Source organism: Chiloscyllium plagiosum, unplaced genomic scaffold (assembly GCF_037043375.1).
Source record: "Chiloscyllium plagiosum isolate Xiang-an unplaced genomic scaffold, Cpla_swu_hap1 HiC_scaffold_23, whole genome shotgun sequence".
Lineage (NCBI taxonomy): Eukaryota > Metazoa > Chordata > Chondrichthyes > Orectolobiformes > Hemiscylliidae > Chiloscyllium > Chiloscyllium plagiosum.
The window spans coordinates 9,851,255-9,923,343 of NW_028270161.1; the positions used below are offsets into that span (position 1 = coordinate 9,851,255).

The window sequence follows — 72,089 nt, forward strand, 5'->3', positions numbered from 1 at the left end:
CTCTTCATCAAATTCGGAAGGTTAACTCTGCTGAGAAAGTGTTGAGTGTGCAACTTATATTCAGTCTTGCAAATTGCAAACTCCTAGAACAATTTCCCCGAAATACCACCTTTCCTCAATACAGTGCACCCCTGCTGAAGTTTGCCAACAATTTCTGTTTGTGTTGCACATTAACATGCACTTTCAGAATGTCCCAAATTACTTTACAACCCATGAAGACCCACAGGCTAACCATGGCCCACTTGCCCGAACATCCTGACGGTAGCCACCTCACATGGTTAACCAACTGTCCAACACCTAGATTAATATTAGATGTTGTTCTTGACCTTACTGAACTGTGAAGATCTATCTGAAGGGTGTCTCCATTGACTTGACTGAGGACTACTCCATGGCTTTGAGACATGACCATTTTCTTGAAGCACACGCAGTGAGTTGGTGCATCTGTGACTGGCACATGACTGACGTAGCACTGTGCCACATAGCAACACGTTCACCCTCTTGACAACTATGACAAGCTGCCTGCCAGTGTGTCAGTGCTAAAGGGCAAGGCAAGATGGACGTACTGAAAGCTCAGGCAGTGGAGGTAAAGTGCAATAAGGTAGCACTGGGCAAAGCAGGGAGCATAGCACAGATAATAGGCACTAAAGTGGGGGAGGGCTAAGATAGCCAGTAAGTGGCCCTGAGCTGTATTCAGCTGGTCCAATCCATGGGCACGTTTCCCTGTGTTGTGAATCTTTGGAATTCCCTGTTACTGAGGGCTGAGTAGGTCAGTTATCCAGGACACATTGAGATTTCTGTACTTTTTAGCTCTATTGAAATATTCTTAATGACGAATGCCTCTGTAATCTATTTGAACATATCATTTACTTGTTTTTCTGTGTCTGCATGTTAACATTCTATTTAAGGATACCCAGATGCCACCGAATACCACCATTTTCTAGATTCCCAGCATAGTAAAAACATTCTCCTTTCTCTGTGTCCTACCACAACTGACACGATCATATTTTATCACTTTCCGTTCCACCTGTCACACGGCTTCCCACGTATTTCGCCTGTTGAAATTATTTGCTGCCTCTTTGTGTCATTTTTCACAGATTTACAAATTAAACTATTAGCAAAAGATGAAAGGAGGGAAATAGAGATTATGTATTTTCTCTACACAATTCTTCAGGAAATGATAGTAGAAGACTGGAGGTTGGCAAACGTGGTGCCACTGTTTAAAAAGGACGGTAAAGACAAGCCAGGGAACTATAGACCGGTGAGCCTGACCTCAATGGTAGGCAAGTTGTTGGAGGGAATTCTGAGGAACAGGATGTACATGTATTTGGAAAGGCAAGGACTGGTTAGGGATAGTCAACATGGCTTTGTGCGTGGGAAATCATGTCTCACAAACTTGATTGAGTTTTTGAAGAAGTAACAAAGAAGATTGATGAGGACAGAGCAGTAGATGTGATCTATATGGACTTCAGTAAAGTGTTCGACAAGGTTCCCCATGGGAGACTGATTAACAAGGTTTGATGGAATATAGGGAGAACTAGCCATTTGGATACAGAACTAGCTCAAAGGTAGAAGACAGGAGGTGGTGGTGGAGGGTTGTTTTTCAGACTGGAGGCCTATGACCAGTGGAGTGCCACAAGGATCAGTGCTGGGCCCTCTACTTTTTGTCATTTACATAAATGATTTGGATGCGAGCATAAGAGGTACAGTTAGTAAGTTTGCAGATGACACCAAAATTGGAGGTGTAGTGGACAGCGAAGAGGGTTACCTCAGATTACAACAGAATCTGGACCAGATGAGCCAATGGGTTGAGAAGTGGCAGATGGAGTTTAATTCAGATAAATGCGAGGTGCTGCATTTTGGGAAAGCAAATCTTAGCAGGACTTATTCACTTAATGATAAGGGCCTAGGGAGTGTTGCTGAACAAATAGATTTTGGAGTGCAGGTTCATAGCTCCTTGAAAGTGGAGTCATAGGCAGATAGGATAGTGAAGAAGGCATTTGGTATGCTTTCCTTTATTGGTCAGAGTATTGAGTACAAGAGTTGGGAGGTCATGTTGCGGCTGTACAGGACATTGGTTAGGCCACTGTTGGAATATTGTGTGCAATTCTGGTCTCCTTCCTATCAGAAAGATGTTTTGAAACTTGAAAGGGTTCAGAAAAGATTTACAAGGATGTTGCCAGGGTTGGAGGACTTGAGCTATAGGGAGAGGCTGAACAAGCTGGGGCTGTTTTCCCTGGAGTGTCGGAGGCTGAGGGGTGACCTTATAGAGGTTCACAAAATTATGAGGGGTACGGATAGGATTAATAGACAAAGTCTTTTCCCTGGGGTCGGGAAGTCCAGAATTAGAGGGCATAGGTTTAGGGTGAGAGGGGAAAGATATAAAAGAGACCTCAGGGGCAACGTTTTCATGCAGAGGGTGGTACATGTATGGAATGAGCTGCCAGAGGATGTGGTGGAGGCTGGTACAATTGCAACATTTAGGAGGCATTTGAATGGGTATATGAACAGGAAGGGTTTGGAGGGAAAAGGGCCAGGTGCTGGCAGGTGGGACTAGATTGGGTTGGGATAGCTGGTCGGTATGGACGGGTTGGACCGAAGGGTCTGTTTCCATGCTGTACATCTCTATGACTCTATGACTCTAAATTGAATCCTTATGTGTTTTTAAAAGGTAGCAAATAAATAGCGGACGTACAAACAACATGGAGAGGTGTTTGAGGAAAGGTAAAAGGGTGGAAACAAATCAATAGTTCATTGAAAAGTGCATTGAGCATTTCGTTCATTTGGACTCATAGAGTTATACAACATGGAAACAGACCGTTCGGTCCAACGTGTCCATTTCTTTCCAGATATCCTAAATTAATTTAGTCCCATTTTGTAGCATTTGGCCCATATCTCTCTAAACCCTTCCTATGTGTATACCAATCCAGATGCCTGTTAAATGTTGTAATTGTACTAGCCTCCATCACCTCCTCTGGCAGCTTGTTTCCCACACCCACCACACTCTGTGTGAAAACCTTGCCCCTTAGGCCCCTTTTAAATCTTTCCCCACCCACATTAAACCTATGCCATCTAGTTTTGGTTTCCCCTACCTTGGTGAAAAGACCTTGGTGATTTACCTTATCCATGCCCCTCATGATTTTATAAACTTCTATAAGGTCACCCTTCAGCCTCCAACACACTGGGGAAAACAGCCCCAGCCTATTCAGCCTCTCCCTTTATCTTAAACCCTCCAACCCTGGCAACATCTTTGCAAATTGTGTCTTCACTCTTTCAAGTTTCACAACATCCTTCCGATTGGAAGGAGGCCAGAACTGAATGCAATATTCCAACAATAAATACCATACTGAAGTACCTGCAGAGGGAATCTAAAAGTCTCTAGAACAGCACATTATTATTAACAGAATGTTCACTATTACTGAATCTCATTGTCTCCATGTAAGAACTTCATTAAATGGATGCCTCATTGAAAGAACTGACACACCACCAAGGGCTGAATGGCCTTTTCCTGTGATATAAATTTTTAAGGGAGTCACTTTCAACTTAAGTGATGAGGCAATAACCTGCCTATTCGTTGTACAATTTGCCTGATTTTTATCCCATTGGGATGGTGATCCAACGTGTTGGGTTACGAAGTAGGATAAAAATTTGGAAACTCCTGACTTAGATTCTATGATATTATAAATATTTACTTGCCTAATTGAGGTTCCATTGAAGAAATCCCTCAGATTGCCGCATGTTAAGGTTTATAAACAAAAGGTGGAGTCGGACAATCAAGCTAAAGCAAATGTTAATGTGGAATGACTTTGCATGCTGATGTGAACAAAGTGCTTTCCAACTTTTGTGCATCCTTCAGTAATTAGTTTATTTTAACTTGCAAGCTCCATGTTAATGCTTTAATGCTTGGCTTGTTAAGTGTCAATGTTAAATGTGCACATTTCCAAGCTGTTTTCCTTCGAAAGCAGCTTGTATTAATGCTGCCCACATTTACCAAACAAAAAGCAGAAAAGAAAGAAACTGTGCATTTTGCTCAACCTCAGGGTGTCCCACAGACAACTCAAAGTGTTTGCAATACAGTTTCTGCTGGAAGAGTGGAAAATATTTGAAATTGGAGACATCGGGGAGTCTGGGAGCCAATATGGGTCATCAATAGAAGGACAAGATTTGGTTTGAGATATAGAGTTATAGTCATACAGCACGGAAACAAATCTTTTGGACCAACCAGTCCACACTGGACATATTCCAAACTAAACGAGTCCCACTTGCCTGTGCTTAGTCCATATCCCTCCAAACATTTTGTATTCATGTACTTATCTAAATGTATTTTAAACATTGTAACTGTACTTGCATTCCACTGCATCCTTTGGAACTTCATTCTATACACAAACCACACTCTGTGTAAAAGAAAAATGCCCTTCATGTCTTTTTAAAATCTTTCTTAAAATATCTCTTTAAAAATACGTCCCGTCATCTTAAAATCCTCCACTGTGATACTGGAAGCAGAATTTTGGAAAAGCTGAAATTTACAGATGAGGGGGATGGTCAGCTGATTAGAATTAGAATGAGAATGAGAATTAGAATTAGAATTAGGTTTTATTATCACGTGTACTCTAGTACAAAAGTACAGGAAAAAGTGAGGACTGCGGATGCTGGAGATCAGAGCTGAAAAATGTGTTGCTGGAAAAGCGCAGCAGGTCAGGCAGCATCATTCCTGAAGAAGGGCTTATGCCCGAAACGTCGATTCTCCTGCTCCTTTGATGCTGTCTGACCTGCTGCGCTTTTCCAGCAACACATTTTTCAGCTCCAAAAGTACAGGAGTCCAGTTAAAAGTGTACAATGTCACCATATATAGTGCCATCTTCGGTACAAAGTACTTGGTTACAAACCTTAGGTATTAAAATAGATTAGGTACAAAAATAGAGAAATAAAGAAAACAGATAAACACTCTACATTACAGTTCTTCAGAGTATCAGGGGATTATTGGGATAATTGAGTCAGGAGTTGACAATGTATTGATGAGGGTTCAAGCTGCAAATGTACTGAGGCTAGGCCAGAAGTTGGCAATGTTATGGTGGAGAATGGAGAGGAAGCCTTGAGAAATAACACTTTGCCTTTTTCTCACGCCTATCTCTCCTTTTACAAGTTCAACACATCTATTAACAACCTTTAAAAATAACTAAAACCCACATTGATACTTTTACGGTCATTTCTTTCACTGACATACAGCTTGGAATTTGGAAAACAATGTATTTTAGTTACCTACGTCAATCCATTTGTGCATTCAGAGCCAACCAAATACTTCATAATGATGCCTTCTGACATGCTTCGAGAAATCGTGTGAATAAACTCCAATTACAGATCGCTATTCAGGAGCTACTACAAAAATATGTTTTCCAGAGTTCGTGGGGGAATGAGCTTGTCTTAGCATATCTGAGGAATGCAAAAGTACACTTTACTATTTGCCTTTAATTGCTTCTTATTAAATGGCTTCTTGACTTTTCATTTCTCCGATTGTTTGTCAGTCCAGCTCAGCTGCAGGTGAACCATTTGGCGGCTTATTGGAAAAGAATTTTCCTCATTCTTAAGTGAGTGGGTGAATTCTGCTTCGCTTCGCCTCTTGCTGAGGCATAGTGGCACACAAAGCTTCAGATCCCTAGTATGTTTGGCCAGTCCTCATGTAGAAATAGACACAGTGAGCAACCACAGCGGCTGATGGGAGCTGTGCAATAAACAGGCTGAGAATTTAAACATTTCAGCAATGCTGCCATTCTGACAGATCTCTCCAGATTATATTGTAGAGAGATAGGGTGAAAAGAAATATCCAGTTTGACTAGAATCCCCACAGTGTGGAAGCCATTTAGCCTATCGAATCCACAGCAATCCTCCAAAGAACATCCCATCCAGACCCAACATTTCCCATGGGTCTGCACATCCTTGGACACTATGGGCAATTTAGCATGGCCAATCTGCCTATCTTTCGGCTGTGGGAGGAAACTGGAGCACCCGGATGGAATCCGCACAGAGAGAACGTGCAAGCTCCCCATAGGGAGTCACCCAAGGCTAGAATCAAACCCAGGACCCCAACACTGTGAGGCAGCAGTGCTAACCACTGAGCCACCGTGCCGGCTGGAAGCACTCCAAAAGCATGTTCTCACATCCTGAATATCCTTGTTGCCTCAGAGGTTGTGTACTGTCAAAGGTGGCATGGCAGATTCAGAAAGTTTAAAAAGGCACTCAAGGTTGATTTCAAAGAATTTTTTTTAGCCAAATCCAAGTAATATGGAGTTTTTAGGATGGATTTTCGATGAAAGGCCTCGTATATTCTCATGCCATACCTAAATTCACCAAATTAATCACCTAACCTGCCACAGGCCCCTTTTCAGCCCCATATTACCACGTATTCTTCCCAGAAAACTTGCCATTCAATGGATAGACCAGCATGCCTTGCACTGTGTCAACTCCAAAAAGTTGCTATGTACGCAGGTGAGCACTGACATTCCTGAAGCAGCCCTTGTTTGTGAATGGGCAGAATCTGAACCTGTCAGGGAAGGAGAAGGTGGCACCCTGATTCATTGGCAGGGGACGAGGTGGTCCTAGATAGGGGTTAGGGCCAAGTTAGGACATCATCTTCCTGGCAATTAGCCAGAGGGTGGCATGCAGTGGGACCCTGGCAGCCTGGTTTGAGGTTGTCACCCACATTCGAATCATCTCCACGTTGCAGAGATGTCCAGCAGAGCCACAAGGCAGTCAGTGAGCTTTGCTGTTCTGTCCCGTTCTTCTCTCTGCTTCATCACACTACCCTATCTCTGCTACTGTGCCTACTTCCCACTGTCTCTGTCACTCTCATTATTGATTTGGAGATGCCGCTGTTGGACTGGGGTGTACAAAGTTAAAAATCACACAACACCAGGTTATAGTCCGACAGGTTTAATTGGAAGCACTGGCTCTCCACCCCGGAGGCTCCCTGCCTTTATTCCTGATGAAGGGTTTTTCCTGAAACGACAATTTTCCTGCTCCTCGGATGCTGCCTGACCCTCTGTGCTTTTCCAGCACCACTCTGATCTAAACTCTACTTCCCACTGTCTCGGTCGCTCTTATTACTGGCTGCGACATCTTCCTTCACCTGCTCTCACCCACCCTCCAACATCCTATGTTAGTAACCATAACCGTCTGCTCTGCCTTCACAGTCCCTCAGGACACAACACCACCATTCTACCACCGGTACCAGCATTAACAGCTGTGCCACTCATTCCCACCTCATTCAGTCCCTCCCTTTCACTCATTACAGGTGAAGACAATGCACAGCAGGGCAGAGTGAAGCTGTGTGGGTAGAGAGCAGCCTGACATTATGCATCTCACCACCTACAAAATATCTTTTTTATTCCCTGGAGCTGAGGGGTAATCTTAGAATCATAGAGTCATAGAATTGTGCAGAACAGAAGCAGACCCTTTGGTCCAACTCGTCCATGCTGACCAGCTACCCTAACCTAATCTAGTCCCATTTGTCAGCACTTGCTGACTACCTCATCTGCAAACTTGCTGATCATACCAACAGTGCCCTCTTCCAGATCACTTATGTATATTACAAACAACAGTGGCCCCAACACTGACCCCTGCGGAACACCACTTGTCACCTTTCTCCAGAGTCACCTTATACACAGGGACTGCTGTTCTTTATATTATACATGAGAACTGCTATTCTCTATATTATACACAGGTACTGCTGTTCTCTATATTATACACAGGTACTGCTTTTCTCTATATTGGACATGGGAACTGCTATTCTCTATATTTTACACAGGGACTGCTGTTCTCTATGTTATACATAGAATCACATCCCTCTGAACCCTTCCCACTCATATACCCATCCAGATGCCTTTGAAATGTTGTAATTGTACCAGCCTCCACCACTCCCTGTTGCAGCTCATTCCATACACGCATCACCCTCTGTGTGAAGAAGTCGCCCCATAGGTCCCTTTTATACCTTTCCCCTCTCACCCTAAAGTAAAATCATGGGGATAAGAGATAAGGTGAATAGCCAAGGTCTTTTCACCACGGTAAGGGAGTCCAAAACTAGAGGGCATAGGTCTAAGGTGAGAGGGGAAAGATTTAAAAGGAACCTGATGGGCAACGTTTTCACACAGGGAGTGGTACATATATAGAATGAGCTACCAGAGGAGGTAGTAGAGGCGGGTACAATTACAACATTTAAAAGGCATCTGGATATGTACATTGAGGGGAAAGGTTTAGAAAGATATGGGCCAAACACAGGCAAATGGAATGAGTTCAGTTTAGGAACAGTGGTCAGCATGGACAAATTGGGCTGAAGGGCCTGTTTCCATGTTGTATGACTCTGTGACTCTATGATAGAATCCTGGCCCTCATTGGAAAATACTGGGACTGTTGAGGAGATGCTGGGATATCCATGCCCATTGTGTAAGAGCTAGCCTTCATTCCACTGTAACCTTCACAGTCACCCCACTGTCAATCTCATTCTACCCACTGGCCTTTTCTCCTTGTGTTGTGCAGGTAGAAACAGCAACTTATCATCTCAGCAGTGAAAGGCCCAGCACCTCGACTTCTGAGGATGAGATTTTGGCTGTGCGCTTTGAGAAATCTTCAAATTCAGATCAGAAAAAATGAGAATGGTTCCAGAAATGAAAGACTTTGGTTATAAGGATGGGTTGGAGAAGCTGGACTTGACTTCCTTAGAGAAGGTACAAATGATAGACATCGCATGAGAGGTTTAGTGAAAAACTGTTCTCTTCTGCACTGACTGTTAAGAATCAGGTAATGAAGATTTCAGGTTATTGTCAAAAGAACCAAAGCAGGCATGAGAATATATATTTTTATACAAGTATATCTATTTTATACAAATAAATATATAAATTTATAAATTTATATTTTATACAAGCCGTTCCGCTTTAATACGCGTTTTGTTATCCGAACTCACTACAACATGACTGATGAATTGGGACATTATTTCTACAGTGTGAGTTTATAATATGTGCGTTGGCTGTAACGTGATTACAGCGCCAACACTTTAAACGCTGTTTCTGAAGCACGATATTTCTATAACACAGGGTTGCACAAGAACACAACCATCGTGTTATAGAAGGAACTACCTGTACTGCAAGTTGTTGGGACTGCCTGAAAGAATAGTGGAGGTAAATCGAATTTCAAAAGGCCATTAAATAAGAGCCTGAAGATGCAAGATTTACAATGTTATGGAAGAAAGACAGTGTGCGGTACTATCTAATTGAGCTGGCAGAGTCCCTCGGTAATTTTTGATAGGCCGAATGGCCTCTTTTGGCCCTGGAACCATTCTCAGAGTTTATGATCAAATAAGAAATCCATATTTCCAACTTCTGTTCTTCCAGAAAAGGTGGGGAGCTCAGGATTATCTTGAGGTAGCCATTGTGGGTATTAACTAGAAATGGTATACATGGAATTGAGGTGATGACAGATGAGTTATGTGTCTATCAAACAGCATTGATTTCTGTGATAAAGCTCATTGAATGTCCTGGGGTTTGATTGTTTACATTGATTCAGTCAACAGTACAATGCATTATGGGATTGTCAAATCAAGCATAACAAATGCCTTCTTCACTATCATATCTACCTGTGACTCCACTTTCATGGAACTATGAACTGCACTCCAAGATCTCTTTGTTGAGCAACACTCCCCAGGACCTTACTATTAAGTGGATAAGTCCTGCCCTGATTTAACTTTCCAAAATGCAGCACCTCACATTTATCCAAATTAAATTCCATCTGCCACTCCTCAGCTTATTGGCCCATGTGATCAAGATCCTGTTGTAGTCTGAAATAATTTTCTTCACTGTCTACTACACCTCCAATTTTGTCATCTGCAAACTTACCTACCATACCTCCTCTGTTCACATCCAAATCATTTATATAAATGATGAAAAGTGATGGACTGAGCACCAAGCACCGATCCTTGTGTCACAGGCCTCAAGTCCAAAAAGTAACCCTCCACCACCATCCTTTGTCTTCTACCTTTGAGAAAATACTGTATTCAAATGGCTAGTTCTCCTTGTATTTCATGTGCTCTAACCTTGCTAACCAGTCTAACCATGAGGAACTTTGTTGAACACCTTACTGAAGCCCATATTGCTTAGTGGATTAATGTAGAGATGACACGTTAATTAGAAATTGTATCAAAAATTTGTTTCATGGTGTCATAGTCATAAAGCATAGAAACAGACCCTTGCATCCAACCAATCCATGCTGGCCACGTTCCCAAACTGAACTAGTCCCACCTGCCTGCATTTGGCCATATCCCTCCAAGCCTTTCCTATTCATGAACCTATTCAAATGTCCTTTAAAAGTTGTTACAATACCTGAATTCACGACTTTCTCTGGAAGTTCTTTCCACACATGAACCACTCTATGTGTTAAAAACTTCCCCATCATGCCTTTTTTAAATCTTTCACCCCTTACCTTAAAAATATGCCTGCTGGTTTTGAACTCCCCCACCTTCGGGAAAAGACCGTGCTATTTACCATATTTGTGCCCCTCATGATTTTATAGCTCTCGATAAGGTCACCCCTCAACCTTCTGCATTCTAGTGACAAAAATCCCAGCCTTTCCAGTCTATTTTTATAACTCGAACCCTCCTTTCCTGGCAACATCCTGCTAAATCTTTTCTGAACCCTCTCCTGTTTAATAATATCCTTTCTATAACAGGGCGACCGGACCCGGACATGGTACTACAGAAGAAGCCTCATTACTGTTCTCAACATGACGACATAACTCCTATATCAGAGATCTGAGCAATGAAGACATGCGTACTAAAGGCCTTCTTAGCCACCCTGCCCACCTGTGATGCAAATTTCAAAGAATTATGTACCTGAATGCCAAGGTCTCTCTATTTTACAGCACTATCCATGGCCCTACCATTAACTGTATCAGTCTTGCTGTTGCTTTATCGAAATGCAACACCTCACATTATCCAAATTCAATTCCATCTGCCACTCCTTGATCCAATTGATCAAGATCTCTTTGCAATCTCAGATACTCTTCTTAATGTCAGCTATATTATAATTTTGGTGTCATCTGCAAACTTACTAACCATGCCTCCTAAATTCTCATCTAAATCATTTATATAAATGGCAAACAACAATGGACTCGGCATCAATCCCTGTGGAATAGGTGGATGTTGTATACTTGCATTTCCAGAAGGTGTTCGATAACATGCCACATAAAAGACTCCTCATAAGATAGGAATGTATGGAGTTGCAGAGAATGTACTAGCATGGATAGAGGACTGCTGATGCTGGAGATCAGAGCTGAAAATGTGTTGCTGGAAAAGCGCAGCAGGTCAGGCAGCATCCAAGGAACAGGAGAATCGACGTTTTGGGCATAAGCCCTTCTTCAGGAATGAGGAAAGTGTGTCCAGCAGGTGAAGATAAAAGGTAGGGTGGAGGGACTTGGGGGAGGAGTGTTGGAATTGCGATAGGTGGAAGGAGGTCAAGGTGAGGATGATAGGCCGGAGTGGGGGTGGGGGCGGAGAGGTCAGGAAGATGATTGCAGGTTAGGAAGGCGGTGCTGAGTTAGAGGGATTTGACTGAGACAAGGTGGGGGGAGGGGAAATTTCCCCTCATTTCCCCTCCCCCCACCTTGTCTCAGTCAAATGCCTCGAACTCAGCACCGCCTTCCTAACCTGCAATCTTCTTCCTAACCTCTCCGCCCCCACCCCACTCCGGCCTATCACCCTCACCTTGACCTCCTTCCACCTATCGCAATTCCAACGCCCCTCCCCCAAGTCCCTCCACCCTACCTTTTATCTTAGCCTGCTGGACACACTTTCCTCATTCCTGAAGAAAGGCTTATGCCCGAAACGTCGATTCTTCTGTTCCTTGGATGCTGCCTGATCTGCTGCGCTTTTCCAGCAACACATTTTTAGCATGGATAGAGGACTGGTTAACCAATAGAAAGCAGAGAGCTGGGATAAATGGGTGTTTCTCTGGTTGGAGATCAGTGGTGAGCGGGTTAACGCAGGGGTCGGTGTTGGGCCCTCAACTGTTCCTGATATATATAAATGATTTGGAAGAGGAGACCGAGTGTAACATATCCAAGTTTGCTGATGACACTAAATTGATTGGAAAGGCAAACTGTACACAGGATGTGGAGGGTCTGCTGAGAGATTTAGATAGATTAGGTGAGTGGGCAAAGGTCTGGCAGATGGAGTACAATGTTGGTAAATGTGGGGTTATTCACTTTGGAAATAAAAATAGTCGGGCTGAGTATTAGTTAAATGGTGAAAGATTGCAGCATGCTCTGTTGTGCAGAGAGACTTAGGAGTGATCATATATTAATCGCAAAAAGTTGATTTGCAAGTGCAACAGGTAATTAGGAAGGATTCTGGATTAGTGGTGCTGGAAGAGCACAGCAGTTCAGGCAGCATCCAAGGAGCTTCGAAATTTCGAAGCTCCTTGGATGCTGCCTGAACTGCTGTGCTCTTCCAGCACCACTAATCCAGAATCTGGTTTCCAGCATCTGCAGTCATTGTTTTTAACCTAGGTAATTAGGAAGGCAAATGGAATATTAGAACAAAGCACATAGAACAATACAGCGCAGAACAGGCCCTTCGGCCCTCGATGTTGCACCGACCTGTGAACTATTCTCAGCTCTTCCCCCTACACTATCCCAAAATCACCCATGTGCTTATCTAAGGATTGTTTAAATCTCCCTAATGTGGCTGAGTTGGCATTCCATGCCCTTATGACTCTCTGGGTAAAATATCATATATTGGTTTTCATTGTTACAGGGATTAAATTTAAGAGCGGGGAGGTTCTGCTGCAATTGTACAAGGTATTGGTGAGGCCATACCTGGATTATTGTGCACAGTTCTGATCCCATTGAGGAAGAATATACTGGCTTTGGAGACGGTGCAGAGGTGGTTCACCAGGTTGATTCCGGAGATGAGGGGATTACCGTATGAGGAGAGGTTGAGCCGCCCAGGACTGTACTCAGTAGAATTTAGAAGAATGAGAGGAGATCTTAGAGAACCAGATAAAATTATGAAAGGGATAAGTTAGAGGCAGACAAGTTGTTTCCACTGGTGGGTGAGGCTAGGACTAGGGGACATGGCCTCAAGGTTATGGGGAGTAGTTTTAGGACAGAGATGAGGAGGAACTGCTTTTCCCAGAGATTAGTGAATCTATGGAATTCTCTACCCAAGGAAGCAGAAGCAGCTTCATTAAATAGATTCAAGACACAGTTGGCTGGGTTTTTGTATGGTAGGCGTATTAAGGGTTATGGGGATAATGCAGGTAGGAGGAGCTGAAACGATGGATAGATCAGCCATGATCTTAATGAATGGTGGAACAGGTTCGACGGGCCAAATGGCAAACCCCTGCTCCTATTGCTATGAAACAATATAACAATGAAGCACTGCTGGTCCAGCCCAAAAACAACCCTCCACCGTCCAATTGTCAATCCCATGTGACCTAACGTTACTAATTCGTCTACCACACGGAATCTTGTTAAAGGTTTTACTAAAATCCAGGTAAACAACATCGATCGCTCTGTGTATAGGTTCCAGACATGAAGAGGGCACTGAGATTCTGGCTTCAAATGTCACACATTTTGTACATTTTGCTGAAACAAAAGGAAAAGAATTATTCTAATTTACAGGAACTCGGACTAATTTTCCTGAATAATTTCATGCGAAGTTTTCAAAATGTAGATTTGGCTCATGACCAAGGTCAGGAACAGGCCTTTGTTCTTCCATTCCCCCATTTCGATAAAACAATTAAGGTTGCCCTACCTCTTAGTAATAAATAAACTTCAAACTTGGAGGTAAATGCATTATAATGCTCTTTATCATTTCGTGGGATATGGGAATCGCTGGCAATGTTAGCATTTGTTGTCGATGCTGAAATCAGTTTGAACTAGAGTCTGGCTAGGGTCATTTCGAAGGGTAGTGTGATAAAGGTGTAGAAGTGTACTGTACATTTATGAGAGCAAAGGACTTGGCAAGCACACCGAGTGCTGGAGACTTTACAATGTAACATTTGGTTCAGAAGAGATAGCATTGGCTGAGTTGCTATGAAATAAAAAAACAAATATGAATTTGACCAGTCAGTTTAAATTATACCCCGAAAAAACCAAATTCCAATCAAGTTTGAGTTGAGTATATTGACAATTATTAAAATCAATGACACAATCCGATACTTTGGGGATATAAGACCAGGGAAAATTGAACAATTGAGAGGAGAACTGCCAAGCGACCAGCATATAAGGACTACCTGAAAAATAGCTCTCTTAAAGATACCTTTATCGATCAGTAACCTGTGAAGCAGGATCTCCAAGAAGAAGTAAATATGACAGGGATACAGAGAATAACTGAAAGCTGCCCAGTTTTGAGATAAGAAGTTTTGGCTTGGAAATCTTAATCGAGAATTTTATTGGACTGGTATCGTAGAAGGGGAAGGTAAAAGCTGGGTTAGAAGAAGGAGTTGTTATTGTTGTTAGTTAATTATTCTCTGTTATACTTTAAGAAATAAAGTTGTTATTTTTACTTTAACTAGTTCTTGGCCTATTGAATTTTCACAGATTACTGCATGGGATAAATCTTTTCTGTGTTGCTGAGTTAAATTGAGCAGGAGAATTTACCATATGTCATAACAGTAGTTACAAGTCAACAATATTGCTTTGGATTTAGAGTCACATGTAAGCCAGACCTGCCTCTCCTCCACCCTAGTTTACTGCATCTGGTGCTCCAGATGTTGTCGTCACTACATTGAGGAGACCAAATGTAAACTCAGGGAACATTTCGCCGAGCATCTCAGCCAGGCCTGCAGGTGCCGACCTGACCTCCCTATCATCGGCCTTTTAACTCCCCTTCCCACTCCCTTTCTGACATAATCATCCTTGACCTCCTCCTTTGCCACAGTGAATCAGACCGCAAATTGGACGAAAAACACCTTATTTTCCATCTGGGCAGCCTACAGCCCAAAGGACTCAACATTGGGTTCTCCAATTTCAAATAAACTCGCTCCCCACCACCCGACTCAGTTCCAAGCTCTCCTCCTCCCTTCCATTCCTCTCATTGACTCTTCCTCCCAGCCACCAACTGGATTCATTCCTCCCATTGACCAAACAGGTCGTACCCTCTACCTGTCTCCACCTATCCCCACCTCACCACCCTGCCCCCGCCAACCCCTTTATCTGCAGCTCCCCTTACACCCACCCCAGTCCACCCACCACAATTTTGAAGAAGGGTTACACCCGAAACGTAGACATCTCCACCTCCTGATGCTGCCTGGCTTGTTGTGTCCTTCCAGCCTCCTGCTTGGCTACCATTGGATTCCAGCATCTGCAGTTTTTTTGTCACAAGACAGGTAAGGATCCCAGATTTTCTTCTGTAAAGGGCATTAGTGATCCACATGGTCTTTGCAACAATCAATGATAGTTTCAAGCTCACCACAAAGTTACCCTGCAGCATGGCACAATACCCCTGTTGAAGACGAACCAATGCCTTATAAAGTTTTATCATAACTTGCAGAGTTATAGAGTCATACAACACGGAAACAGATCCTTTGGTCCAACAGGTCCATAATCCCAAACTAAACTAGTCCCATTGGCCTGCTGTTGGCCCATATTCCTCCAAACTGTTCCTATTCATGTACTTGTCCAAATGTTTTTAAACGTTGTAATCGTATCTACATCCATCACTTTCCCAGGAAGTTCATTCCAAATGCGAACCACCGGCTGTGTAAAAAATGTGCCCCTCGTGTCTTTTTTGAATCTCTCTCCTCACAAGTTTAAAATGTGCCCCCTTGTTTTGAAAACCCCATCCTTGGGAAAAGACAACTACTATCAACTCTAGCTATACCCCTCATTATTGTATAAACTTCCGTAAGACGCCTCTCAATAGAAATGTTGAGAATTTCATGTTGGAAAATACGAACGAGAACACAAGTTTCTGAGTTCAAAAACACAAGTCCTTCACTTCCACTCATTCTCTACATATTTCCAACTCTGGAGGCACTGTTAGGTGAGTGTGGATTCATTAGGAGGACTGACTAGATGACAGAACTCAGTTCACTGGGACATTGACCCAGTTCTCCAACATACTTCTTCTGTCCTTAAAGGTCATACCTCACCCCATCACCCTATCCATTCCCCTTTAATAACCCCTTCATACTGATCATGCTTTCTCTGTGATGCCTATGCGTTCTCCACATCCATTCATTAGGATTCACCATGAACATATTTCAGAATATCTGAGAAACTGACATTAAAAACCAAAAACTCCTTACAATGCAACTGAGCCATCATTATTAAAGACACATCATGCTGAAAATGCTCTCATTTATAGGAACTACTCAAAAATGTAAATCAACTTCATCAATTTGCCATAAAAGCAGACAAACATATACCTACATACCACATCAAACATCAACAATTTCTTGTTATTCGCTTAAAAATAAGACTGTCATTTGGAATGGGAAGACATCCTGACTGAGATAAATGATTCTGTGTTTTGAAACTCAGCCAAGAATAGAAAAAGCCCCCTTTAGCAAAACAAATTTTGGCAAATATAAGCATTAGAGTCATTTCCAAACCGATTTCTTTTTGAAATGTAGATGGTGTTACATTTCCATTTTAAAACTGATTTATAATAAAGCAATACATCGAAACATACTTTCAGCAGTAGGACAATATTTTTTATTTCAGACTGGAATATGAAGGAAACTTAAATTCAAAATAAGATAGGAGAGTTTCACAGCATACTTTTCTTCTGTTTTCAATCCATTATGACACTTTCCCCATTGTGGAAAGTACTATAATGCATGCTGGCACTAACACAAACATGGTCAATATAATTGCCAAATTACCATTGCAGGATGGAACCCTGTGATCAATTATTGCATTCAGCACTGTACTTTGTTTCCTACCACTCAGTCAATGTTGTATCCATGCTGTTATTATTTATTGCTATGACATGCTTCATATAACTATTAAGGTACCAAGAGTACTTAAAGCATAGTTCACTTTCCTGAATCTTTTTTCCAATAGGCCCACATAATAAGTAGATATCTGTGGAGTTTACATTTCAAACTGTGACATTAACTCAAGAGAATGATATGGTGTAAACTATTGTTGTCGAATGATGACTGGAACTAATTTTAAACACACTTGCAATCATGCAGTCAGGTTTTTTTTAGTTTTCTTTGATTGACAGTGTTTCCTCATCTCCAGGAATTCGTAGCATACATCAGCTGTGTCTTTGCCTCCTTGCTCCAAGGGATTGGAATTCCCTGTTAAAGTAAACAGGGCAATGTTTATATACAATTCAGTGCAGCCAAGGCAGGATTGATTTCCATTACTTGGAAAGAAAAGAGAATAACTGACAATTGCAAAAAGAAATTGAAGGGCGTGGATAGTCTTGTCATTGCAAGGCACCACTCGATTCACCAGTGACTGCACTGAGTGTGAAGGGCAGATCTAGGTGATTGAGCACCAATCGTCAGAGAGCCATAAATTCCAATTATTCACCTGTGTGACCATTGTTGAGTTGTATTTAATGAGTACATAGCCCCAGCCTGAAATTCATTCGGGGTGTGTTGAGATGGATCACAGGGCAAAGTCAACTCAGATTTGGGCATGTTGAAATTTGAAAACAACTCATTGACAGCATTGGGCTTGGCTGGGATTTTCATCCACAATAGAGATCTTGTCAATTAATATGCTCTGTCACATCTTGAACATGAATAGTGAACGCTAGTTTCATGGAGGAGTGAAGGGCTTAAGAGGCAGGCATATTAAATTGAGGGAGAGAGAGGGGAGTGACAGAATGGTGATAGTTGAGGAGGATAGAGTGTGAATGGTGGATGGGGTCAAACGGGAAATTAGCCTCTCTGAACTCGTCAATTATCAGAAGTCACACAACACTAGGTTATAGTCCTGCAGGGTTATTTGAAGTCTTTCAAGATATGTTCCAAAAGCTTGCAATTTCAAATAAACCTGTTGGATTATAACCTGGCATTGTGTGACTTCTTACTTTGTCCACTTCAATCCAATACGGGCACTTCCACCATCATGTGTGTAAATTATGAGAGATTCGGAGTAGGTAACTTTTAATCTTTCACAGGAGTGCAGCACGAGAGTGTCTCTGACAAGGTAATAGGGTGAGAGTTATCACAAGAAGAGAGATGTTTTTCCATTTTTTATTCTGTCACTGGGAAAGCCAACATTTGTTTGCCATGCCTAATTGTCATTGAACCCCACGAATGCAATTGAATTGAATGAATTTTATTGTTGCGTGTACACACGTGAGTACAGAGAATGATTACAACTTTCCACTTGTGGCACCATCTTAGGTACAAAAGTACCCAAGTACATACTCTTAAGTACAAATTCTTAGGAAAAAATATAGAGAAATACAGAAATAAAAAATCCAGCATTATGGCTGTTGCTGGCATGATGGCTCAGTGGTTAGTACTACTACCTTACAGCGCCAGGGACCAGGGTTCGATTCCAGCCTCAGGTGACTGTGTGGAGTTTGCACACTCTCCCAGTGTCTACGTTGATTTCCTCTGGATGCTCCGGTTTCCTCCTGCAATCCAAAGGTATGCAGGTTAGGAGGAATGGCCGTGCTAAATTGTGCATAGTGTTCAGGGATGTGCAGACTAGGTGTGTTAGCCATGGGATATGTAGGGTAGGGGGATGGGACTGGTTAGGATGCTATTCGGAGGGTCGGTGTGGACTCGTTGGACCGAATGGCCTGCTTCCACACTGTTGAGGTTCTGTGAGATCATAGGAATAAAATAGAGAAATACAAATCCAGAATAACAGTCATTCTAACCCAATCCATGTCAGCACCAAGCCTCCTGTAACTGAAAGAGAATCCACTGCTACCTGTTCCAGACCCATCCATGTATGAGTCGTTACTCTTTGGTTGTCATGGCTTCCCAGGCCATGTCACATAGTAGTAACAACCGAAGTGGCTTTTAGGAAGTGATGATTTGATTGATGTTCTGAAATACCACTTGCCTCAACTATTTCCATTTGTTTCGTTGATAGATCTATCAACTGTGAAACATAACAGTGCTTAAAATTAACCCAAAAGTGCAATTTTTACTGTAAAACTTCAAAACCCTATGGGAGCGATAACAATATGTGAAGGCACATTTCCAGTTCGAAATTTGCAATCTGCAGCCTTGACTTGAATGATTCCCTGATCAACAAGACTGACTTTGGATAATTCATTTGCCATCAGGCATCTTTTTCAAGAAAAGTTAATTAAAACTTTCCTTTCCTCCAGAAATAGTTTAGCGGTTACTAGTGGAAGAAAGAGTTTTAAAGTCAATAGAAAATTAACTCATTTATGGGTGGAATAACGGAATTGCTTTCAGTGAGATTGAGGAACACACAGAGTTCATTGTGTTTATTTCTTGAAAATGATTCTAGAAAGTGAATTATGTCCATAGATTGAGTTAAATCCCTAAGGTGCACTCCACGTTCAGTGTAATTGATACCTTTCACGCATCATAACCTTAAATGTAGGGCTTTTGTTGGATTGTTGGCTCCGTTAGGAATGTATTCAATGTATTTTTTAAGCTGGTGGTCAGATTTTGATAGATTCCTTGCCTTGTCTCCACCAAATCATAGGGGAATGAAATTTCAATAGGACTAACTAGTGAATACAGAAAATGAATGCGATTAAAAATCAAGTTGTCAGAATATTTTATCACCAACTATTCAGGTTTCAAGCTGTGTGGTAGTTTGAGCACCCCAGATGGATAGTATCATTTTTTAATGAGCAAGATTGATTGGTCTTTGAACACTTCTCACACAATTCTTTTATTCTCAGAATATTAGTCAAAAAAGACATTACTGTACTTGGAAACAGGCTAAATGAAGAAAAAACACAACAGTAAGGGTAAATTATTAATCACTTTTTCAAATAGTTAAACGGCCTTATTCTGTTAATGATATGAAAAGCCACCCAATCATGATAGGCAGAGAGTCATCGAGTTAATGATTTAATATTTTTTCATTAAGATGAAACATCATGACCTCAGGCTCCTATAGCAATAAGCTGACAGAGAAATGGAGAGAGATCAAAGGACGAAAAGAAATAGCCATTTCACACTGAGAGCATTTTTAGGAAGAACTCAGCCACATTCAAAGGTGTGTTTACAAAGACCCAGTTGGTTGGACAATTTTGTAACATCATTAATATGCAAACTGAATATTGAGTAAAAGCAGCAGAGTAATACTCCTTTTTATCCGAATTAGTCTCTTCAGTTCTTCTCAAAGGCTGCAGATTCCCATGGAGTTGTAGTTCATCAAGTATAAAAAGCCTCATCTTACTAGACTTCCCTTGGACTTCCCTTGGCTCAGTGGTTAGCACTGCTGCCTCACAGCGCCTGGGTTCAATTCCAGCCTTGAGCGACTGTGTGGAGTTTGCACATTCTCCCTGTGTCTGTCTGGGTGCTCTGCTTTCCTCCCACAGTCCAAAGATGTGCACGTTAGGTGGATTGGCTATGCTAAATTGCCCCATTGTGTTCTGGGATGTGTAAGTTAGATGCATTAATCGGGGTAAATGTAGGGCTGGAGGGTTGGTGTGGACTTGTTGGGTCAAATGGCCTGTTTCCACACTGTAGGGATTCTATGATTTGTCAGTGTTTGCTATCAGGCTAATCAGCAATAGCAAGCATCCTAAAAGACCAATTCCAATAAAAAGCCATCATTCTGAAGCATTAACTCGTCTTCTCTTGAGAAATGCTGCCTAACCTGCTGAGTTTTCTAAGCATTATTTGCTTTTATGAGCTAACAGACCCAGTCCTGTCATTATACACACAATTAACATAAAGGTATCCTGCAGCAATAAATGACTAAATGACGATCATTCAAATTCAGTTCCCTTAACCCAATCTAACTCCTTATAAGTGACCTCTTTTTCTAACACAGCACTTTACATATCTTCCGCACAAGGGCTGTTGACTAAATAGAAATTGTTGTTGTGTTGTTAAAGAGTTGGGTTTAACTTTTGCACAGGAACGTGATCCTTGACACAACTATAAGTTATTATGCTTTCATGCGACAGCTGTGTTCCTCTGCAACCCCGCGTTATAGAAAATCACACGATGGAAAACTATAGAACATAGAACAGGGACCATGGAACAGTACGGCACAGTACAGACCCTTTGGCCCTTGATGTTGTGCGGCCTTTTATCGTACTCTAAGATCAGACTAACCTACCTACCCTTCATTTTACTATCTTCCATGTGCCTATCCAAGAGTTACTTAAATGTCCCGAATGTACCTGACTCTACTACCAATGCTGGCAATACATTCCACACACCCACCACTCTCTGTGTAAAGAACCTATCTCTGATATCTACCCTATACCTTCCTCCAATTGCCTTAAAATTACATTCCTCCTGATAGACATTTCCACCATGGGAAATAGTCTCTGGCTATCCACAAATATCTATGCCTGTCGTGATTTGGAGATGCCGGTGTTGGACTGGGGTGTACAAATTTTTAACTATGCCTGTCAACATCTTATACACCTCTATTAAGTCATCTCTCATTCTCCTTCACTCCAATAAGCGCTCCCAAAACCTTTCTTCATAAGACATGCCCTCCAGTCCAGGCAGCATCCTGATAAATCTCCTCTGCACCCTCTCTAAAGCATCTTCATCCTTCCTTTAATGAGGTGACCAGAACTGAACACAATATTCCATGTGTGGTCTAAGCAGAGTTTTACAGAACTGCAGCACAATCTTGCGTCTCTTAAACTTAATCCCCCTGCAAATGAAAGTCAACACACCATATGCTTTCTTAACAATCATATCAACCTGGGTGGCAACTTTGAGCAATCTACAGAGATGGGCCCCAAGATCCCTCTGTTCCTCCACACTGCCAAAAAATTCTGCCTTTAACCCTGTATTCTGCATTCAATTCGACCTTCCAAAATGAATCACTTCACACTTTTCCCTTTTGCCGGAAACGTCGATTTCGAAGCTCCTTGGATGCTGCCTGAATTGCTGTGCTCTTCCAGCACCACTAATCCAGGTTGAACTCCAGTCAGCCCAGTTCTGCATCCTGTCAATATAGCATTGCAGAAGATCACTAATAGAAAAGTACTATAACCGTTCAGTGGAAAATTTGCATTATCCAAACAACATTCATGATTCATCAATCACGTTATAGCCATATCGCACTGATGAAACGTGCGTTGTAACAGAATGATCTGTACTACCTAAGTAAAAATAATCTATTTTCCAGTTTATGTGCCTCAGCACAGACTCAGACTCTGGGCCTCAGCATGGACCCGGTCAGGTGATCTCTTGGCCAGTCATGGCGATTTCCCGGCCTAGTGTGGTGATCTCTCGGTCCGGTGTGTGATCTCCTGGTCTGGTGTGATGGTCTGGCAGTGTTTCAGCGGCCTAGCATGGCCTCAACATAGACTTATAGCCTCGAGATGATTCTAGAACAGTCTCTCAGCCTCAAGAACCTTGAGGTGAAGCCTAGCACAGTCTGGATTCAAGGCCTGGTGCAGACTAGAGGTTAGGTACCAGCGTGGACTGTGTTTAAAGGACTGTTACTCTGAACATTTTATTTCTTTATTTTTCTAATTTATTCCGAAGATCTGTAATGCTGGATTTTTTAATTTCCTTATTTTTATTTTTTTTTCCCTGAGAATTTGTACTTAACAATCTGTACTTAGATATCTTTGCACATAAAATGGTGCTGTAAATGATGACTAATAAAAGTTTCACTGTACCCATGGTGTGTACATGTGACAGTAAAGCCAATTCTAATTTTAATTCTAGGTCATCAAATTGCACTGAATTCATTATAAAGACTTTGAGCACCACTGATTAATGTTGTTTTTATGGTCCATACAATCTTCCTCTCTCATCTCATCCTTCCAACATAACGTTCTATTTATTTCTCCCTCATCAATTATTCTAACGTTCCCATAGATGTATCCTTCTCCTGAGTGAAATAGGCCTATCTTCTCTGGAACTTAGATGTTTTGGAGATGATCGATTTGAACTATGTCATATTATAAAATGTGATAGGATTGCTGCAAAGATACTGTTTGCTCTGGCTCAGAAGATTACAATGAGGAGTCATAGTCTGAGAATAAAAAGTTAGTGATTTAGGACTGAGAGAAGGAAAAATATATTCATGAACAGAAATAATGAATATTTAGAATTCTGTTCTGTCTTATCCCATTGACAGTGATGTTAGAAAAGTCAGATTCTAGAATGAAACCTGATTCATACGTTTCATTTTGGCAGTTTCTTAATATCATCATTTGTCATTAAAGTACTTTCTTATGAGGCTGCAGATATTCTTTAACATCAAAGCATTAATTTATTGTACAAAAGCAGAAAACAAACAAACCAAGCTACTGATATCTGGAAGATCAGTCGTGATCTTATTAAATAGAGAAGACAGATAGAAATGCTGATGGGATACTATAAATTAACAATGTTGCTTTCAGGTGAGATGTTAACTCCGCTTTGTGGTCAAATCCCATAAGACAGTTCAAAGAAGAGTAGAAATAAAAAGAGAAGTTGCTGGTAAAGCTCAGCACGTCTGGCAGCATCTGTGAAGAGAAATCTGAATTAACGTTGAGGGTCCAGTGACCCTTCCTGTGACCGTGTTTTGAGGGAGGGTCACCGGATTCAAAATGTTAACTTTGATTTCTCTTCACAGATGCTGCCAGACATATTGAGCTTCTCTAGCAACTTCTGGTTTTGTTTCTAATTGACAGCATCTGCAGTTCTTTTGTTTTTTTGAAGAAGAGCAGTACTTTTTTCCTGTTAATGTGATCAGTACTCCTCACTCAATCAACAAAATCTAAAATAAATTGATCATTCATTTATTTATTGCAGCTCTGGAATATCATTTTATACAAAGTGACAACTGGACTGACCTACATTTGGGATTAAATTAATGTTAGACAGCAATGTAAAGGCACTGTTTTATATCTCGCCTTTTTGTGTAGCAACCTAAGATCAGTTCCATCCCCAGTGTTTGGGCTTCCCAGCATCACAAAATTAGTGAGATGTTTTAGGCCAAACATCAAGGAACTAGCTGAACTCAGTTTTGGCCATCCTTTCCCGGTCTGGTCTACACCTGACCACAGACCCACAGCAATGTGGTTGACTTTTAGACTGCTCTCTGGAATGGCCCAACAAACTATTCAGTTCAAAGGCAGCTAGCAATGGGCAACAAATGTTGTCCCTGTCACAATGCCCACACTCTTTAATAATAAAAAATCATTTTGCAGGTTTGCATTATTTACAAATGTGTCCAAATAAAATGATTTTTAAAAACATTACCATGCAACTAGTTTATTTTATTTAATCTCATGCAGGAAGTGCAGGATACAAAGCTGGAAGAGATTGCCAAAAAAATGACTTGATGCAGAACTCAGTTAGGAAGAGTTAACATAGAACATAAAACATAGAACAGTACAGCACAGAACAGGCCCTTCAGCCCATGATGTTGTGCTGACCACAGATCCTCATGTATGCACCCTCAAATTTCTGTGACCATATGCATGTCCAGTAGTCTCTTAAATGTCCCCAATGACCTTGCTTCCACAACTGCTGCTGGCAATGCATTCCATTCTCTCACATCTCTCTGTGTAAAGAACCCGCCTCTGACATCCCCTCTATACTTTCCTCCAACCAGCTTAAAACTATGACCCCTCGTGTTAGCCATTTCTGCCCTCCGAAATAGTCTCTGGCTATCGACTCTATCTATGCCTCTCATTATCTTGTATACCTCAATTAGGTCCCCTCTCCTCCTCCTTTTCTCCAATTCAAAAAAGTCCGAGCTCAGTCAACCTCTCTTCATAAGATAAGCCCTCCAGTCCAGGCAGCATCCTGGTAAACCTCCTCTGAACCCTCTCCAAAGCATCCACATCTTTCCTATAATAGGGTGACCAGAACTGGACGTGGTATTCCAAGTGCGGTCTAACCAAAGTTTTATAGAGCTGCAACAAGATCTCACGACTCTTAAACTCAATCCCCCTGTTAATGATGGCCAAAACACCATATGCTTTCTTAACAACCCTGTCCACTTGGGTGGCCATTTTAAGGGATCTATGTACCTGCACACCAAGATCCCCCTGTTCCTCCACACTGCCAAGAATCCTATCCTTAATCCTGTACTCAGCTTTCATATTCGACCTTCCAAAATGCATCACCTCGCATTTATCCAGGTTGAACTCCATCTGCCACCTCTCAGCCCATCTCTGCATCCTGTAACCCTATAATGGAAAACCATGCAGAAAATAATCAAGAAGGCTAATGGAATGCAGGCCTTTATGTCCAAAAGACTGGGGTACAAGGATGCAGAAGTTATGCTGCAGTTACACAAAACCCTGGTTAGGCCCCACTTGGAGCACTGTGAGCAGATCTGGACACCACACCTTAGGAAGGATATATTAGTCTTGGAGGGAGTACAATGTAAGTTTGCAAGAATGATACCTGGACCTCACGGGTTAAATTATGAGGCGAGATTATATAAATTAGGTCGGCTTTCTTTAGAATTTAGAAGGTTAAGAGCAAAGTCTTCAAGATGTCAAGATGCCTGGAAATGACAGGATAGATAGGAAAACTTATTTGCACTGATTGGGGCATCTAGAACTGGCAGCATAGTCTGAGACTTGATGCCAGACCATTCAGGAGAGATGTTAGGAAACACTTTGACACACAAAAGGTGGTTGATGTTTGGTACTGTCTTCCACAAATGACAGAGGATGTTGGATCAGTTGTTAATTTTGAATCTGAGATAGATAATGTTTTGTTAAGAAACTGTATTAAGGGATATGGGACAATGGCTAGTATATGGAGTTAGGCCTCAGATCAGTCATGATAATACTGAATGGCAGAACAGGTTCGAGGGGTTGAATGGCCTACTCATGCTACTATATTGGGGATAATACTCTTAGTACTTTGATGAAAGGATTTCTTTCATCTGGATAACTGACTTGTGAGCCTAATAAACATGCACATTGACTAAGCATATTATCCATTTCCATTGGTATAAAATAAGACACTGCTTGATGTGTGTAGCTTTAAAAGTGCAAAATCAGAAGACGACCAGCTTATCACCCTCTTCCTTTTCTGGGAATCAACTAATCCTGGAAGAAATCAGCCTATTTTCTCATCTCCTGAGGGAGTTGGTGAATGACAGCTTAAACATCAGAATAGAAGCTTCTGTGTTATTTTACATTGACTGCCTGAGGTGATCCAGTAATTCTTCAGGCTATCATGTAAAAAAAAATTGGACAAGCCAGACTTGTTGCATTCCACAGTGTCATTTCCATTGCTCCCACAGCACAGGACCTACGGTGTCCCACAGAAGATCTGCAAATCTGCGTATATACTTAACCTTTATTTCCATGTCTATAGTGAAACACATACATTCAATTCACCTCCAAGTTTTCCATGACCCTGCCCCTCCACCTCCACAAACAGCGAGGATGAAATTGGTCTTGGACAACAATACAAAATGAGCCATTTTGCCAGGGAGGTCTACTTTACGAACCGTCTAATTCCTTTTTGTTACCTGAAATGAGAAAAGATGTGAAAATGCCAATTAACATTTGACCAATTCCACCCTTCGCCGCCCCCCCACACCTCACAAACCCCAGTGGGTTCAACGACGTGGGAGCCCATAGCACTCCACCAGAGTATCCCCTCTGCCATTGCCAACCAGCACAGTGACTCCCCAGAAACACTAAGTGAGGTATCACAAACATAGCATTGCCCTGCCTGCCTCACATCTGGGCACTTACACTACGGAACACTCGATGCTATCAGGAGCAATAATGCTGTTTTTTTTTCTCTGCCTTAGCACAGGGATGTTGGCAGATGTGATGAGATCAGCGAACTCTGCACAAACTAGAATAAAGGAGTTAATTGACATCTTCTTGGTAGCCTATTCCACTTATCTATTGCTCTGTAGTCTTGCCTGAGGCTGATTAATTTTGTACATCTGTCCTCTAGTGCTGTGATCAGGGTGTAAGTTAATTAAATCTATATTAAATCTAAATCTACATTTCTTCATGCATTTAACTAAATCACACATCCTTCCTAAATCTTCTTCTTTGCATAAAAGTAACTTCTCTTCAAGTCTCTTTTCAGAAAGTTATGTGTTGCTTTTCCTCAATTTTGTGTCTTCTTTTCTGAAAGCACTTGCTGGGGAACGGATGAAAGGAGAGGAAAATTGGACAACATGGGTAGGTATCTCAGATACAGAACAGGTGAGATGGGCAGAATGGTCTGCTTATCTGCTGTGAAATTCTGTGATGATATTCAATGGTGCTGTTAACAAAAATTGAGATCAAAGTGAATCTGCAACATGGATAATATGTTTTTCAGATGCTGAATTGTCAAGATTTCGCAAGCCTTCATGTGTCTTTGCTTCAATAATGGGTGTAAATATGGATGCTGAAAGCACTAAAAATGATTATGTTTCCAGAATTTCACCTACCTTAGAACATGCAATAAAAAGGATAAGATTCTGGAAATACTCAACAAGTTAGGAACTACAGATAACACTGCAGGGCTATTCAATCTGGGCAATAATGATGATCAAGGGAGCCAAAATGTCCAGGCTATCAGTTAAAACTCCTTGAAATTGTGACATGCCAGTATTAACTCCTTTGTCCTTTAATTAGTTCTGTCAGTAAAGAACTTCTGTCTAATGTGTCACCGCTAAGTGTCAGTTCAATGAGTCTTATTTCTGTTCCATTTTGCAACAAGGTCTTCTCATGCTCTTAATTCTTCTGAAAAATGCTTTCAGTTTACCTGTACTTCATTCCATTTTCCTTATTGGAGTTAAAAATCACACAACGCTAGTTTATAGTCCAACAGGTTTATTTGGAAGCACACCGATCATGCTACCTGATGAAGGAGCAGTGCTCTGAAAGCTTGTACTTCCAAATAAATCTGTTGGATGACAACCAGATGTTGCATGAATTTTAACTTCTTTCTACAGAAGAGACCAACCACAGATTGGATGACTACTTTGTGAAACAGATCCATTCAGGCCACTAATAAGATCCTGAACTTTCTGTTGCCTGTCATTTTAATTCTCCACTCTGTTGTCATGCTGACATCTCTGTCCTTGGCCTGCTGAACTCTTTGAGTGAAGCTCAGTATAAACTTCATCTTTCAATTAGTTACTTAACCTTTCGGATTCAAAGTTGTATGTACCAATTTCAGGCAGTAACCCCTTACTTCATTTTGTTTCTTTCTCTTTGTCTAGTTCTTACTTTCAGATGGCAGCACACCTACTCCAGGCACACCTTTGGTTTCTTTTCTTGCCCCATTTCCATCTCTTTCACCCTGGATGACTAATTCCTCCATCATTCAATCTCTCCTGGTCATCCACCTTGTCACACACTTCCCTTTTGTCCTTGTCCCTCCCATTCCTTGCTTAAAACATTTCCTAGTTCTGGTGAAAGGTTGTTGATCAGAAACTTTAATTCTTTCCCTAACCACAAGTGCTGTGTGTCCTGCTGACTATGCCTAGCGTTTTCTGTTCTTACCTGGGAGACATTGATCTTGCACAAAGTTAGTGTTGATGAGGTGCAAAGTAAGCCATTTCCCCTGTATTTCTCCATAGCCCATTGCTTTACCTGTGGTATAGATTACTCAAAGAGTCTGGATCTGAAAATTGTTCAGAGCTTGCATTTAAAAAAATGGGGTATGAAGAATTGTTTATAAGACTCTGCTTTTTGCACAAGCTCTATTCCACGGTGTCCTTTGGATTCCAATGATGCAGTTCCTTGGTTGCAGCACCAGTATGCTTGCTAATCTCTGAAAAAATACCAATCTGCTTCTAGGTTGTAATTTAAATCAGCTTTGTGCTCATGATGCATGCCACTATATGAACCCACTGTAGATATGTTATGACTTGACTGAATAGTTTAAATATTGATATGCTACCTGTAATATTAAACACAGAGAATACTTAGTTCAAAGACAGACAGACTGCAAGAAAACCTCTGTCAACAAAAGGAAAGGCAGCAAAAGCCTCTTAGATTCAATCACAAATTGTGAGGATTACTGGTCAAGTTGGTATTAACTACTCTATCAACCGTCATCATCACTGAGGGTGGAGCAGAGTGCTGTCTCTCCTTAGTCCTGCTACTCTACTAGTCACAACATACATATAAATGTTTTACCCTGTTATTGATCTGGGCAATTGTATTCTTTGTCCATATTCGGTTTAGGATAAAAAAAATTCAACAAGCAGGTTTCTTTAATGAGCAACAAAACTTACTGTGAAAGAAGGACTTACCAGCAAAAGATGGTTAATACACAGTTTGAAACAGGAAGGTATAACATTTTATCATTCTAAATAATCCAGGCATAACCAATCAAAAAGAAAGAACCAAGAACTTTCACGGCAGAAATCAATTTTGACACATGAAAGCATCTTGTCCAAATGGCTGCTAGTTCTTGAAGGGAGAGAAAGGAAAAGGCATGAAACATTGAAGATTTTCAACACAAAACCAATATCTGGTAAATTGAAAAGTCAGCTGTGAGACATTAATGGATAAAGCACTTAATCTCACACAGCTTGAAAGTTCTCCGATATGTATGGACTCCATCCAATCATAACAAACTGTCATCTAAGGGAATACCAACATTTACAAATATGGTCAAGGAGTCAGAGACATCCAGCTCAGTGTTCCTTTGCACCCTGGAATCAATCAGGTTTTCTGTGGGTGCTGTGCTGTGCTTGCTCAATATGCATTGGCGCCTGGTTAAATAATGCTGTGACTAACGAATTCTAATTCTCTGTTTCAAATCCCAGTGCAACCTCTGCTCAGCTCCATCGTTTGCAGCCCAACTGTTCCATCCTTGAGTTCATTGCGGAGATGTCAAGAGAAGTCATCTAGCCACCTTTCAGAGGGAATTACTCTTTAGCTTTTCAGGTATCACTCTGGAGTCTCCCAGAAGGGAGCTTTCCAGAAAAGCAGAGGATGAGCTGTAGTTTACAAGAATCACTGAGACATATGAATCCATCTAACTCTGCTCTCCCGCACATGGCCTCATTTAGTTTCAAATTACATTTTCAGCCATGGGGGGCCTAAGCTGCAGAATTTGCCTCTTGAACCTCTCCACCCTTTTTTCCTCCTTTAGGATGGTTGTAAGAACTGTTAATTTAGGCCATCTCCGCTAATCTCACTTTCTGTTGCAATATACTGTGAAGCACATTAGGACATTTGATTATTTTAAAGGTATAATATAAAGCCAAGGTGTAGTGATTGGAATGAGGTCAGACAGGTGGACATTTTTTAGATTAGATTAGATTAGATTCCCTACAGTGTGGAAATAGGCCCTTCGGCCCAACAAGTCCACACCGACCCTCCGAAGAGCAATCCACCCAGACCCATTCCACTACATTCACCCCTGACTAATGCACCTAACACTACAGGCAGTTTAGCATGGCCAATTCACCTAACTTGCACATCTTTGGACTGTGGGAAGAAACCGGAGCACCCGGAGGAAACCCATGCAGATACAGGGAGAACGTGCAAACTCCACAGAGATAGTTGCCCAAGGCAGAAATTGAACCTGGGTCTCTGGCGCTGTGAGGCAGCAGTGCTAACCACTGAGCCACTGTGCCGCCCATCATAGAATATATGTTCCCTGATTGTGGCTGTTAATCTGGTCCAATCAGAGAGCCCTGGTTGACAGACATAAACAGGAGCGTCAGTGGCCACTCGGGTGTTTCCTTTCTTCCTGGTGGTGGAAATTGAATAAAGATTTATACACCTTGTGTCTCTCACTGTGTCTCACACCTGCACACACACAACATGGGTGCTGGGGAAAAAATAAGCACTACTGCAGTTAGGCGGTAGTGTGGGGGTTAAAAAAAAGGGAAAAAAAAGGAAAAAAGAAAAAAGAAAAAAATAAACAGGAGCATAGCTCACTTGGCTAGATCGTTGGTTTACAGATCAGTGTGATGCTAAGAACATGGGTTCAATTCCCATCACCGGTTTGAGGTAACAATGAAGGACTCTCTTTCCCAACCTCTTCCCTCGCCTGAGGGCTGGCAGGTTTAATCACCACCAGCTGACTCTCTAACAAGAGAGCAGCCCCAATGGTCTGGTAAGACTATGGCAAAAACAAACCTAACATGAGCCAGTGCTTTCAGGAGTAAAGGAAACAAGAAAAATAGCATGTTTTAGAACAATCACCACAAATGTTGACCCCCTCCTTTAAGACACGAGAGGAAGAAAAAAAATAAACACTGTGTCTGACACCTGCGCACACACATTAAAAAAAAATAAACAGGGGATTTTTGGGAGAGGTGGGCACTGCAAGGATTGGAGTATATAAAGAAAAATAAAAGAGTAAACAGGAGTGTCAGGGGTTTTGCTCATTCTGAGAGCTGGCTCTGTGATAACTGGGCCCGTGTCATGTACAGTGAATGCGTAAGTAAAGGGTGACAGGATACCAGCCTTTGTGGAGTTATTTCACAAGATGTTTTTGTCATTGTTTAGCCACCTCAGAAGAAAGTGAACTTCAGTCAGGAGGAATTGTCTATGAAGTTGTTATTACATTTTCAAGTACAATGAGTTCATTTAATCCCCCTTAAATTAATTGCATATTATTACTTCAGCTGTATTAGCATTAATTTTAACGATTGCTATGAAATTTGTTTTAGGCTTCATTCTTCAAGAATTGGACATTGGTTCCTTTGGAATGTTGAGGAGTTACTAGACTGTTGTCTTAAAGAGGTCATTGAAAGGACATTGCATGTTTTATTTAAAGGATATCTCTTTAAAGTCACATAGTTTAAATGAATTACTTGAGCATAATTACTGGTAATCCCATGCTTGGGTTTCTGACTTAGTTTTGGATACTGGAGGTAAATTGTTGTATATCCTGCAGAGGGAGCGAACCAATTACATCTCATCCTCTGTCTTTCCAGAGAATAACCTTTTTTAAACACTCTGGTGTAAGATTTGCGAACTTAAACAACTATTCTCCCCAAAAGATGGTGAGCTCACTTTATTGATATCCCCTTCATGAACGGCATTTGAAAATCTCAATAACAGCTGCCTGTATTTGATGTCTCCCATCCACGTGTACATGACTAAAGGTCATGCTGAACATTTGTTTCTTGTCCTTTCTTTCATCAAGAACCAACAATGATTCACCAGCACTTTTTTCAAAGTTAATGTCTGCATGGAAAGTTCTTTTATTTTATTCCCCTTTAATTGGCATGTGCCTAGTTTATTTAGAAGCCTAAGTATTTATATTTAACTATTTCAAACTATGTGCCGATTAGCTTTATATCTTTGCCAAATGAGTTCTGTTTTCACTATAAATTAATAAAGCCTAATAAAATGAAGGCAGCTATATATGCTGGCAGAATAACAGAGGAAGAATGATGAGCTCTGGCTGAAGTGTCCTACACTGCCACTATCCAGTAGGAGAAAAGGCAGCACAGTGACTCAGTGGTGAGCACCGCCAGGGACCCGGGTTCAATTCCAGCCTCAGGTGACTGTCTGTGTGGAGTTTGCACGTTCTCCCCGTGTCTGTGTGGGTTTCCTCCGGGCGCTCCGGTTTCCTCCCACAGTCCAAAGATGTGTAGGTTGGGTGGATTGGCCATGCTAAATGCCCATAGCATTCAGGGCTGTGCAGGTTAGGTGGATTGGCCAATCTAAATTGCCCATAGCATCCAGGAATATGCAGGTTAGGTGGATTGGCAAAGCTAAATTGCCTGTAGTGTCCAGGGATGTGCAGTTTAGGTGGATCAGCCATGGGAAATGCAGGGATGGGATGGGGTGAGTCTGAGTGGGATAATCTAGACAGGGTTGGTGTGGACTTGAAGGGCTGAATGGCCTGCTTTCTCACTGTCGAGGATTCTATAATGTGCCATATAGCCGACTTCTGCTCCCACATCTTATATCAGTAATTGGGTATAGTATCTACAATGATGTTTTGATCAACGGCATTGTGAGGCTAGACAACAATAATGCATTTCTCAAACTTTGATTGGAACATAGCACAATATAAGAATATTTACAAGCAAATTGACCAGTCTCGAGGGAATCATGCCGAAAGTAGGCCTGACTCATTCTGTGGCTTAATGCTGGTAAACCACTGATTGCTGACATGCACTTTGGTAGTACCACATGGATGAGGAATTTTAAGAACTTTTGATTAATGTATTTCTTGTTTTGTTATGAGCTAAATTTTTTCACAATTAAATTTGGTTCTCATCACTACATGACAGAATGCTTGGAGCCATGGTTATATTTTTGATGCAAAGCCAAAATGGATTGGTTGATTGTAAAATTTTTAAATTCAACAATAAATGTTAAAATTGAGAGGTATAAATATTGAAATCACTGGTCTCTCTTTTCAGAGAGGGGTTTCATCCAAAATATATCATTCACCAAAGCGTACATTCGTTATGAAATTAAACTATTCCTGATTTACTGATGAAGTCGGTCAGATTTTTTCATTAAATATTGGCATTTTTTAACATTGCCCCAATGCCATCACACATGACCATATATGGCTGTGATAAAACAAAGGATCTTGAATCCATTTTGAAACATATAGAGCTCTGAGAGGCCTGATAGGGTAGATACCACTATTGTGGGTTACAAAGGGACATAGATAAGATGCAGACCTGGGCTGAGAAGTGGCAAATAGAGCGAGGCAGTTCACTTTGGAAGAAGTAACAGGAATGCAGAGTGCTGGGGTAATGGTTAAATTCTTGGCAGTGTAGATGAACAGAGAGATCTCGGTGTCCAGGTGCATAAATCCCTGAAAGTTGCTACCCGGGTTGATAGGGTTGTTAAGAAGGCATTTGGTGTGTTGCCATTTGTTGGTAGGGGGATAGAGTTTTGGCGGCACGAGGTCATGCTTCAGCTGTACAAGACACTGGTAAGGCCACACCTGGAGTATTGTGTGCAGTTCTGGTGACCGCATTATAGGAAGGATTTGGAAGCTTAGGAAAGGGTTCAGATGAGATTTACTAGGATGTTGCCTGATACAGAGGGAAGGTCTTATGAGGAAAGGCTGAGGGAACTGAGGCTGTTTTCTTAGAGGAGAAGAAGGTTGAGAGCTGACTTAATCAAGATGTATAAGATAATCGGAGAGTTAGATCGGGTGGACAGTGAGAGCCTTTTTCCTCGGATGGTGAAGGCTAACACAAGTGCACATAGCTTTAAATTGAGGGGTGATAGATTTATGACAGATATCGGGGGTTTGCACGAAATTCCCACTCTTTGGAAAATCAGCCCATTTTTCACTTAGAAGGTTAGTGCTTAAAGGTGTTAGTTTATTTGTCCATGTGATTACCTAGGCACAGATTTAAAATGGTTGTAGGAAAATTAAAATGATTACTGAAAATGATAAGATTTAACAGGTTGAAAGAAAAGAGAAAATAAATGAATAATTGTAAGAAAAGCAGCTGCATTATTTACTTCTAGCAATTAAACACTTCACTGATATCTCTGTTATTTTATCTTCAGCAAGTAAACATCTCACCAAATTCAGTTAAAAAATATCATTAATTGTGGTTATGCAATTACAGAAGTGATTAGTTCCTGAAGTAGCAATTTTATTCTCCTCGTGATCAGTTGGGGTGTCTTTTCTGTAAATTCTCTTTCAGTAAGTTGGGTGAGACAATCATAGAATACCTACATTGCAAAAATTGGCCATTCAGTCCTTTGAGTGTACATCAACCCCAGCCAGACCCAACCCCTCACCCTGTTCTTGTAACCCTGCATTTCCCATGGCTAATCCATCTAACCTCTGGGCAGAGGAAATGACCTGGGAGTTGCAGTGGGAGAGGGACTCCCTAAGACTCTTAATCTCAGGGAGTCCCTCTCCTACTGCAACTCTCAGGTCATTTCCTCTGCCCTGAAGCTCTTCACCTTCATCCCCTCCCCCACTCACCTATTGTACTCTATGCTACTTTCTCCCCACCCCCACCCTCCTCTAGCTTATCTCTCCACGCTCCAGGCTCACTGTCTTTATTCCTGATGAAGGGCTTTTGCCCGAAATGTCGATTTCGAAGCTCCTCGGATGCTGCCTGAACTGCTGTGCTCTTCCAGCACCACTAATCCAGAATCTGGTTTCCAGCATCTGCAGTCATTGTTTTTACCTAATCCATCTAACCTGCACATCCTTGGGCACTATAACATGGCCAATCCACCCAGCCTGCACATCTTTGGCCTGTGGAAACTGGAATGCCCAGAGGATACTCACACAGACACGGGAGATTGTGCAAACTCGACACAGACAATCATCTAAAGCTGGAATCAAACCCAGGTCCCTCTTGTTATGAGGCAGCAGTGTTAATTACTGAGCCACTTTGCTGCCCAGGTCTCTGATGTGTTCAAACATTTATACCCTTTTCCACAGAATAGGATCAGTTCATCATATTGTAAAGTCACCGTAGATTAGATTAGATTACATTACACCACAGTGTGGAAACAGGCCCTTCAGCCCAATAAGTCCACACCGACCCGCCGAAGCGCAACCCACCCATACCCCTACATTTACCCCTTACCTAACACTACAGGCAATTTCGCATGGCCAATTCACCTGACCTGCACATCTTTGGACTGTGGGAGGAAACCGGAGCACCCGGAGGAAAACCCATGCAGACACGGGGAGAACGTGCAAACTCCACACAGTCAGTCGCCTGAGGCAGGAATTGAACCCGGGTCTCAGGCGCTGTGAGGCAGTCCCAGATGACCATAGGTCTGCTTTCTCATTACAGGGAGGCGACTAGTGGTGGTAAAACCTGAGGGTTACCAAGGCAAGGGGAGATGTTGAGAAGACAGGAACTTTGTGATAATCTCAGCTGATGCAGCAGGTGAACCCAGGCTGTTGGCGTAACTCTCCATCACAAAACAGCCTTTCAACTGAGCTAACTGACCCCCATTATTGTCAACAGAAATTGCTGGAGAAACTCAGCAGGTTTGGCAGCAGCAGTGCAGAGATAACAGTGTTAACATTTCGTGTCCAGTGATTATTCTTGTATTTGTTTCAGATTATATCTCCACTATCATATTGACAAGCCACAGGAAAGCCTAGGTGTGTGGTGATGTTCAGAACATTAATTGTGAATATGCTGTCAAGTAATAGTAGAAAAGGTGGACATAATGTGTCCAAAATTGGAAAGATGTGCCAAGGATGAGCAATCACTCACCTACATCCATATCTATTCTCACTTTTATTTCTCCATTTATATTCATCTTGGATTTCTTTCCAAACAGATAATAGCCATTTAAATGTTGCTGGGATTAATCCAACAAATTTCTTTTGGATTAGACAGTGTATGTGACAGCCTGGAGATGATTCCAGTGATAATCATAGAGTAATTAAGTTGTACAGCATGGAAACAGAACCTTTGGTCCAATTCATCCATACCAACCAGATATCCAAAATTAATTTAGTCCCATTTGCCAGTATTTGGCCCATGTCCCATAGTGTTCCTTTGTCAGCAGGTGATCAGGTTTTAGGTAGAACAGAGAAATGCAACCCTAACCTACATAAAGTGACCCTTTACAGATTTCTGGCTCAAGATTCATACTTCCCTCTCTTGTTCACTTTCACCCCACTGGATAAAAAACCTACTGGGTACCACTTGAGGAGTTAAAAGAAAGTCCTTACTGGCCTGGCAGGAGGACTATTTTAGATTAGATTCCCTACAGTGTGGAAACAGGCCCTTCGGCCCAACCAGTCCACACCAACCCTGCGAAGAGCAACCCACGCAGACCCATTTCCCCTCTGACTAATGCACCTAGCACTATGGGCAATTTAGCATGGCCAATTCACCTGACCTGCATATCTTTGGACTGTGGGAGGAAACCGGAGCACCTGGAGGAAACGCAGACACGGGGAGAGTGTGCAAACTCCACACAGACAGTCTTAAAGAACTGCAGATGTTGTAAATTAGAAACAAAAACAGATATTACTGAAAAAGCTCAGCAGGTCTGGCAGCATCTGTGGAGAGAAAGCAGAGTTAATGCTTTCGGTCCAGTGACCCTTCCTCAGACAGAATAACTACTTCTCTTGAAAACTGTGATTAAACATAGGAACGATTCTCAACAGAGGCATTAATAGTCATGGCATGGTTTTGCTGTATGCTATTTTGTTTGTTTGTTAATATTCATCATTCTTTTCTTAAATTGATGAACCTCTCTGGATATAGATCTATGAGCATCAGGAGGAGACAGTGTTCTGGTGGTTAATATGACTGGACTAGTAATCTAAAGCCTCAAATTAACGTTCCCAGGGTATTCCCAAATCCCATCAATAGTGAAATTTGAACTGTACCATTGACAATTTTTGAAAAATCCAATCCAGTTCACAGATGTTCTTAAGGGAAGGAAATCTTCCACCTCTACTCAATCTGGCCTACACTTGTCTCCAGAGTCACAGCAATGTGATTGACTCTAGACTGCAGTCTGAGCAATAAATATTGTCCTGGCTAATTCCTACATTCCATGAAAGAATTTTTAAAAAATCTCTGGTATGTTGTTCAGACAAAGATACAAAATAGCAGCCGAACCAGGCCATATAATTGCTCCATCAGCTCACACGATGGCCTGGAGTTATTATTGCCAGCTTTCTAATTCCAGGTTTTAATTGAATTCCAAGTCCACCTTCTGCTGTGACAGAATTTGAACCCAAGGCCCTGTTACATTTCCTGGATCTCTGCATTAATAATTGAGCAATAAAATATACAACAGGAGGAGAAAAAAAGGAAGGAAAGAGAATTAAAGAAAAACTAGCATGGATTAAAAAAGGACAGAGTAAGTTTGATGAATAGAATGGTCTACTGTTATTCTTTACAACAAATAAACGTCAATAGCTGTTAAATTATATGGTAATTTTTTAGAGGAATTATGTTGACTGGCACTTATTGTACTTACTGACTCTTGCCCGCATAACCAGAATGTGAAACTGACAGTAGTTAGTTGCTCTGAACACATACCATTGAAGGCTGATAATGTTTATGTACATTCTCAGTGTGAGGTGAGAGAGACCCACCTGATTGTTATACATTGCTGGGAGATGACACGTGGTGCCCTGTCATTAAAAAAAACATTCTAACTGGGGCAGGTTTAATGAGAGATTTCAATGGCCCAGCTGTTTTGTTGTCTGTGATCATTCTGTCTGATCATTTGGAAATATTACAGTTGTGTTTCAACCTTCAAGTCAGATCTACACAGCTATGGAAAAAAGATGTTAGCCATGATGCGGAGGTGCCAGTGTTGGACTGGGATGGATGTCACATGACACCAGGTTATAGTCCAACAGGTTTATTTGAAATCACAAATCTTTTGGAGTGCTGCTCCTTTGTCAGCTTGTAATTCCAAATAAATCTGTTGGACTATAACTTGGTATTGAATGACTTCTGACACAGAAAAAAGAGACGTGATTAGATTGCACTTTTATGACCTTGGAGCATCCCAAAGTGCTTTACAATAAATTTGTTAAGTACAGTCACTGTGCTGTAGGTATGAATAATGGTCTCAAAGGCAAACTTTGGTTGTGACCGTAATTAAATGTATCCCAAGAGAATGATCACAGTAACTCAAAAAATACAATGTAACCATTAATGAGGAATTGCATTGACTGAATATCATTAAACAAACAGAAGGCGAATTTTCTGTTTTAATTCTTCTTGTATTCTATTTCCCATTATTCAATACTTCATATAGGTTGAGATACTGGGGTAATTGATAGATGTTCTGACATTACATGCTGAGTATATACTAAGTTCGTACTGATTAGGGCGCAGTGCAAGCTGAGTCAGAGAAAACTATGATCAAAGTAGAGTGATGTGGTCAGACTGCGCCTTGAGTACATTTCTGATTTCCAAATTACAAAAGGTACATTCAGACTTCGGAGAACATGCTAAAAGATGCTGTAAGTGATCCTGAGGGTCAAAGGCTGAGTCAGATGTGACACATATGATAAAATGATTGGTTGTCAGAGGTTAATTATTGCAAAAGTAAAATGTTGCCTTTGAAATTCTTTTTGGCAAAGTCCTTAACTCAATCACTGTAGGTAATTCGATAGATAGTGTTCACCCTGCAGTAACTCAGTGATGGATCTGATCACTGGTGAACATCTAGTGCTCATTTCTGTTCATAAAAAAAAACATCTTGTCAAGAGCACTCAGGTTAAACAGGGACAATGTTTAGGCCTAGGCTAACAATTGGAAATTTAATGTTGCACTAAAATAATTGAAGTGTCAATAACAAAAAAAAAAGAGCCAAACATATTCTTCTGATGATGACGCATCACTGAGTCCACCACCATCAAAGGTTTAGGAATAACAAAAGTTTAAGTGGTCCAGACACATTAACACTTCACCACAAGAGTAGGATGGAGGCTTGATAATTCATATAAACTTCTGACCTTGCGTAGCCTTTTTGCGCTATCTGTACGGTTCAAGTCAGGAGTGTAATAACACAAAAACTACTTGTTCATGGGTTTGGTCACAGCAGCACTTGAGAAGTTTGATTCTAAAAGGGGTAAAGAAGTTTATTTCTTCAGCGCCCTTATCATTGAACTCACCACTGAAACCTTCCACCATGAAGATACAGTAGTTGGATAATATATTATTTATATTCATAACAATAATATATTATCTACAGCATGCACTTCAGTAAATCTTTGAGTTGACTTTGACAGCATAGATTGTTCTACAGAGTGCTAAAATTCACTTGATTGGTTGAATGCCCTCTTTCTGAATGTCTGGTCACAACATTACAGGATGTTGCTTGAGGATTGTCTGCCGATATTTATGCCAATGTTTTCAGTGATTGTGATACTTAGCAGCAGTGTATAATTGTTATTGTCTGAGTTTTTTTAAAATTCTGAAGCAGGGAAAGGATGACAGTCTGATTAGAAGTGGAAATGTGCCCTAAAACCTCTGAACCATTTGTCATGAATACTGACAGAGCACCATGAAAGAAAATTCATTCTTACAAAACAGAAAACAATACAAGCACATGTGAGATTCTGAGGAGCATACAGGTTTACTGTCATCGATACCTGCATCAGCCAGACCTGAAACTATAATATTCATGTCGACTTCTGCAGGTGCTGCATTCAATACTGTACACAAAAGCAGCGCACAAAACAGTAGGAATCAAGGCCGGATTTCACCCCAAAGGCCTGAACTCCTCCATGTGAAATGCATGTACTCAAAAACAGAGAAGGCACAATCCAATGATCAATTGTTATGCCTTAGTGACCTGGCCTTCAAATCACTTACAAACATCATTTATGAGTCGGAACATCACTCCAAAACTACTGGTATTTGTCTTTTAGAGGCCCAATTTTAACGCTGATGTGAAGGTGCTGCTGTTGGACTGGGTGGACAAGGTCAGAGATCACACGACACCAAGATATAGTCCAACAAGTTTACTTGAAATCGTTATTTTTCAGAGCGCTGCACCTTCATCAGATGAAGTGAAAGAGAAGCACACACACACAGAACTTATAGGCAGAGCGATCATGGGCAGAGACATCAAAAGATCATACAAATGGTGTGAGTGGAGTGTCGTCAGGCCGAATAATAAGTGTCTGCAGGTGATCAAGAATGTCAGACAGTGTTAGTAAAGTGTCAACAACTGAATAACAAGTGAAGGCATTACATACAATCTGGTTAAAAGAGGCAGACAGATGATTACAAAAAACTAAAAATAAGGAGGTTCTGGAGACAGACCAAATGATTGAAATAACATAATATGTTTAAGCATTGCATGGCAAGGGTCTAAACAAAGTAGTACGTAATCCAAAACTGTACAAACAAATTAAGGCAGAGAGGTCAAAACAATTTATCAAGGTGATGGTGTCAATAAAAGGGCAGTAAGGAAGTTTTTAGAAAAACTGTGTGGTGGGATCACAGGTAGTATGACATGAACCCAAGATTACAGTTGAGGTTATCTCCATAGGTACAGAACTTGGCTGTCAGTTTCTGCTTGGCAATTCTGTGTTGTTGTATATCTTGACATCTGCCTTGGAGGACGCTAACTCGAAGATCAGAGGCTGAAGGTCCCTGACCGTTAAAGTGTTCCCCGAGTGGGAGAGCACAGTCCTGTTTAGTGATTGTTGTGCGGTGTCCATTCATTGTTGTCATAACATCTGCTTGGTCTGGCCCATATACCATGCCATGGGGAATCCTTGTCTGCAGCATATGAGGTAGACAACAATGGCTGAGTCACATGAGTATTTGCCTTGTACGTGGTGGGTGGTGTTCCCACATGTGATGGTAGCAACTGTATCGATGACCTGGCATGGTTGCCATGACAAGGTTGTGTGATGTTATGGTCGATGTTATCCTAAAGGCTGGGGGTTTGCTGCGAATGATGGTCTGTTTAAGGTTTGGCAGTTGTTTGAAAGGGAGATGTGGGCTCGTAGGGATGATCTTGGTGAGATGCTCATTGGCATTGATGACAAGTTGAAGGCTGCGAAGGACATGGCATAGTTTCTCTGCTGCGGGGATGTAGTGGATGAGGAAGAGTACCCATGGTCATCCTGTGCCTGTCTTTTGAGGAGGTTATTGCAGTTTTTTGCTATGGCACGTTAGAACTGTTGGTCAATGAGTTGAGCATCGTGTCCTGTTCTTATGAGGGATCTTTCAGTATCTTTTGAAGGAACAGAAAGCTGTGAGAACCTGGCATGACAGGGAAGTTGAGGCCTGGGGCAGATCAGCCATGATCTTGTTGAACAGTAGATCAGACTAGAGGGGCCAAATGTTCCTTTTTCTTATGTTTCTATGTCCCACAATAAGATGTTGAGCCTGAAGGTCAGTTGCAAGTCTTAGGAATGAGATTTAGTCAGGCCAGGGCTTTTTTTTAATGGAAGTAGAGCTGGTAGATGGTGCTAAAATGCAGATTAGCCATGATCTAACTGAGTGAAGAGAATTTTTCGCTGCATTTTCATTTTATTTGTTAACATCTCCCTGCAAGTCTCTTCCACAGAATCCTGCCATTGTTTCTAGGGGTAACCAACTACCAGGGGATAAAATACAAGGGAAACATTTACACGGGGAATCAATCTTGAGTATGGAGGGGGTGCTGTAGAGACCATGGGAACAAGGTGGGCTGTTCTAATTGTCAAGGTGATGTGAGCATTTGGTGGCGGCAGAGTGGGGAGGGGCAGAAGGTGGGGGTGTTGACATCCAGGTGGTTGGAGCTGTCCAACAAAAGCAGAGTAAATACTGTGCTCAGGTGCGTGTTGTACGTCTCTGCAAGACTCAAGGGTCTCCACTGATGGAAATGTGTTGCTGGAGAAGCGCAGCAGGTCAGGCAGCATCTAGGGAACAGGAGAATCGACGTTTCGGGCATTAGCCCTTCTTCTCCTGTTCCCTAGATGCTGCCTGACCTGCTGCGCTTCTCCAGCAACACATTTCCATCTCTGATCTCCAGCATCTGCAGACCTCATTTTCTCTTCAAGGGTCTCCACTATTGTGCAACTGCGATTTATAGCTACTGAGATGTGAGATGATGTGGTGCTTGGGAGCCATTTCTTTATAAACAACCACTGCTGTTAGCCCAGATCTGTTCTGCCCTCATAATTGCTCCCACATGCAGTGATAGTTTTTTTTTATCTTCAGGAATACATACCTGATGATGAGGTACTTATGTTAGCTTCAATACAATAGGAATGAGACACAGAGAAACTTCAATAAACCTTTGTGAGAAACTCTTATTGCAAAGCAATGTGGTTGACTCTTAACAATATTATGGGCAATTAGAGATGGGCAATAATTACTGACCTAGCTGGAGATGCCCACATCACATGACCAAAGTTAAAAGAAAAACGAAGTGCAATCACAGGCACTTATATATCCAGGCTCAAGCTAAACGTTTTTATAAATGACCTAGATGAGGGCTTAGAAGGATGGGTTAGTAAATTTGCGGATGACAGATGAAATTGGTGGAGTTGTGGATAGTGCGGAAGGATATTGCAGGTTACAGAGGGACATAGATAAGCTGCAAAGCTGAGCAGAGAGGTGGAAAATGGAATTTAATGCGGAAAGTGTGAGATGATTCACTTTGGAAGGAGCAACAGGAATAAAGAGTACTGGGCTAATGGTAAGTTTCTTGGTAGTGTCAATGAACAGAGAGATTTTGGTGTCCATGTACATGATCCTGAAAGTTGCCACTCAGGTTGTTAGGTTTGTTAAGAAGGCATACAGTGTGTTAGCTTTTATTGGGAGAGGGATTGAGTTTCAGAGCCACGAGGTCATGCTGCAGCTGTACAAAACTCTGGTGCAGCCGCACTTGGAGTATTGCGTACAGTTCTGGTTGCTGCATTATAGGAAGGATTTGGAAGCTTTGGAAAGGGTTCAGAGGAGATTTACTGGGATGTTGCCTGGTATGGAGGGAAGGTCTTGTGAGATAAGGCTGAGGGACTTGAGGCTGTTTTTGTTAAAGAGAAGAAGGTTGAGAGGTGACTTAATTGAGACATATAAGATAATCAGAGGGTGAGATAGTGAGACCTGTAATGTTCTATGTTTTATGTTCAGAACAGTTTGGATATAAAGTTTTACTGCATTGTGTCATGCCACAAGAGGACTCAGAAAGATGGAGACTGAGGTCTTTATACCTTCAGGCCACATGCTACAGTATGGTGATTACATCATGTAAATGCCCTGAAAGGCACATTGCAAACTAGGCATGAGAGAGAGCATGCAGAGAACAACAAACTGAAACTCCAAATCCGTCTCCAGTTTCTGCTTCAAAGGTAAAGTGCAAAGGGCATCGATGCCACAAACAGCCTGGAACATGGGGCAAAAGCCTCAGTGATTGGGTGGTCCTGTAAACCCTGTGACAGTTGGTGTCCTAGATTGCTCCCTAACATCTCCACTGATTAATCACAGCATCTTTCTAGATTGCACTTGGAACATCTGTCCCATTGAACATCTTATTGGGCTGGACATCTTAATGCTCAAAATTAATACAAAGTTAAACAATTGAAGTTACAAGAAACAAAAACAGAGAGTTTGAGATAAATTTAGCAAGTCTGACAACATCGATGGAGAGACAAATTGAGATTTTTTCTATTCATTCACAGGATGAGGCCATCGCTATCTAGGGCCTAATTACTGAGAGGGCAGTTAAGAGTTGACCACATTGCTGTGGGTCTGGATTCATGTATAGGCCAGACCAGGTAATGATGATATATTCCCTTTTTTAAAGATCATAAGCGAACCAGATGGGTTTTCCTGATAATCAATTTATTGGATTCTTAATTCCAGAGTTTTTTAAATTGAATTCAAATTTCACCATCTACTGTGGTAGGATTGGAACCTGGGTCCCCAGAACAGTACCTGAGCTTCTGGTGTAATAGCTCAGTGATACTATGGCTAGGCCATTGCCTCCCCAAATTAATGCTTAGAGTTGAGTGTAACCCTTTGGAATTAACTCACAAGCACTTCTCTCTATCAAGCTGGATGTTCTTCCCTTCAGTTTTAAAGGAATCAGTAAACAGGTCTTTTGTTTCTCCTGAGATTACGTGCACAGCCAGAAATAATGAACCTTGCTCCTTCAAATGGATCCAGATTCTGAATATCTCAGAGGTTTCTATGTAGAATACGTGGGGCCAATACATTGCAGGAGCTGAGACTCTCTAGTTCGAGGCATAGGCATACGTTTCTGTGGCCAGCAGTGAAAGATCAGAATGGTGTGTTGCTTCCCTGGTGCCAGGATCAAGGATGTCTCAGAGAGGATGCAGAATGTTCTCACAGGGGAGAGGGGCCAGCAAGAGGTCATTGTCCACATTGGAACCAACGACATAGGAAGGGAAAAAGATGAGATTCTGAAGGAAGAATATAGAGTTAGGCAGAAATTTAAAAAGGAGGTCCTCAAGGGTAGTAATATCTGGATTGCTCCCAGTGCTACGAGCTAGTGAGGGCAGGAATAGGAGGATAGAGCAGATGAATGCATGGCTGAGAAGCTGGTGTATGGAAGAAGGATTAACATTTTTGGATCATTGGAATCTCTTCTGAGGTAGAAGTGACCTGTACAAGAAGGATGGATTGCACCTAAATTGGAAGGGGACTAATATACTGGCAGGGAGATTTGCTAGAGCTGCTCGTGAGGATTTAAACGAGTAAGGTTGGGGGGGACCCAGGGAGATAGTGAGGAAAGAGATCAATCTGAGACGGGTACAGTTGAGAACAGAAGCGAGTCAAACAGTCAGGGCAGGCAGGGACAAAGCAGAGAACAAGGTAGGACTGATAAATTAAACTGCATTTATTTCAAAGCAAGGGGCCTAACAGGGAAGGCAGATGAACTCAGGACATGGTTAGGAACATGGGACTGGGATATCATAGCAATTACAGAAACATGGCTCAGGGATGGGCAGGACTGGCAGCTTAATGTTCCAGGATACAAATGCTACAGGAAGGATACAAAGGGAGGCAAGAGAGGAGGGGGAGTGGCTTTTTTGATAAGGGATAGCATTACAGCTGTACTGAGGGAGGATATTCCCAGAAATATATCCAGGGAAGTTATTTGGGTGGAACTGAGAAATAGAAAAGGAATGATCATCTTATTGGGATTGTATTATAGACCCCCTAATAGTCAGAGGGAAATTGAGAAACAAACTTGTAAGGAGATCTCAGCTATCTGTAAGAATAATAGGGTAGTTATGGGAGGGGATTTTAACTTGCCTAATATAGACTGGGACTGCCATAGTGTAAGGGGTTTAGATACAGAGGGATTTGTTAAGTGTGTACAAGACAATTTTCTGATTCAGTATGTGGATGTACCTACTAGAGAAGGTGCAAAACCTGACCTACTCTTGGGAAATAAGGCAGGGCAAGTGACTGAGGTGTCAGTGAGGGAGCACTTTGGGGCAGTGAGAATAACTGTATCAGTTTTTAAATAATGATGAGAAAGGATAGACCAGATCTAAAAGCTGAAGTTCGAAATTGGAGGAAGGCTAATTTTGACGGTATTAGGCAAGAACTTTCAAAATTCTGGATCAGTGGTGCTGGAAGAGCACAGCAATTCAGGCAGCATCCGACGAGCAGCAAAATCGACATTTCAGGCAAAAGCCCTTCATCAGGAATAAAAGGACATTCAAAAGCTGATTGGGGGCAGATGTTCGCAGTAAAGGGACGGCTGGAAAATGGGAAACCTTCAGAAATGAGATAATGAGAATCCAGAGAAAGTATATTCCTGTTAGGGTGAAAGGAAAGGCTGGTAGGCATAGGGAATGCTGGATGACTAGAGAAATTGAGGGTTTGGTTAAGAAAAAGAAGGAAGCATATATCAGGTATAGACAGGATAGATTGAGTGAATTCTTAGATGAGTACAAAGGCAGTAGGAATATACTTAAGAAGGAAATCAGAGGGCAAAAAAAGGTTAAGGAGAATCCAAAGGATTTTTGCAAATACATTAAGGACAAAAGGGTAACTAAGGATAAAATAGGGCCCCTCAAAGATCCTTAAGGCAGCCTTTGTTTGGAGCCGCAGGATATGGGGTGGGATACTAAACAAGTATTTTGCATCAGTGTTTCCTGTGGAGAAGGACATGGAAGATATAGAATGTAGGGAAATAGATGGTGACATTTTGAAAAATCTGCATATCACAAAGGAGCAAGTGCTGGATGTCTTGAAATGCATAAAATGGATAAATTCCCAGACCTGATTAGGTGCACTCTAGAAGACTGTGAGAACCGAGGCAAGTGATTGCGGGGCCCCTTGCTGAGATATTTGAATCTTCGATAGTCACAGGTGAAGTGCCGGAAGACTGGAGGTTGGCTAACGTGGTGCCACTATTTAAGAAAGATGGTAAGGACAAGCCATGGAACGATAGATCAGTGAGCCTGACGTTGGTGGTGGGCAAGTTGTTGGAGGCAATCCTGAGGGATAGGATGTACATGTATTTGGAAAGGCAAGCACTGATTAGGGATAGTCAACATGGCTTTGTTCATGGGCAATCATGTCTCACAAACTTGATTGAGTTTTTTGAAGAAGTAGCAAAGAGGATTGATGAGGGCAGAGCGATAGATGTGACCTATATGGACTTCTGCGAGGCATTGAATAAGGTTCCAATGGGAGACTGGTTAGCAAGGTTAGATCTCATGGAATACAGGGAGAACTCACCAATTGGATACAGAACTGGCTCAAAGGTAGAAGACAGAGGGTGGTAGTGGAGGGTTGTTTTTCAAACTGGAGGCCCGTGACCGGTGGAGTGCCAAAAGGATCGGTGCTGGATCCTCTACTTGTTGTCATTTACATAAATGATTTGGATGCGAGCATAAGAGGTACAGTTAGTAAGTTTGCAGATGACACCAAAGTTGGAGGTGTAGAGGACAGCGAAGAAGGTTACCTCAGATTACAACAGGATCTTGATCAGATGGCCAATGGGCTGAGGATTGGCAGATGGAGTTCAATTCAGATAAATGTGAGGTGCTGTATTTTGGGAAAGCTAACCTTAGCAGGACTTATACACTTAATGGTAAGGTCCTAGGGAGTGTTGCTGAACAAAGAGACCTTGGAGTGAAGGTTCATAGCTCCTTGAAAGTAGAATCACAGGTAGATAGGATAGTGAAGAAGGTGTTTGGTATGCTTTCCTTTATTGTTTAGAGTATTGAGTGCAAGAGTTGGGAGATCATGTTGCAGCTTTACAGGATATTGGTTGGGCCACTGTTGGAATATTGTATGCAATTCTGATCTCCTTCCTATCAGAAAAATGTTGTGAAACTTGAAAGGGTTCAGAAAAGATTTACAAGGATGTTGCCAGGGTTGGAACATTTGACCAATAGGGAGAGGTTGGATAGACTGGGGCTGTTTTCCCCTGGAGGCTGAGAGGTGATCTTCTCGAGGTTTATAAAGTTATGAGGGGCATGGCTAGGATAAGTAGACATAGTCTTTTTCCCAGGGTGGGAAGTCCAGAACTAGAGGGCATAGGTTTAGGGTGAGAGGGGAAAGATATAAAAGAGACCTAAGGGGAAACATTTTCACACAGAGGGTAGTACGTGTATGGAATGAGCTGCCAGAGGAAGTGGTGGAGGCTTGTACAATTGCAACATTTAAAAGGCATCTGGCTAGGTACATGAATAGGAAAGATTTGGAGAAATATGGGCCAAATGTTGGCAAGTGGGACTAGATTGGGTTGGGATATCTGGTTGACATGGACGAGTTGGAGTGAAGGATCTGTTTCTGTGCTGTACATCTCTGTGACTCTGTGACTGCAAGTCTGCAACAGAGGTGAAAAATCACTCTTAAATAGATAGGGATGAAATATTTTTTGTTGCGTTTTGTCAATTGTGTTATGGATTGCAGAGGAGAAAGCGAAAAACAGTGGGAGAGGATCACAAGCAGTTAACTGAGGCAGGTAAAATTTTTTCTTAATGTCCAGGTGATACAACATTGCTTCGAGAGGAAACAGCTCATTGATCCTGGAAACAATTGTAAACAGGTCCCCTATCCCATGGAGGATCCACGGTTAGCGAGATAGTGTGGGTGGAGTCAGGAAACACAAAGTTTACTCTCTCAGCTTGAGGCCTTTTAACTGGGGGAGAAAAATGAAGAGGTCATTGAGGGGTTAAGGTCAGGAAATGCCTTGGTAACTCGCTGCAGTGAGAAGAGATGCACCTTCTGCAACTTCTTCAATATATTAAAAAGACTGTGGCCCAGCGCACCCTTTCTCCTGGTAAATGCTGATTTCTGTTGCTATTGAAGCAACAGCAACAAAAAACAAGGCAATTAATGTGTGACTTTCTCCCATTAGGGAATGGCTGACTTCTCACACAGTAAAGAGTTGAATTGAAAGGCAGTTAAATACAGTTGAAAACATGACCAGTCTCGTCATTAAAATCAATGCCTCAGGAGAAATGACTGAAATTCCATCTACTTTCCTACGGTTCAGTGGTCAGGCTATGTCATCTTGTAACTATTATTTAAAAACTCTAAAAAGCTTGTGGTGGTTTGTGTGAAATACAGAATAGAATGGTTGTGGTTAACTGATGAAGGTACTTCCTTTGGGCGTGATTATTCATTCTCCATTTGGAGACTTTAAAGAGGCACTCGTGTCCTATTGGAATGTGTTGAGTCCGACTATTGGACAGAAAATGAGTGCAAAGCCTAACCAGGTTATAACTGATGCTCATGCCGCTCAGTCATTGGTTCGAGTGCAAATCTGAGAGTCCCTTCCTAGGCAGCCTAGACAGACATCTATAATAAGCTTTGTTCTGCTTGAGTGTATGAATTGTTGAAGAGCTTTCTTGCAAAATTAATCACCAGGAACCCTAACTGCATCTCTCAGCTCTGCAGACTCCGTGGCCACAGAGTTCAGGAAAATATATTTCCCTTTTCACAAAAAAAATAGGAACAGTTTTTGTTTCTGCAGAGTTGGGACGATCAGGCATGCTTCATTGAGTTTGATAGCTTTAAAGATCTCCACCCCTCTGCTCTCCCGTCCCCATATTCCACACTTTTGTATGTGCCTGAACCAAACCCCAACACCCAGAACCTACCTAGGAGCTGTTGCTGCTGTAGGGAAATGAGAAGGAAACATGGATACATAACATGTGTAATTATAAACCATATTGTTAAGCTTATTGTGTTATGTCTCATAAAATACATTCATACAACATCATCACTGTGTCATAACGTGACCTGTAGGGATACAGATTTCATATCTTACCCGAGAGTACTTGAGGCATGACACTCTACTGGAAGCAAGCTGCTCTATGGTAAACCAGCTAAATATTAGAACAGATGTTTATTTGCTTCAGGAATGTAATCTTTGTTATAATATTAATTATAACAAATATCTGTTGGATTCTTCAATACCATCCACACCCAGTTTCTTATGTTACTGGAGACAACATAAGCATTGTCCATTCATGTTGAGATTACGGTCAGGAAAGCATACCAACACCTCTGCTACCTCAGAAGGCTACAGAAATTTGGCATGTCCACAATGGGTCTTACTAATTTTTATAGGTGCACCACAGAATGCATCCTATCTGGATATATCACAGCTTAGTTTGGCAACTGCTCTGCCCAAGACTGCAAGAAATTAAAGAGAGTTGTGAACACAGCCCAGTCCATCATGCAAACCAACCTTCCATCCATTGTCTCTGTCTATGCTTCCTGTTGCCTCGAGAAAGCAGCCAATACAATCAAAGAGTTGTCCCACCCTAGTTGTAACCTCTTCCACTCTCTTCCATCGGGCAGAAGACACACAAGTTAGAAAGCATATACCAACAGAGTCAAGAACAGCCCCTTCCCCGCTATTATCAGACTTATGAATGGACCTTTCATATATTAGAGTTGATCTTTCTCTGTACCTTCTCTGTCACTGTAACACTATATGTTGCATTCTGTTCTGTTATCCTGATATACTTATGTAAGGTATGATTTGTCTGGATAGCATAGAAAACAATGCTTTTCACTGTATCTTAGTACATGTGACAATTATATATCAAACAAAACCAAATCAAATCAGGTAAAACACCTAGTTAGAGGCAAAACCACACCACAACCCAATGGATGTGAATAATCTTAAGACTGACGTACATTTGAAGAGAAATATTAGGGCAAATGAGAATTAAAGCACAACCATATTGTTCAGCCAATAGTGCTTGTTTTACTTACTTTGATAAATGATGAAGTTTGTTTTATGACAAATAGTAACATCTTGTCAACATAGTTCTATTGGTTAAAATGAGAGCTTTTAATTTTTTTAAAAATGTTATTGGTGCTTAACAGGATTGAAATAAATAGTCCTGACTAAACCGACACATCAGCATAGATGATAAATTCAAGTGGGGTTAGTGGCAACCTACAATGGCAAACTATTTCCCAGGTAACCTACATCTCTGCTTCTATTCTTATGACATACATTTTGCTTTGTCATTCTTACTTAGACTGGGGGAGGGGGGAGTGATGGTGGAAACAGGGATCAATTATTAACAGCAATTTTAAAAATGCCGTGAACAATTCCAGCATAAACATCTTCAAACGAGGCATTTCAAAATATCTGTGGAAACTATTTTAGCAACTTCAAAACTTTCACCACTGTTTGCTTTTCAACCTTTTGTGTTTGTGACATAGTTTGAACAGAGTATTGGTTTGTTGATGAGATGAAGAATGCAAACGACCTCTTCTGAGTACAGTCCTGTGGGCAGATCAGAGTCACTGATCAGCATTACAACTGAGTGACAAGCTTTAAGCTCTGACCAAGCCCATTGAAAAGGTCACATGAGAATCAAACACCAATGTATTGAAATACAATATAAACCTACCTGAAGATGTAAATTAAAAACAACTGACAATGCTCCTTTAAAAAAAAAGTTTGGATATGCATATTGATCATTTTAGAGAGGAGACTATTGAAAACCTACTGGTTATTTCCCATGTTGTTACGCAGTCATTCTGACAATTATTGAAATGGTGAAAATCAAATAAACCATGTTCATTGTACAACAATAAAATTCAAGAAAACCCCAAATGTCAGGCCAGTATATGTGAAAGAAAGAGAAAGAATCAAACTTCCTTCCGAACATATAAAGATATATTTGGCAGTTATGGGACTGCTACTGTTACATTTCAACTTCAGTGTCAGTCTCACCTGTCACCTTCATGACTAATACTGGGTCAAATTGAGCCAGAGCATTTGGTGGTAAAAGCCACAATAACTGTTCATGTTTGCCATTGTTAAACTACTGAAACTGATAGCAACTTTGAGAGTCTGCAAAAGTTCAGACTAATAAAGGAGCCTAACATTTCCTCAGAAGGAGGGTATGCTTCAATCATTGAGCAAAAGGAACGTTTCTTAGTCTCGCTGCAAAAGCCCTCGAGAAAGTTGCACTGCAGTAATTGAGGTGTAAATGGGTTTTAACAGTGTGTTAATTTTATGAGTACAGTTGAACAGCTTCACTGTCCTCAAAAATGTAAGTTCTTTGTTATGATGCAAAAAAATGCCATGTATTTTACAATATCCCTTTCAACATTTATTTCTGGTATTTGAGCTTCTCTCCCAATCTAATAATAGACATTTATTTTCCAACCTGAACTATATAAACTATAATTATAAAGATTCAATGCTTTTGATTTCTTGGTTTTTCTGTTGGAGTGAATACTTCAATGTGATTGGCTACTTCCCTGGTTTGAGGCTTTCACTGCTGATGAGACTGTAAGGTTCTATTGAGCTGTTCTCACTCTTTGCATATCAAGAAAAACATTGGAATCTGACATTCCCTATAGATTCAAAATCCAAAGGCATTTCTTACTTATGCAGGACACTATTTACATACATTGAGGCAATGAGAGGCTCTGATAACTGAATGGACCCCCACTGTACTTTGACAGAAAGACCTTAGAAGATTGTCTTTCCCCACTGCATCTTGGTGGCAGCTACTCCATGCGACTTGAATCCATGTCCTTAGAACATTCTGAATTACTAATGAAGTAACATCATGATGACATCACCACATTCCTCTGGGTTCATTGGTTTAACAGGGAGCACACAATATTACACAAGCAAAGAAAGATAGCAAATATTAAGGATAGAGATGAGAAGCTGTGTGCAGTTTTGATCTCCTTATCTCAGCAAGAACCTTGTTGTGATTAAGGAAGTGCAATAGAAGCTTTTCAGATTAATCCCTGGGTTGGACTGTTATTAGAAGACTCTGAAAAAAATGGGTCTGTATTCTCTAGCATTTCAAACAATGAGAGGTGATCTAATGAAAACTTACAGAATATTGACAGGGTGTGACAGGACCGATGTGGACAGGTTGATTCCCTTGACTGGTGATTCAAGAACCAGAGGATGCAATCTCCTCAGGTGAGGAGGAATTTCTTATGTAGAGGAGCTGGCGTTGAACTGGGGTGGACAACTTTAGAAATCATACAACACCAGATTATAGTCCAACAGGTTTATTTGGAAGCACTAGCTTTCAGAGCGCTGCTGCTTTGTCAGGTAGCTATGTTGAAGGAGCAGCGCTCTGAAAGCTAGTGCTTCCAAATAAACCTGTTAGACTATAACTGGGTGTGGTGTGATTTATAACTTTGAGGAATTTCTTGACTCAGAGGATTTTGAATCTTTCGCCCACTCTACCCCAGAGGGCTAGGGAAGCTCAATCACTCTCAAGATAGAGATTGATAGGTTCCTGAATATGAATGAGATCAAGAGATATGGGGATAGTAGGAAAGATGGTGTTGAAGTAGATGATCAGCAATGATCTGTTTGAATGACAGAGTAGTCATGATGGGCTGAATGGCTTACTTCTGGTCTTATTTCCTATCTCCCTGTGATACAATGTACCCCCAGAATAGGAGGTGAAGTATAGCATGGTGTGTTGCATGTGTCAGTTATTGAATGCCAGGGAATTGAAGAAACATTTTATTGTCTGGTTTGACTCCAGCATTTCCAGGTCTTCTTACACTTTGGTGACAAAATCTCAAACGTGTCGCTTGACCTTTTGGATGTTTGCTCCTTTTCACTTCTCATGTAACACGAGAAACAATAACTTGTAACCTGAAGGAAACAGTCACACTGCAGCACAGCCATCACATAGTCCTGACCCTAACCACCACTTCAAAGCAGCTTCCTGAGGCAGGACTCTCTCATTTGATAAGACAGTAACACAATTAAATAAATAGTTCCTGCCAAAATTGTCAGATAATTGGAGCAGCTGCTTTAATTAGAAATACCAATCAATATTCATCAGGCCAGAGGAATTGAGAAAATGGCTTCTATGCAGATCTGGAATGGGTATCATCATTAGAATTGAACCAAAGCTAATCCACCCACCGAGGTCATTCTGACAGATAACCAATTAATAGTGGCTTCATTGTTTTTTTCTCTTGGCCAATTAATATTTAAAAGCCTCAAAATGATTTTTATAAAACTGACTTAACAGTATTGTACATCTGATCTACTCCGACATCTATCTCTTGGCTGTTTCTTTATCATTGTCCTAATTATTTATTTTTAATAAAAGTATCCCCCACACCCAGAGTTTCCTCAGTAGAACATGCCTTAATTGGTTCACATTGCTCAGCATTTCTGCACTTGTCAAGGATTTCTGTGGTAGAGGTTCTGAAGTCAGCAATAACAGAGGTCGAATATAGATCAAAACTCTCTGTACTCCACCCTGTGAGAATGTTCCTTAGTCTGACTTTTACATGGCCATCACTCACTGACACATTTCTCTTTCATCAACTTTTATGCCCTAGCTGAATCAAATTAAAAATGTTCTCAACTTTAAATATTCATCATTTTAATGTTACAACACAAACTTGATTCGATGCAGTTCATTTATTCGGTAATGATGAGAACCTTAGCTGATGGAAGGGGAGATGGTAGTGTTGTTGCCTTGTCTCAGAATGTATGTAAATCTAGGTTTGTTCAATATATTGCATCAGTGCATGACACTATGATCTTTGCTATACATTCTGTGTCCAACGATCCTACTCCATGAGCTACTTGACGAAAACAGCAGCGCTCCGAAAGCTTGTACTTCCAAATGGATCTGTTAGACTATAATCTGCTGTCGCGCAATTTTTAACTTTGTCCACCCCAGTCCAACACCAGCACCTCCACGTCAGAATGTAAGGTTTGTGAGTTCAAGCCCTGGTCACAGATCGATGCTCCAATGCAGTATTGTGAGAAGGCTGCACTGTTGGATGTGCTGCTTTTCAGGTGAGACAATTAAAATTGCTCTTCCCAGTGGATGTAAAAAATCCAGTGTTGATCCCTCAACCAGAGTAGCCACAACAGATAATCCCATCACTGTTTGCAGAGCAAAATGCTTCCATCATAGAATAGAATCTTTACAGGATGGAACCAAGCCATTCTGCCCATCGAGTCCACACCAACCCTCCGAACAGCATCCCGCCACTGCCCTTCTACTCTATCCCTGCATTTCCTATGGCCAATTAATTTAACCTGCACATCTTCAGACTGTGGGAGGGAACCAGAGCACCTAGAGGAAGCCCATGCAGACACAGGGAGGTAGTGCAAATAGTTACCCGAGGGTGAAATTGGACTCATGTCCCTGGTGCTATGGGGCAGCAGCGTGAACCACTGAGCCATCATGCCACCCATGTTTCCCTTCCTTTCTTTACAATATTCCACCATAATTATTGGTTGTTATGGATCTCTGGATGTTGCTAAAGGTGCTACCCAAATGTAATTTCTTCCTATCTGAATTGGAGAGAGTGCGTGACCATGTTGTAGAACTGGGCGTGACAAGTACATTTAGATGTAGTTAATTCATTAATATTCCAAATGAAAAAGACGATATTAATAATGGTAAGTGTGAGTTTAACCAAAGTGCTTTAAAAATGGCTCACAAAAGTCTTGTAGAAGAGGAAATCTGACACTTTTACCTGATCTGGCTGATACCTGATTCCAATCCCATAGCAATGTGATTGACTCTGAACTAACTTCTGAGATAGCTGAGCAACTTACTCAGTTACATTTTGAAAGGCAGCTCAGCAACACCTTCTCAAGGATAATGAGGATTGGATAATAAATCCTGATATTGCCAGCAATGTCCATAACACCTTAAGATGTAGGAGAAGAATCTTCCACTCTAAACATCCCAGGAGTTACCAATGACCAGAAACTTAATTGGACTCACAATATAAGTACAATGGCTACAAGAGTCGGTCAGAGGCTTGGAATGCTGTGGTGAGTAACTCGCCTATAGACTCTCCAAAGCCTGTGTACCATCTCTAGTGCAGGAGTGTGCAGGACTCCACAAGTCAGGAGTGTAGTGGAATACTTACCTGAATGGGTGCAGCTCTAATAACAATCAAGACACTTGACACCATCCAGGACAAAGCAGTCCACTTGATTGGCACCATGATCTCAAACCCACTCCCTCCACCATCAATGCTCAGTAGCAGCAGTGTGTACTATCTACAAGATGCACTCTGGCAATTCACCAAAGATCCTCAGACAGCACCTTACAAACCCACAACCACTACCATCTATATGGTCAGGCCCAGCAGATACCTGGGAAGAACATCACCTGAAATTTCCACTCCAAGCCACTCACCATCCTGATTTGGAAATATAATGGCATTCCTTCAATGTCACTGGGTCAACATCCTGGAATTCCTTCCGTAACAGCATTGTTGGGGGATGTCCATTGTTGGACTGCAGTGGTTCAGAGTCTAGGACCAAAGGACATAGTCTCAGAATGAAGGGTCACCAATTTAAGACTGAAATGAGGAGGAATCTCTTCTCTCAAATAGCTGAGAGTCTTTGGAACTCCTTGCCACAGAGAGCTGTGGGGGCAGAGTCCTTGTATAAATTTAATGCTGAGAAAGATAGATCCTTGATCATTTGAGGAATCAATGGTCATCAGGAAAGGGAAGGAAAGTGGACCTGAGGAAAGTTGGATTAGCCAAGAGTGAGAGGCTGAATGGCCTACCCCCTTTCCTATTTCTGATGGTCTTATAGTCTTAAGGCAACTCACCACTGCCTTTTCAAAGACAACTAAAGATAGGCAATAAACGTCAAGCAGACAGCAACACCCACAGCCCACATCCCATGACAGAATTCTTTAAAGTTAGGCTATTCAGCCTATCAAATCTGCTCTGCCATTCAGTGAGAGCATGGCTGATCTAAATACCGTCAATTCTATTTTCCTGCCTTTTCCCCATAACTCTTGATTCCCTTACTGTTTAAAAACCTGCCTAAGATCTACCTACATCCCAAGATTGAATACAAAGAAATCTGTGGACTACTTTGGTTCCGTTAATTTTATATTGTAATTTCTAAACTTCATATCGGGTATCAGGCTAAAAGGAGCCATATCTGGAAAATAATAAAGGCAGTGAAGAATGTAAGAGAATTTCAATGAAATGATAGAGGCATTTTTAACTCCTTTCTGACTTTTCATCACCAACGTATCTCTATTGTCTTTCCATCATGTTGTTAACTTCATTGAATTTTAGAATTAGAATCCCCACAGTGTGCAAACAGGCCCTTCGGCCCAACAAGTCCACACCAACCCTCCGAAGAGTAATCCACCCTGACCCTATATTTACCATGACAAATGGACCTAACCTACACAGCCCTATAGACAATTTAGCATGGCCAATTCACCTAACCTGCACATCTTTGGACTGTGGGAGGAAACCCACGCAGACAGGGGGGAATGTGCAAACTCCACACAGTCACCCAAGACTGGAATCGAACCCAGTTCCCTGGTGCTGTGAGACAGCAGTGCTAACCACTGAGCCACCATGCTGCCCTAAAGGGGCAATCATAACATTGATTTTTGCTTTTTAAGTTTACATTCAGAATAATTTCTAAACTTTAATTCACCATTGGAGGTGCAAAAATGTTTTTGATAAGATGATATATATAATTATCAATCTTTTTTCTTGTTCCAAAGCTACAGAGAATTTTTCATGAAGAGTTCAACACAGAAGGATTTGTTGTTCAATTTTTTAACACCTTCCAATGAATAGAGTAACTTAATAATGCTGATTGCTTGACTATGTATAGCCACAGTGACAGAACCTTTCCCATTTGCTCTGGAACTTGGTAACCTGTCCAACACAGACAGATTGGTTAATGGCATCCAGTCATCCAAGCATGTAAACCCTTTTTTTATGGTTTCACAAGCAAAGAAAGCAACTTTTGATGGGAATTTATTTATCTTTCATGTGTGTCAAAGCCTCTCATTCCCAATGGGAATCTGTATAGAGCTGACCATAGTGCTCTATCTTTGGCTTGCAAAGCTGCCATCCTCCCCAAAATAGCTAAAATTAAACCTCAATATTTATTTCACTGGTTTTTTCAAATGTCTTTTCAAGGCAGGCCAGTCCAATTATGAACATAATTCACTTCTTGTTGGGTCAGTTTTCAAATCATCGGTGGATCACATTGATGAGGAAAGTGAACCACAACTCTTACCTCATAGACAGAGGCCATTCGGTCAATCGTGCCTGCACCAGCTGTTCAAATGAGCATCATTACCTACTTTTCTGCTTTCTCCCATATCCCTGCACACCATTTCAATCCAAATAAACATCCAATGCCCTCTCGAATGCCACAATCGAATCTGTCTCCATCATATTTCTAGGCATTGCATTCTAACTACTCAGAATCTTTCTTTTGATATCACCCTTGCTTCTTTTACACATCACCTCAAATCTGTTTTTACAAATGGGAACAACTTTTTCCCAACTACTCTATCTAGCCCACCCATAATTTTGACAAACTCTATGAAATCTCTTCTCTGTCTCCTTCTGTCCAAGGAGAACAATCCCACCTTTTTTCATCTATCCTCAGGACTGAAGATTCCCATCCCTGGAACCATTCTTGTAAATCACTTCTGAACTCTTAAATGCAATTGCATCTATCGTACAATGTGGCACCCACAATTGTGCACAATATTTTAGCTGAGATCTTACAAGAGTATTGTACAAGTTCAAAAATCACCTCTTGTACTTTATGGCCCTATTAATAAAGCAGAGGGGGTTGGATGCTTCATTAACTACTCTCTCCACTTTTCCTGCCATCTCTTTAATGATCTGTGCACATTTACACCGAGATCCCTCTGCTCCTGCATTCCCTTTAGCATTGTACCCTCTATTTTATGTTGTCTTTCAATGTTCTTCCTACCAAAGAGCAGCACCCCACATTTCTCTCCATTGAATTTCATCTGCCACCTTTCCAACTACTCCAAGAACTTGCCAGTGTCTTTTCGGAGTTCCACATTGTCTTCCCCACACTTCACAGTTTTTACAATTTTCATGTCATCTGCAAAATTAGAAATTGTCCACTGTACACTGAGGTAGGCAAGGCCCCCCCCAGTACTGACCCTGGGTGAACTCCAGTATAAATCCTTCCTCCAGCCGGAAAAGTATCTGTTGACCATTAATCTCTGTTTTCGATCACTTAGCCAATTTTATATCCAAGCTGCTACTGTCTCTTCTTCGCCAAGAGCTCTCCATTTCCTCACAAGTCTGTTGTGTAGCAGTATATGCTGGAAATACATGGTCACCATAACAACAGTGTAACTGCAGTGAGGTACCATGAGCATTTATAGAGTTTCATATACTTCGGTATCAGGGATTATTTTAATTTTTGAGGCTAGTAAATGTTATATAAGTCTTTCCCAACTATCAATTATCTGAATACTAGATTATCCGAAGGAGAGCTCGAGGTCCCGGTAGAAACATTATGTCAACGAGCTGTTATTAAAAACAATCTCTGCTCACTGAAATGCTGCCAAGGACAGCCGTGGACAGTACAGGCACTGTCTCCAAATGACTGACCTCCCGCCCTCTCTTTCTCCCATCACACTTTCCATGGAGTTCTACACAAGGGTGAACCCTAAACCTTCCTTCCCCAAATAATCCCTCCAACATTGTCCTATACAGGGCAGAGGTGGAACTTGTCAAAAGGTTTTGTATGTGTGTTTGCGTGTGTGTGTTTGTGTGTGTGTGTGTGTGGCTGTGTGTGTGTTTGTGTGTGTGTGTGTGTGTTTGTGTGTGTGTGTGTTTGTGTGTGTTTGTGTTTATGCATGTTTGTGGCTGTGTGTGTGTGTGTTTGTGCATGTGTGTGGCTGTGTGTTTGTGTGTGTGTTTGTGTGTGTGTGTGTTTGTGTGTGTTTGTGTTTATGCATGTTTGTGGCTGTGTGTGTGTGTGTTTGTGCATGTGTGTGGCTGTGTGTTTGTGTGTGTGTTTGTGTATGTGTGTTTGTGGTTGTGTGTGTGTGTGTTTGTGCATGTGTGTGGCTGTGTGTTTGTGTGTATGTTTGTGTGTGTGTGAGTTTGTGTGTGTGTGCGTGGGCTTGTGTGTGTGCGTGTTTGTGTGTGTCTGCTATTTGGAGACTTACACAAAGGCAGCAGCAGTCTTACTGTTGGCGCAGAGTCCGGCTGCCCCCGGGGTGGGGGAGCAGACAGGGTGGGTTGGCCGGGGGTGGGGACGGGGGCTCGGACGGGGGTTGGATGGGGTGGCGGGGTTGGGGGTGGATGGGGGACGGTGTTGGATGGGTTTGGGGTCGGGGTGGGGGGGAACGACGGATGGGGTGCCATGTGGGGGCAGGTGGGTGGGGTGGGAGTGGGAGTGGGGTAGGGGTGGGAGTGGGGTAGTGGGGCTCGCACGTGGTGTGCTGCTGCCTAGTCTCCTTAACGGGGAGCTGACTTCACAGAAAGCTCTGAGTGCCAGAGGAAATCAATTAACCGAATAATCAATTATCTGAACGAAATAGTGCCTGCCCATTTTGTTCGGATAATCAAGGTTTCTCTGTATTGCCCAAATCAAAATGAACCGCCTTGTGTTTCATTTCAGATCGGGCAATTGAGAGTGGTTCACCTAAAATTCAGTTTACAGCATACTGCCCAATCAGTCAAGGCTGAAGAAGCGGGGATTAGACGCTGAGTATCAGGGAACATAATGTAATTTTATATCTTAAAAAAAGTATTGCTTTTTAAGACAACCCTCTCACTCCAGGTATTAGTCTGGTAAACCTTCTCTGAACTGTCTTCAATGAATTCATATTTGTTACCAAGTAAGGTGAATCGTACTGTGTACAGTCCTTCAGATATTGAATCATCAGTGTCCTGTAAAACTGAAGCCTAACTTCCTTCCACCACTGATGCTCAGTGGCAGTAATGTGTACATCTACAAGATACTCTGCAGTAACTCACCAAATTTCTTTGAAATAGACTTTCAAAATCTTGACACCAACCAGCTAGAAGAGTGGCAGTTGCATGGGAACACTTCCAACTTAGAGATTCCCTCAAAGTCCCAAACCACCCTGAGCCATTGGTTCCTTCAATGTCCCTGGATCAAAATCTTGGAACGCACTCCCTAACTGTACTCTGGGAATCCAAAGACCTGAGTCGAGAGTGTGGTCCTGAAAAAGCACAGCAGGTCAGGCAGCATCCAAGGAGTAGAAAAATCGACGTTTCGGGCATATCAGGAATGTCCAAAGACCTCAAGAATTTCAACAATGCAAGTAAGTACCTTGCCATCACCTTCCCAGGACAATCAGAATGGGCCATAAATACTGGCCTGGCCAGCAACATCCATATCCCTTAAACAAATGATAACTTCATAAATCATTCGAAGTGCCATGGAATCATTGAACTTTAAAATCGTCTCTGATATTCCAGCTCAGTTGTGACATTGCTGAGAGTGATGCATGTGGGAATCCTGGATATTTTGAGACCTGTGCTTCCTGCTGGGGAAGCCATACTTGTCATCTGTTATGAAAAACAACTATGTGGAACATCTTGTTGTTTTGATGTAGCTCGTCCATTGGTTTTCCTCAATTTATCACAATGTCAGTGGCCTTCTTGAACTGATAATAAAACCTGAAGAGTGTTGTTTAAAGTACTGCTAAATACCAGTCAGCGTGCATAGCCATTGTGAAGTGACTTATTACCCAGAATCTGACTCTAGAATATATTGCACCAATCTACTTTTAATTCAGGAAGAAAGTTTCTGCCAGGCAGTTCACCATATCAATACCTAGCAGAGAAGGAAACATTATACTGTGCAGTGATGTTGTGGAGATCAGTACGAGCTGATACAGGTTGAATTCTCATCCTTACTTTCAAATCTCACCATTTTTATTTTGTAAATTAAAGAGATCTGCATTTTGCAATGCAGTGTATCAATTGTATACTTTAATGCACAAAATTGTGCAAAATGTACATTATTTTATGCCTTATTTACTTTTTAAAAATTGTCCTAAATATGTTCAGATTTAAGATTAGCTGTTTTATTTACATCGACATTTTGCCATTTAATTTTAGAGAATGCTAATTAATTATAATGAGTTATTACCACTAAAAAGGATGTGGAAGTTTGTCTCTCAGCTGCTGTCCTCTCAGCCTCAGTTGTTGTAACTGATGTTGGAAGTCACAGCTTGAAGTAGAAGAAAACAATATACAATCAACATGTACAATTATTTGTCATAATACTCAATGATAAATCTATGTGATTCTAAGAGTTACGCACAGTCTCTTTTCTCAGTGAAATGAAGAATTCCAATTAGCACGTTTCAGGAAAACTAGAGGTTTAAGGTGAGAGGGGAAAGATTTAAAGGGGACCTGAGGGACAACATTTTCATGCAGTGGATGGTGTGTGTATGGAGCTAGCTGTCAGGGGAAGTGGTGGAGGCTGATATAATTACAAGTTTAAAAGACATCTGGATGGGTACATGAATAGGAAGGGTTTAGAGGGATATGGGTCAAGATTAGAGTAGGGTTGGAAAAGCACAGCAGGTCAGGCAGCATCTGAGGAGCAGGGAAATCAATGTTTCAGGCCAAAGTCCTTCATCAGGGCTTCCTGAATTTCCTGTTCCTCGGATGCTGCCTGACCTGCTGTGCTTTTCTAGCATTACTCTAATTTTGACTCTAATCTCCAGCATCTGCAGCACCGATGTTCGCCTTGGGATACGGGCCAAGTGCTGACAAATATGACTAGATTACTTTGGGATATCAGGTCAGCATGGATGAGTTGGACTGAAGGATCTGCTCCCGTGCTGTACCTCCCTCTGACTCTATGACCCCTGTTGATTCTCCCTTTCTAAACTCAAGGCAGTGGTTCTACTCAGAGCTGTGATGAAGAATCATCTAAACTCGAAACATTAACTTGCTCTCTCTCTCCATTGATGCTGCCTGACCCGCTGTGACCTCCAGCATGTTTTGTTCTCAGCAAGGATTCCAGCATCTGCAGTTATTTGCCCCTTCCATGTTGTAACTGATGTTAGGTTCAAGAGTAAAACTTGTCTTCAAGTTAATATTTAAGATTCTTTACAATTGATAAAGCTTCATGGAAGTGGAACTGCTGTTGTAATATAGGAAATGTGGCGGACAGCAATTTACACACAGCAATTTTGAATGAACAGCTATGCAATGATAACCAGGAATCTGTTTTAGTGATGTTGACTTGTGGTGCCAAGGCATATAAGGCTATGGAGTAAGTGAGGACTTCAGATACTGAAGATCAAAGTCGAAGAGTGTGCCGCTGGAAAAGGCAGCATCCGAAGAGCAGGAGAATCAATGTTTTAAGCATAAGCCCTTCATCTGGAATGAGAGGGTGGGCCAAGGGGGCTGAGAGATAAATGGAGGGGGGCTGAGGGGAAGGTAGCTGGGAATGCGATAGGTAGATGAAGGTGGGGGCTGATGGTGATAGGTTGAAGAGGGGGGTTGAGCATATAGCTGGGAAAGAAGATGGACAAGCAGGATAGTTCAAGAGGACAGTGCTGAGTTGGAGGGTTGGATCTGGGATAAGGTGGGGGAGGGGAAATGAGGAAACTGGTAAAATCCATATTGATCCCATGTGGTTGGAGGGTCCCAAGGCAGAAGATGCGGCGTTCTTCCTCCAGGTGTCGGGTGGCTACAGTTTGGCAGTGGAGGCAGCCCAGGACTTGCATGTCCTTGGTGGAGTGAGAGGGGGAATTAAAGTGTTCAGCCACAGGGTGGTGGGGTTGGTTTGTGCCTGTGTCCCAGAGATGTTCTCTGAAACATTCCTCAAGTTGGCTATGGGCCAAGAGCTGGAAAATGAGATTAGAATGGTTAGATGGTGTTTTTGATTGGCACGGATATGATGGGCCAAATGGTCTTTTCCTGTGCTATAGATTTCTATGACTCAATAAGTGCTGGCCAGAACTCTGGTAGTAATCCTTCTACTCTTGTTTAAAAAAAGGGAGTAAATAGTGGTGACAATGTAGAAAGCACCTCGATTTAATATGTTCCTTAAGAAAGGGAGAATCAGCAGCGGTCATAGAGACAGAGGGATAGCACAGAAGCAGACCTTTCGGTTCAACTCGTCCATGCTGACCTGATACCCCAAACTGATCTAGTCCCATTTTCCAGCACTTGGCCCATATCCCTCTGAAACCTTCCTATTCATGTACCCATCCATACGCCTTTTAAACTTGTAATTGTACTAGACTCCACCACTTCCTCTGGAAGTTCGTTCCAAACACGCACTACCCTTAGTGTGAAAAAGTTATCTCTCAGGTCCCTTTTAATTCTTTCCCCTCTCCCCTTAAACCTATGCACTCTAGTTTTCCTGAAATGGGCAAATGGAATTCTTCATTTCATTGAAAAAAGAGAGTGTGCGTAACTCTTAAAATCACAGATTTATCGAGTATTATGATAAATAATTGTACATGTTGATTGTATGTTATTTTCTTCTACTTAAAAGCTGACCACAATACTTTTATGATAAGCAGCATTACCCCATTACTCATTAGCCTTGAAATAAGGTAACTATTGAGATCTGCAAATGGTGAATTAGGAAAGTTGACACAAGTGCAGTGCTCTGTTTAGGATGAAATGGTCTTACTTCTCACAATGATAGCACTATAATCAAAACAAGAAAATCCCATTTATGATGTGTTTTAAAACATGACTGAGTGCTATTGAACTTCTTCAGATTCCATTCCATTAGCTTTAGCAACTTCAGGATCAGTCATCCACATCCCTTTACTCTCAAATAACAAAGAATCACTTTCCTTTAACTGCCCAAAGGTGAAAAGAGAAGATTCGTGACATCCATCTTGCTCTTTATGAAAATCCATAGACACTTGAAATGTCTGACATCTTAGAAAAGTTATTGTGTAAAATTCGTACTATGTTTAACAGAGCTCCTTGGGACATTTCAATTCACTCTGTTGATATTCCAAGAAAGAGTGACTTTCCAGTTAATATTTCCCCAGGTTATCAATTCCAGAAATATGTATTTATATACATATTTAGAGACACAGACATTTACATATGCACCTAACAGTTCATATTTCTTATATTGTCAGGAGGTTGTGTGTTCAAGACATAGAATCACACAATTATATGGTGCAGAAGGAGGCCATTCAGCCTGTCATATCTACGCTGGCTGTTTGAATTCAGTGCCAATCTCCTGCCTTTTCATTCTAACACTGCACATTGGTCACTTTAAATAATCATCCAATGCCCTCATGAATGCCTCAATTGAAACTTCCTTCACCACACTTCCAGGTTGTGTCTTCTATGCTTGTTTTGTGAAAACATTTTCTCTCGTCTTTTATTGGCATCTTTTGCAAAACCCTGTAAAATCTGTGGCCTCTGGCTCTCAATCCATTTGGATTTCCCCAGTGCACTCTCTCAGTGCCCCTCACAATTGTGAAAACTTCTTTTAAATTTCCTCTTCAGGAAAAGAGACACAACTTCTCCAATCTGTCAATGTAATTGAAGTATTGCATCTCTGGAACCATTCCTATAAACCTTGCAGCACTGTCTCTTATTCATTCTCATTCTTCCTATAATATATGCAGCTAGCATGGGATTTGAACCTAAAACCTAATCAAGACTGGAGGAGGCCTCCTAACCCAGAGGTAGGGACAGTACCACTATATCATAAAAGTCCACTGCACATTCTGTTTATAGCTTACAATTCTCACAAATTCTGTGTTGTCCATGAACACCACCACAAATCTGCTTTGAACGTGAAAAATACTCACGACCCATTATTCTGTTTCCTATCCCTATCCCCATCCCTATGGTCAATTCTATATCCACTCGCTCCAAGACTTCGATGATGGCACTGCAGTGCAGGACTAATGAAATTCTGCTCTATTCATTGTCTTTCGAATGAGAATTTGAACTGATTGCTCTCTATTCTCACAGATATAACATATTTCATGGCACTGACTCACAGAAGAGCAAAGAAATTAGCTGAAGTATGCTAACCAATATTTATTCCTCAATCAACCTCAGAGTAATTAGTTACAGTCAGTACCACATTGCTGTTTGAGGCATCTTGACCAATTAGTTGCTGATTTGATTGATTGATTGATTTACTGTCATGTGTACTGAAGTACAGTGAAAAGATTTGTTTAGGAGCAGTACAGGCAGATCATAGTAAGCAAGGATGTACAGATCAAAAAGACTTAGACAGAGGTATGCAGGTTACATTGCTTATTGAGGCTAGAGAATCCATTCATCAGTCGAATAACAGCAGGGAAGAAGCTGTTCCTGAACCTGTTAGTACATGCATTCAGGCTTCTGTATCTTCTGCCTGATAGAAGAGGTTTTAGGAGATCATTACCAGGATGCATTGGGTCTTTGATGATGTCGGCAGCCTTTCCACAGCAGTGAAACGTGTAAATTAAGTCCATGGATGGGAGGTTGACTTTGATGATGGTCTAGCTTTTCCAGCAACACATTTTCAGCTCTGATCTCCAGCATCTGCAGACCTCACTTTCTCCTCCTTTGATGATGGTCTAGGCTGTGCACACAACCTTTCTTATGGTCCTGTGCAGAGCAGTTGCCAGACCAGGCCATTATGCATCTGGACAGTATACTTGCAAAGGTGCATCTGTAGAAGTTGGTGAGGATCCTTACATACATGCCAAATTCCCTGAGCTGCCTGAGGAAGAAGAGATGTTGTGCCTTCTTGACTGTTGCAACTACATGGGAAGACCAGAACAGGTTGTCGGTTAGCGTCACTTTGAGGAACTTGATGTTCCTCACTGTCTTAACCTCAGCTCTGCTGATGTAATTGGGGGCATGTTCTCCTCCTTTTCCTGCATCTCTATAATGATGATATTTTTATTGGCTGTAAAATGTCTTGGAATTTCCAAGGATATGATAGGTGCTATAAAACTCTAACTTTTTTCCTCTTCTGCGCACTGAATTGAGTATAGTTCTGTATGTGCAAAGCATCTAATTTGGGTAATTGAATAGATTATTTGTGATGAATGGAGCACTTTTCTGTTTGGCATCTGAGAACAGGCTTTGTAAATGTGTATTTTATGATGCTCTGGCAGTGTGCCTACAATTTCCCAATATTCCGGGCTAATGTCTGATGTACTCATCATCGGTAACATTTAGCCGAAGATTATCCCTCTCATGCTTCCTGAAACCTTTTCCAATAAGTTGCCAGTTCGAGGCTTGGAAACTGCTGCCATCTCTCAGTCAATGGTGGCAGTGGGGAAGGAGAAGATTTATTAGTGGGTGTTGGGAGATGGTCATGGCTGCCTTAGAGATGGTATTCCCAATTCTAGTTGTGTCCACCACTTTGGGAAGTCCTACTGTTGTATCAACCTTGAAGTGTTCTCAACGAAAAAGTGTTACGTTTATATTGTGGATTTCATAACTTCATAACATCTCAAAGCTCATTACAGCAATTGAAGTACTTTTAAGGGGAAGTCATTGTTGTAATTTGGGAGAGATGGAAGACAATTTGCATGCAGTAAGCTCACATAAATGTGATAGCTCAAATGATCAAATTCTGTTCCTCTATTTTATGGAGAAATCATTGCTACTGAAAGCTGTGGAGAACAAGTGCAGTTAGGACAGAGATAGATAGGTTCTTGATTAGTAAGGGGATCAAAGGTTATGGGGAGAAGGCAGGGGAATAGGACTGAGAAACATATCAACTGTGATTGAATGGTGGAGCAGGCACAATGGGTTGAATGACCTTATTCTACCCATGTACCCTACAGTCTGGCCAGCAATGTGATCTAGACCAGGTAATCAGCTTTTGCTGTAGTACTGCCAAAGAAACACATTTTCACCAGAGAGGATTGACATGCTTTTCTTTGACAGAATGTGATGGGATTTTTTAAATCTACCTGAGATAGCAGTGGTTTCCAGTGACATGTGAAAAACAGCACCTCTGACAATGTAGCACTTTGTTAGTACTGCACTGGGAGTGCCAGCACAGATTTAACACCAACATCTCTGTAATGGGCGGCACGGTGGCACAGTGGTTAGCACTGCTGCCTCACAGCGCCAGAGACCCGGGTTCAATTCCCGCCTCAGGCGACTGACTGTGTGGAGTTTGCACGTTCTCCCCGTGTCTGCGTGGGCACCCTCCGGGTGCTCCGGTTTCCTCCCACAGTCACAAAGATGTGCAGGGTCAGGTGAATTGGCCATACTAAATTGCCCGTAGTGTTAGGTAAGGGGTAAATGTAGGTGTATGGGGTGGGTTTCGCTTCGGCGGGTCGGTGTGGACTTGTTGGGCCGAAGGGCCTGTTTCCACACTGTAATCTAATCTAATCTAATCTAATGGGTCTTGATCCATTGGTAAATGTGTTAATTGGCAAAAAATCTTAAGAGTGCTAGATAACATCATTTCAACTGCTATATGCCTTCATCACAAAATAGGAACAACAGCTATTCCCAACATCAACATGATATTTCTCACTTACCTTAGTAGCCATTCTGTGGTCTCTCTGGATGTGAATTCCAATGTTGGTAATTAGATCAGTGTGTGCAGCATATGAATGTTGAAGGTGTGTGACATGTAGTTGAGTACCTATACTACATCTAGATTTTTCTAAATTTGTTTATCAGATGTCAGTGACCCCTTGCATTTCATTACCAATCCTTCATTTCCCAGAGCTTGGTTAAGAGTCAACCACACTGTTATGGGTCAGGAGTCACATGTAGGACAAACCAAGTAAGGATGACAAAGTTTCTTCCCTGAAGGACATTAGTGAACCAGATGGGTTTTACAACAACCAACAGTGTTGTTAGGCGAGATTTTTATTCCTGTGTTTACTTACATTTAATTGATTTCAAATCTGCCACTGTGGTATTTGATCCCACTTCCGACTAAATGCCTGGGATTCTAGGTTACTGATCCAATGATATCATTATGAGAATCATAGAATCCCATTTGGCCCATCAAGTTCATACTAACCCTTTGAATAGCATCCCGCCCAGACCCTATCTCTGTAATCCTGCATTGAAAGACTTATGCCCAAAACATCAATTCTCCTGCTCCTAGGCTGCTGCCTGACCTGCTGTGCTTTTCCAACAACACACTCTCAATCCAGACTCATCCATCCAGCCTGCACATCCCTGAACACTATGGGATATTTAGCATAGCCAATCCAGCCTAACCTGTGCACCTTTGGACTGTGGGAGGAAACCAAAGCACCCGGAGAAAACTCACACAGACATGGGGAAAATGTACAAACTCTACACAGACAGTCGCCTGAGGGTGGAATTGAACCTGGGCTCCTGGTGCGAATGACTGAGCCACCACACTAAGCCAGCCTCTTCCCGAACTTCTCATTCAAATAATTAAATCATAATTCTATTTTTGTCAAGACATGAGAGTTGAAAGAAGAAAAATTCCTTTGAATTAAACAAGAGCTAAATTCTTGCAGCAAGATACCAATGACGATAAACCTCTCAGACAACATTCCAAAGAACAAGGCAAGATTTCCTCTGAACTGTAGGCCATAGCTTTTTATATCATTATATTGCTTAGGGCTTTATGTTGTGTATAAGCCTGCATTCCTTCACAAAACATGCATTTTAATGTGCCAAACTGAACGGGTCAATCTTGTGATAATATTAAACTAACCCTCATTGTCTGTGGGTGGTTGTTCAGCTGGCCCTTTGTGTTGTCTCCATTAAAACTGGAACTCTGCAGGCTCAAGGTAAATTTCTGTCAGCATAGAGTCATAGAGATGTACAACATGGAAACAGACTCTTTGGTCCTTCTCGCCCATGCCGACCAGATATCCTAAATTGATCTAGTCCTATTTGCCAGCACTTGACCCATATCACATTCCAGACATTTGTGTTTTAGCCTGGCTTGACCACCTGTTATGTTTCAGGTACATGCTTCCACAAGCTGAAGGGTTAACTCATTTTCTCTCTATACACATGCTGCCTGCCCTGCTGAGCATACCTAGCATTTTCTGAATCATAGAATCCCTATAGTACAGACGCAGGCCATTCAGCCCATTGAATCTGCACTGAGCCTGTGAATAGCATCCCACGTAGGCCCATTTCCCACTCTCGCCCCATAACTCCACATTCATCATTGCTAATCCTCTGAGTCTACAATTTCCTGGGTACAACAGGGCAATTTAGTACAGCCAGTCAACCTAACCTGCAGATCTTTGACCTGTGGAAGTAAACCGGAGCACTCAGAGGAAACCCACGCAGACACGGGGAGAACGTGCAAACTCCACTCGGACAGTTGCCCGAGGCTGGAATCAAACCTGAGTCACTGTTGAGACAGCAGCGCTAACCACTGAGACACTGTGCCACCTTATTTTCTGTCTTTATTTCATAATTCCACTACGTGCAGTGTTTCAATTTTGTACTGCAATCCTTTCTTGGTGAAATTGTTCAAATTGCCTATTGTACGTCTGTTGGGAAAATAACATGCAAATTCCTCCTCAAGTTGGAGAATGGTGCGTTTGGGTAAGGAAGCTGGATTTTGGTGTTGGAGTGATGTTCATTGGACAAGAGGTGATGTTGTTTAGCTAGAGAGGAGCTGGTTATCAAAGTTGGGGAGTGGTATGGGGCTGGTAAAGCATACACTTGTGAAGAATGTGGAATCTGATCCCCAATGCAGGAAAAACATTTACCTGTACGTCGCAGTGCGTTCCAATCAAGTTCATAATGGATGGTGTTACTCAACGCATATGCTCCTTCCTTGAAGTCACACTCTCTGCATCCATGTTTGACTCCAGTATTTGTCAGTCACAGCAGAAGTGTTTGTGAGGTTGTTGTCCAGGTTGATTACCAGCTTGTTAATCCTTAATGCTATGTCTCAAAGTTAAAAACTTGCGTGAGGATGAAAAACAGAGCTTAACTTTGCTTGGAGACAGGCTGGTTCCAAAACCCATGTTTTGCTCATTGGGTGAGGTGCTGTTCATTGTGATTCTGCTCAGTGTGAGAAGGCATAGAGAGGAGAGGACTGTGCCCTCAGTGTTCAGTCAAAGAACAACTGAATGAGAAAGATTGGAAGCCAATTGAACAGGGTCAATCGGTCAATGATCCTGGAATTAGAGTCATAGATTCATAGAGCTGTACAGCATAGAAACAGACCTTTTGGTCCAACTTATCCATGCCAACCAGATATTCTAATCTAATTTAGTCCCATTTGCCAGCACTTGACCTATATTTCTCTAAACCCTTCCTATTCATGTACCCATCCAGATGCCTTTTAAATGTTGTATTACCACTCTCCATCAATTCCTCTGGCAGTCATTCTCATAGCCCCACTCCTACGTACTAGGGGGTGGCATGGTGGCTCAATGGTTAGCACTGCTGCCTCACAGCACCACGGGTTTGATTCCTGCATTGGGCGGCTGTCTGTGTGGAGTTTGCATCTTCTCCCCGTGTCTGCGTGGGTTTCCTCCAGGTGCTCTGGTTTCTTTCCACAGTCCAAAGATGTGCAGGCTAGGTGAATTGGCCATGCTAAATTGTCCAAAGCGATATATGTATTAGTCAGGGGTACATGTAGGGGTTTGGGTGGGTTACACTTTGGAGGGTCAGTGTGGACTTGTTGGGCGCCTGTGTCCATACTGTAGGAAACCTAATCTATACGCACCATCCTCTGTGTGAAAAAGCTGCCCCTTGGCCCGTTTTAAATTTTCCTCTCTCACTTTAAACCAATGCCCTCTAGTTTTGGATTCCCCCACCCCAGAGAGAAAACTTTGTCTATTTACCATAACCATGTTTTTATATACCCTCATGATTTTATAAATCTCGATAAGATCACCCCTCAGACTCCGACCCTCCAGGGAAAACAGCCTCAACTCCACTTTCCCACATTATCTCCACATAACATTGGATTCCACAGTTCAAAAAGCTCACCAATATGTGTACAATGGTAATTTAGATGAGCATAAATGCTGGATCACAACCCATGAAAGAATAAATGAAAAAGAATTGAGGTGATGCTGTCCCTTTAAGAGGTTATTTTTGGTCCTGTTTTGGTTTTGAATAGAGGTTGTAAGGCAGAGGTAATGAGCTGGCAAACAGCTTGGGTGGCCTTGGGTTTTTTTTAAAAAAACAGCCTGAATGGATATGGCCAGCTCTCGGAGATTAGATATCTGGGTTTTGGTTTTTCAGTAGCATAATGAAGCTATTGGGGTCCCAACAGAGTTGGAGCTTCAGTCGATGTCTCCTGCTGTCTCGGAATTTACTCTTGATCTCCCACCCAGGATGGAGAAAACAACTGCATGTGCGAATATATGACAGAATTTTCCTTTTCCCAAGAGGTTTGTTCATCAAATTTTGAGAAGGTTTGTAGTTCAGGTTGAGGTTCTGGGTGTAAGTTTGCTCGCTGAGCTGGAAGGTTT

General features: G+C 41.7%; 1 long non-coding RNA gene across 1 annotated transcript; it reads right to left on the minus strand.

Annotated features, from left to right (window-relative positions):
• Positions 1-16,781: 16,781 nt before the first annotated feature.
• LOC148145808 (uncharacterized) lies at positions 16,782-37,989 on the minus strand. The gene is made up of 3 exons (XR_015761202.1): positions 37,949-37,989; positions 18,482-18,589; positions 16,782-17,291 (listed from the first exon to the last, which is right to left on the minus strand). It is a non-coding gene; the product is annotated as an uncharacterized LOC148145808 (long non-coding RNA).
• Between the last annotated feature and the right edge of the window lie 34,100 nt (positions 37,990-72,089).